Source organism: Crotalus tigris, unplaced genomic scaffold (assembly GCF_016545835.1).
Source record: "Crotalus tigris isolate CLP2741 ecotype Arizona unplaced genomic scaffold, ASM1654583v1 scf7180000023902.72407, whole genome shotgun sequence".
In the NCBI taxonomy this organism is placed as follows: domain Eukaryota; kingdom Metazoa; phylum Chordata; class Lepidosauria; order Squamata; family Viperidae; genus Crotalus; species Crotalus tigris.
Genome location: NW_024100259.1, coordinates 203 through 71,095, shown reverse-complemented (window position 1 = coordinate 71,095; position 70,893 = coordinate 203). Strand labels below are relative to the sequence as shown.

Genomic DNA, 70,893 nt, shown 5'->3' with positions numbered 1-70,893 from the left:
ATCTAGATACCCATGAAAAAGAAATACCTTTGGGAAATATTAAACAGGCAGGAACAATAGGAAAAGAGGTAGAAAGCCTAGGCCCAGAAACCAACTATTACAAATACGAAAGGCTGCTCCAAAAGAAACATCCATTTCCCTCTCTTAGAAAAGTCAAGCCAAAAAACAAAAGTACCAGAGAAGAGTCTCTCTCTCTCTCTCTCTCTCTCTCTCCCTCTCTCTCTCTCTCTCTCTCTCTCTCTCTTTCTCTCTCCCCTCTCCTCTCCTCTCTCTTCCTCCCCCACCTGTGATAAGCACTAGCCTTGAACAAACCAAAAGAAAGCTGACAGGTTTGCCCTATCTCAGTGATGGCGAACCTTTTAGAGACCGAGTGCCCAAACTGCAACCCAAAACCCACTTATCCATCGTTGAGTGCCGGGTGGGTGTGGCCCATTGGCTGGGTGTGGCTGCGGTGGTAACGGAAGACTGGGTGGGACTAAAAAGTTCAATCAAGCAATTCCAACTTTGCAAGATCTTTTTTTTTCCTGCAAGAAGCTGAAATTGACTGAACCTTTTTTTTTTTTGCACATGGCAGCAGAGGCCTAAAGCGAAAAGGTTTTATAAAACCCAGCTGAAGGCCTAGGACTCGGGCGATAGAACGCATGCCCACAGAGAGGGCTCTGTGTGCCGCCTCTGGCACCCGTGCCATAGGTTCGCCACCACTGCCCTATATACACATAGAAACCAATAACAGGATTAACCCCAGACACACCAGCGCCTACAACAAGATTAACCTAGATACACAAAAACCTCATCAACAAGTTATTTCCTTCCCTGGGTCATAGGATTAATCAATCCTGCTGAAAGGGAAAAAAACCAAGCTAGGAAATTAAGAAGAACAAACTTCTTATAAATCTCATCAAAACTTAAAATAGGAAAAAGAGTATAAATTGTACCATGCATTTAGGTGATTTTTACTAGCTAGTCCAGAAGTCATTGCTGAATCACTTCTCTGTCTGGCTTCTGTAGTAAAATCCACTTTCTGGCAGTTTGCTTCGCTCAGTCTCAACTATATTTTTATTTTTATTTATTTTGAGCCTATTACAGTATTTTCCTCTTAAGTCTGAGTTACTCCCAGTTGCTTTGTTCTCCATTAATGAAATGCACATTCTCTTTTTTTTTTTCTATTTTTGCTGTTTTTACTGCAGCTGCAGGAATTGTATCCAGGGAGGAAATAAAATGCTTGCTCATGTTATTTGTCCTACAACTGACAGGATGCATTCTGTTTGCATAAGAGGTTTGGGGCTGTGTTCTTAAATATTGTAACTTTGGACAGTCACTAAATGAACTGTTCTAAGTCTAGGACTAGACTTCGCCCAGCCTGGTTGGAAAAGCGCCCAGACGGGGAGAGGGAGGGAGCGAGAGAGAGAGAGCAAGAGGCAAGAGGGTGACAGCACTGGCAGAGCTTAATTCAGCTTCCTCCGTGGAAAGGACTGCGAAGCAGTGCAGCCTCCCTTAGGAGATGCTCGACAGAAACGAATCTGGCACTGCAACGGCCCCCAGCTCGAAGCTGTGCGGAGATGGATAGAGGAGCGGTATCTAGGTTCCTATGACCATCGGAAATATGTGTTTTCCGATGGTCTTAGGCGACCCCTTTGAGAACCTCTGGTCTAGAGAGAGAGAGAGGTTATGGCAGTTGGCTTTTATGTCTTCTGTGACACAAGTCAGCTTGAGCTCACTTACCCGATGCATGCGATCACAGTGTCACTTTGCCGGGCAATGAAGTGGCACAGCCTTTCGTGGGATCCTGAAATATCACAAAGAATTGTTTGAATTGATGTTCAGATGAGAATGTCCCATTTCTCCCACCCCTAACTTGTATGTTTTTATCTGAGCACATGCATTTTCCCCCTTTGGTCCTTGGCGTGCTGCAGAAGAATCAGGGTACCTCTTAGGCCAGGGATGGCAAACCTTTTAGAGACCGAGTGCCCAAACCACAATCCAAAACCGACTTATTCATCGCAAAGTGCCAAGGCTGCATTGGGGGTAGGCGTAGCCCACTGGGTGGGTGTGGTTGCTGTGGTCATGGCAGATTGAGTGGGCATGGCTGGGGTGGGTGTGGCCATTTTGATGTTGCTTGTGGGGGGATGCCTGTGGGGGCTGGCAGAATTGGGGGAGATCCAGGGGGTCTCTGGTGGATGGGGCGTTGGCAGGAGGTTCGTCCTGAGGGGTGAGGCAGGGGTAGGGCGGGGGTGCCATTGCTGCAGGGCAAGGCGAGACAGGGGCGGCTGCTGCCTGATACCATCAGCCCCCGCACACAGGCCAGCGACGCATGGGGGCGTGCTCTACCACCTCTACTTGAGTTTGCTAGCCAGCTGCTTCACCTCCTTTGTGCTGGGTGGGGTTGCCGCTCTGGGTGCCAGCGGCGGCCTAATGGACCTGTGCAAGCTGACGATGGCGGCAAGTGTGCCACAGAGAGGGCGCTAAGTGCCGCCTCTGGCACACGTGCCATAGGTTCGCCATCACTGCCTTAAGCCAAACATTTGTCCGTCCTTCTTTCATATCAATCAAACAATTATTTGGAAAACCTACGGGGGCTTCCAAACAAGCCTGCTCCTCCATGGATCCAGACAAGTCCTCGTCTGTTCTCTGGACTTGCTCTTTTGGGACAACAGACCATCACCGGCACTCTGTCAAAAAGCATTTCCTTGACAATCAAGTCAGATGGTTTCCTGGGATGTATTCCATTCCAAAGGAGCCTCCATATGAAAAATTCATGGCAGATGCCAAGTTTATCCAGAATCCTGGCCTGCACAGGGGAAAGACAAGAAAGAAACCAAAGAATAACACACAAAGGATCTGTTTAGATCAGCGGTTCTCAACCTATGGGTCGCGACCCATTTGGGGTCGATCGTCCATTTTACGGGGGTCACCAAAGAAGGCGATCCACCATTTTCCCCCCTCAGGGGGTGCCGCCGCGCATGCGCACTGCGCATGCGCAGCACGTTTGTGTGATGGGGGTCGCTGTCACACAAACGTTGAGAACCACTGGTTTAGATGCTATCCAGAGCGAGTTCTAATAAAAGAGACTATTTGGAGCTCAGGGTTGAAAGGAGGGGTCCTTGGTGCTCTCTGAGCTTGCTTGTGCATCCTCAGGTACACCAAGTGTAGGACTGTGCCATTCAGCCGAACCAACTGAAAGCAAAGCTAGAGTCCAAAGGCAGAGACTTACCAGTCCGAAAAGAATTCTTACAAACAAATAGAGAAGGCGCAGTTTTCTCCCCTGGCTGATTCCTGGCGGGATATGCATGCCGATGATATTAAAGTAAAGGATCCACCCGAGGAATAACAACGTGATTGAAATGCAAAAGTAAAATACCAACATCCACAGGGTTTGGCCCAATATCGTTTCCATGGTGGAAAGGTCCTGAGATCAGAGATGGGATTTCTTTTCCCCTATCTGGCCAAAGAAAATTGTCTTAAAGCTTAATTTGCTTTCTTCTTGGTCCGTGAGCTCTATATTGCCCTGTAGTTCTTTTAACAATAGGTGACACGTACACCTCGATGCCTTCTCTTATACCATTTCAACAGGTATGATCAGTCAACTGATCATTTTTTTTATTCACTATTTAACTGGACCAACAAGTTCTGAACAAACAGATCTCTTTCAAAAGTCTTTCTCTTGAGGGTTACATCATCCAAGATCGGTTGAGTTTACTTTATGATCACCCCACAGATTAAATGAGGAGGTTCATTTATCTGTATTCCTTAATTATGGCTTTCAGAGGCACACTGTAATCTGGGTGAGCTTCTGGGCACCACGTTCCCTGACACAGAAAAATGACTTTACACGGATTTTGAGATGACAACAGCCTCAACAAGGTTTCATGCCGAGTGGATTTTGCCATTTGCGTTGTAATTTGGTATTTTTGCTTCTGATGGTCAGAGGCAGATCAGTTCAACTAAAATTGTCTAAAATAGCCATCATAGCAGTGTTCCAATATCTCAGGGGCTGCCACAAATAAGAGGGAGTCAAACTATTCTCCAAAGTGCCTGAGGGCAGGACAAGAAGCAACGGATGGAAACTAACAAAGGAGAGAAGCAACGTAGAACTAAGGAGAAACTTCTTGACAATTAGAACAATTAACCAGTGGAACAATTTGCCTCCCGATTGGACAATTATTTGTCTGAAATGGTATAGGGCAGCTTGGGGGGAGGGGGAAACAGGGCTACATGCATGCAGCTTGACTTGTACAAGTAGCGGGCTGGCACACACAGCTTGATTGTAAGTTGACCTGTATATGCCCATGCATGCAAGCCCCCTTGCGCAAGCTGCACACACACAATGGCTGGCCGCTCATGTGGCTCGGTTGCGAATAGGCCACAGCCCAATAGTAGGCCACAGTTCAGGGACTGGGGACCCCAATATAGGGTTTCCTGCCTGAGCAGGAGGTTGGACTAGAAGACCTCCAAGGTCCCTTCCAATCCAGAGCCCTGAAATGCAGTTCTTTGCCCTTCCTTAATAATGGGACATTTGTAGATGGGGAAATTGCAACAATCAGTATCGGGTAGTTTTATGTTTGCAAGGTTGAGGTATTAAGCAAAGACACATGGTGAACAAACAAGCTTCTTTATTGATCTCTTCTTACAACCAGCAGCAGCAAAATGGCACGCAGGCCATTTGTAGAGTCCTGAACCCAGACAGTGTCAGCCAATAGGAAGCTGGCTGTTTTCGCGCCTTGCGCATGCGTGCAAGGCTGGTGACAGCCAGTCTAGTCCCAGGCAGCTTTTGGTCTTCCCGGGACCGTTTGCAACATTGCTGAGCCTGCTGAATGCTTCAGCAGGCTCAGGACACAACAGGTAGAATCTCTGTAATTAAGATGAAAGTGTAAGAACGTCCTGGTAGTGCTTCACAAAAGCCAAGAAACAGGAACGTTGAACAATCAACAAGTTTAATGCACTGTGTTGACATAAAGTTAGCACTGGAAGTAACCTCCTTCCAGTGCCTTAAATACAGCCACCTACCACGCCCAGAGCACACACCCTAATTACCACCCACGACCATACTCCACCCTCGCCTCGCTCAACCCCAGTTGATAACCCACACCCCACCAATAACCTAATTAACAATGCTGCGCTCTCCTGCCCCAGTCCACGCCCCACACATAGAAGTGAAATGAACAAAGCCGGCAACACTCTGCTCTACCGTCCAGTCCTCTGCTCCAACGTCCACTAATGACAGACCCAGCGACACTTGGAAGTCCAATAAACATAAGTACGAAGCAGCCTCCCTTCCGTTCACCACGTTTCGTCCGTGCTGTTGTTACTAGTCATCTAAGTATATCAATTACTAGCCATCCTAGCTGGTCACATGGGCTCATCAGCTGCCGCTCTAGGAATCCCGGTTGCCCATTACCAATGCCTTGGTAAGACCACACTTGGAATACTGCATCCAGTTTTGGTTGCCATGGTACAAAAAAGATTTTGAGATTCTAGAAAGAGTGCAGAGAAGAGCAACAAAGATGATTAGGGGACTGGAGGTTAAAACATATGAAGAACAGTTGCAGGAATTAGGTATGTCTAGTTTAATGAAAATAAGGACTAGGGGTGACATGATAGCAGTGTGTCAATATTCAGCTCGAGAATCCAAATAAAACTCCAGCTTCATTCTGTTTCCAAAAATCTTACTGTTTATTAAGTTGATTGATTTTGCTGAAACAAAACTAACTCTGAGGTTCTAACACCAATTCATAGCCTTAAGCAATAGTTTTCCCAGCCAAACCCCCAATGTCTTACGTAGTCCATATAAACAGCCTCTTTCTTGACTAAGAGAGGAATAGACTGGTTTTGCTGGTAAGAAGGTAAATTTAAATCCAGGCCTTGTAGGAAAGGATAGATTAGTATGTGGGTCCGGGGCTGTGGCAGGTCCTTTGTCATCAGAAGTTGCTGAGCAGTGCTGGCAACAAGTGTGCCTCCGCTGCTGTCGCCAGCCAGCACGATCCGTTTCGGGTCCACCCCGTAGTCCTGCGCATTCTTCAGAAAATGTGATACGGCAGTGTAGCAGCTGAGTTGTTGAGCTGGATAGGGGTGCTCTGGCGCCAAGGGGTATCTGAAGCAACAGTCAGTCAAAATACAATCTTTCAAATGCACTGGCATTCCTATTATGAAGATGAATATATTATAGCTGCCCCACCCCAAAAAGACTGGGCAGCATGCAACAACCAATAGAAGCAGTCCTCGACTTACAAAAGTTCATTTAATAACTGTTGAAAATTACAACATCACTGAAAAAAGTGACTTAGGACCGTTTTTCACATGACCGTTGCAGCATCCCTGTGGTCACATGATCAAAATTAGGGCACCTGGGAACTGATATTTATGACAGCTGCAGTGTCTCAGGCTCATGTGATCCCTTTTTGTGACCTTCTGACAAGCAAAGTCAGTGGGATTCAGTTAACAACTGCATTACTAACATAACAATTGCAGTATTTCACTTAACATGGGGCACTTAACTGTCTCACAAAACAACAGAAATTTTGAGATGACAACAGCCTCAACAAGGTTTCATGCCGAGTGGATTTTGCCATTTCAGTTGTAATTTGGTATTTTTGCTTCTGATGGTCAGAGGCAGATCAGTTCAACTAAAATTGTCTAAAATCGCCGTCATAGCAGTGTTCCAATATCTCAGGGGCTGCCACAAATAAGAGGGAGCCAAACTATTCTCCAAAGTGCCTGAGGGCAGGACAAGAAGCAACGGATGGAAACTAACCAAGGAGAGAAGCAACCTACAGCTAAGGAGAAAGTTCTTGACAATTAGAACAATTAACCAGTGGAACAATCTGCCTCCCGATTGGACAATTATTTGTCTGAAATGGTATAGGGCAACTTGGGGGGAGGGGAAAACAGGGCTACATGCATGCAGCTTGACTTGTACAAGTAGCGAGCTGGCACACACAGCTTGATTGTAAGTTGACCTGTATATGCCCATGCATGCAAGCCCACTTGTGCAAGTTGCACACACACAATGGCTGGCCGCTCACGTAGCTCGGTTGCGAATAGGCCACAGCCCAATAGTAGGCCACAATCCAGGGACTGGGGACCCCAATATAGGGTTTCCTGCCTGAGCAGGAGGTTGGACTAGAAGATCTCCAAGGTCCCTTCCAATCCAGAGCCCTGAAATGCAGTTCTTTGCCCTTCCTTAATAATGGGACATTTGTAGATGGGGAAATTGCAACAATCAGTATCGGGTAGTTTTATGTTTGCAAGGTTGAGGTATTAAGCAAAGACACATGGTGAACAAACAAGCTTCTTTATTGATCTCTTCTTACAACCAGCAACAGCAAAATGGCACGCAGGCCATTTATAGAGTCCTGAACCCAGACAGTGTCAGCCAATAGGAAGCTGGCTGTTTTCGCGCCTTGCGCATGCGTGCAAGGCTGGCGACAGCCAGTCTGGTCCCAGGCAGCTTTTGGTCTGCCCGGGACCATTTGCAACATTGCTGAGCCTGCTGAATGCTTCAGCAGGCTCAGGACACAACAGGTAGAATCTCTGTAATTAAGATGAAAGTGTAAGAACATCCTGGTAGTGCTTCACAAAAGCCAAGAAACAGGAATGTTGAACAGTCAACAAGTTTAATGCACTGTGTTGACATAAAGTTAGCACTGGAAACTAACTTCCAGTGAACCTGCTTCCAGTGCCTTAAATACAGCCACCTACCACGCCCAGAGCGCACCCCCCAATTACCACCCGTGACCATACTCCACCCTCGCCTAGCCCAACCCCAGTTGATAACCCACACCCCACCAATAACCTAATTAACAATGCTGCGCTCTCCTGCCCCAGTCCACGCCCCACACATAGAAGTGAAATGAACAAAGCCGGAAACACTCTGCTTTACCGTCCAGTCCTCTGCTCCAACGTCCACTAATGACAGACCCAGCGACACTTGGAAGTCCAATAAACATAAGTACGATGCAGCCTCCCCTCCGTTCGCCACGTTTCGTCCGTGCTGTTGTTACTAGTCATCTAAGTATATCAATTACTAGCCATCCTAGCTGGTCACATGGGCTCATCAGCTGCCGCTCTAGGAATCCCGGTTTCCCATCTCGGTGGTTGCAATAGCAGTGCGAAACACGGAGCTGCTGCTCTAGGAATCCCGGTTGCCCATCTCGGTGGTTGCAATGGCGGCGCGAAACGCGGACCCGCCGGATCAGCTGTTGGGGCCTCTCCAATGTTGCCATTGTGTGAGCCGGTAACGGGGCCACTGGAGGGTGGGTGGTGCGCTGGGTCTGATATTCGGCCCCCCTCACCACATGTCCCCCTGGAAGAAAGCATACTAAGATGAGTAAGGCCTTTTGTCATGCACATGAAGAGTTATTCGGCCCCTCCCCAGGTTTGCGTGGAAATTTCCTATGGTATCTACGAATCAGGTCGGGAGCAAAGACATCCCCCTTCCACACCCAGGAGGCATCGGACAGGGGATATCCCTTCCATAAGATTAGATAATAAAGTTTACCCCCCTTCACCTGCGAATCCAGGATATCTTGTACTTCATACCGACCTCGGGTGATGGGCCCTGGGGTTTGTTCTTGGGGTTTCTCCCTTACAGGTTTCAACAAGCTTACGTGAAAGACTGGATGCACCTTATCATGCAAACTCGGTAAATGAAGCTTCACCGTCACCGGATTAATAATCTGGACTATGCGGAAGGATCCGATGTACTTTGGTGCTAGTTTTTTGCACGGCACCTGCAACTTTATATATTTAGTCGATAAATACACTAGATCCCCCACCCAAAACTGAACCTGTAAGCTACGAGTTTTATCCGCCTGGTGTTTAGTTGCTTGTTCTGCTTTTATCAGGGCCTTTTTCACTGTACCCCATACCTCACCTACGTGGTTAAACCATTCATTGGGGTGACGAGGCTGGGATTCCTGGGACCCACACTCTGGCATCGGGACAAAGTCGCGTCCATACACCACCTGAAATGGTGTGAGGCCGGTGCTCTTATGTACTGCGTTATTATATGCGACGTCCGCTAATGGCACCAATTCCACCCAATTCGACTGTTGATAGGATACGTAGCTCCTCAGATATCGCTCGACAGCAGCATTGGCCCACTCCACTGCCCCGTTGGTACTGGGATGATACGCAGAGCTGAGACCTTGAGCAGTACCAATGAATCGAAGGAACTGACGCCAGAATTGAGCCGTAAATTGTACGCCACGGTCCGAAATAATTTGACGAGGTGCCCCATGCAAACGATAAGTATGTGTTCAAAACATTCTGGCCAGTCCTCTTGCCAACGGCAATCCCTTACAGCGTATGAAATGGGCTTGTTTTGAAAACAAGTCAACCACTGTCCATATAATGGTGTAACCCTGTACCTCCGGTAAGTCAACTATAAAATCCATTCCAATGTCCTGCCATGGCTGATTTGGATCAGATACTGGTTGTAACAGTCCCACTGGTTTTTTGGGTACTACCTTTGATTGTGCACAGATGTGACAGCCCTTCACATAAGTTTCAATGTCTCTTCTCATTCCAGGCCACCAAAATTGACGTCTGGCTAGGTGTAACGTCTTCAGGAAACCGAAATGGCCGGCTAATTTAGCATCATGACAACGGTGATACACGCGATCTCGTAATCCCTGGGGAATATATAGTCTATTGCCATACCATGCTAAACCATTCCGGTTTGTAAGTAACCCGGGATTATTCAACAACCAAGGATCTTGTAATAAAGCTGTTCTCACCTCATCCTCAAACGATGTCGTTTTCGCGCAGGAATCTACATGCAGATCTCCGACGCTATAAGGGGGCATAATGGCCTGGACCACCTCCTCCCTCATACTATCATATTGCGGTAGGCGAGAGAGGGCATCCGCTAGGAAATTTCTCCCCCCTGGAATGACTTTAAGTTGGAATCGGAAACGTTGGAAATATTGCACCCAACGCACGTGTTTAGGAGACAACCGCCCAGGCGTTTGTAGAACTGCTAGATTCTGGTGGTCTGTCCACACTTCAAAGAGATGTTGTGCCCACTCCAGTAAATGGCGCCAGGTGGATAAGGCCCATCTAACTTACTGCAAGAACGTCCTGGTAGTGCTTCACAAAAGCCAAGAAACAGGAACGTTGAACAATCAACAAGTTTAATGCACTGTGTTGACATTAAGTTAGCACTGGAAGTAACCTCCTTCCAGTGCCTTAAATACAGCCACCTACCACGCCCAGAGCACACACCCCAATTACCACCCATGACCATACTCCACCCTCGCCTAGCCCAACCCCAGTTGATAACCCACACCCCACCAATAACCTAATTAACAATGCTGCGCTCTCCTGCCCCAGTCCACGCCCCACACATAGAAGTGAAATGAACAAAGCCGGCAACACTCTGCTCTACCGTCCAGTCCTCTGCTCCAACGTCCACTAATGACAGACCCAGCGACACTTGGAAGTCCAATAAACATAAGTACGAAGCAGCCTCCCCTCCGTTCGCCGCGTTTCGTCCGTGCTGTTGTTACTAGCCATCTAAGTATATCAATTACTAGCCATCCTAGCTGGTCACGTGGGCTCATCAGCTGCCGCTCTAGGAATCGTGGTTTCCCATCTCGGTGGTTGCAATAGCAGTGCAAAACACGGAGCTGCCGCTCTAGGAATCCCGGTTGCCCATCTCGGTGGTTGCAATGGCGGCGCAAAACGCGGACCCGCCGGATCAGCTGTTGGGGCCTCTCCAATGTTGCCATTGTGTGAGCCGGTAACGGGGCTACTGGAGGGTGGGTGGTGCGCTGGGTCTGACAGAAAGTTTTACCAATGATGCTTTTTTTGTTTCAGATTCCAGAGTCCAGCTAGACATAACAACACTAAAACGTAGCATGAAAATCAAGGTTATTGAGCCAGAGCTGATAAAGAATTGGCGGGCTGGAGAGCTGGAGAAGAACCCCACACTTCAAGCTAATTGGGGAATGTGATTTATGACTGTTAATTGGAGGAGGGAGGGAATTGTGCTTTGATACTATGTGCCGGGGGGGGGGGGAATTCAGTTTTTGGCTTCGATTATGTAAGTGCCGGTATTATGCTACTCGAATAAAAGATCCTTTAAGGTAAACAATGCCTCAAAGTTCCTTTGAAGAGTTTCATCTGTCGGAACCATGACAGGGGGTGTAAATCGGACGTAAGTTACTTTTTTCAGTGCTGTTGTAACTTTGAACGGTCACTAAGCAAACTGCTGTAAGTCGGGGAATACCTATATACGCAAATAGAAATTCATAAAGTGGAAAGGTGATTGGGGAAAAAGGAAGGGAAGAAAAAAAAGAGCTGGGAATGCTGATGGTGGCCCTTGGGGAGGGGGCTGAGCTGTGCCCTGGGGAGGATCATGGTTTCCTTGCCCCCCCCTTTGGAAGCTACTCTGGCATTCCCTTGTGTCTTCTCTGGTTGCCACACCTGTTGCAAGATGGCCTGTGGGAGAGAACTGGAGAGTCCAATCTCGGCATTCTTCAAATCAGCAGGAAGAGAAGAGCAGTCACAACAGTGGTGACAAGGCCCCAGCAAAGTCAGTGAAAGCATTGCCTGCAGGAGTGCAAGCTGGCCACATGGATTTACAGAAGACAATAACAGAGTTGGAAGAGACCTTGGAGGTCTTCTAGTCCAACCCTCTATAGAAACAGGGGGCGCTATACCATTCCCGACAAATGGTTGTCCAATCTCTTCTTGAAAACCTCCAGTGATGGAGCACCCCCACTAAACTTCTGGAAGCAAGCTATTCCATTGATTAATTTGTTCTGACTGTCAGGAAATTTCTCCTTAGTTCTAGGTTGCTTCTCTGCTTTTTAGTTTCTATCCGTTGCTTCTTGTCCTGCCTTCTGGTGCTTTGGAAAATAGATTTACCCCCTCTTCTTTGTGGCAGCCCCTCAAATAATGGAACACTGTCTCAAGGATGAAACTTTGGCAGCTATGTTCCTCTGCCTTTCAACTTGCCTTTAGAGTAAGAGGGGGGGGGTCTTACTTTCCAGTAGATTAGATGGAAACATGAAATTTGTACAATTCCGCTGAAGACTTTGAGAACCTGAAACCTTTTCAAGGACACAAGAACAGGTGTGGATTTGAAGCAGACAGTTCCCATAACAAACAGAACTTGTTTATATGGACTACGTAAGACATTGGGGGTTTGGCTGGGAAAACTATTGCTTAAGGCTATGAATTGGTGTTAGAACCTCAGAGTTAGTTTTGTTTCAGCAAAATCAATCAACTTAATAAACAATAAGATTTTTGGAAACAGAATGAACTTGGAGTTTTATTTGGATTCTCGAGCTGAATATTGACACACTGCTATCATGTCACCCCTAGTCCTTATTTTCATTAAACTAGACATACCTAATTCCTGCAACTGTTCTTCATATGTTTTAACCTCCAGTCCCCTAATCATCTTTGTTGCTCTTCTCTGCACTCTTTCTAGAATCTCAAAATCTTTTTTGTACCATGGCAACCAAAACTGGATGCAGTATTCCAAGTGTCGTCTTACCAAGGCATTGTAAACCCTTATTAACACTTCACATGATCTTGATTCTATCCCTCTATTAAGGCAGCCTAGAATTGTGTTGGCTTTGTTGGCGGCTGCAGCACACTGCTTGCTCATATTTAAATGATTGTCAACTAGGACAATCCCTCTCACAGTTAGTACTATTGAGCCAAGTACCACTAAATGTTAGCTTTCAAGCGCCACTAAACCATTTGCAGGATTTGGTGGAAAGACTAACACGGCCATCCCCGTGTTAAGCATTTGGGGAGACTCTTCTGGAAGCTTCCCGTCAGTGTGCACCCTTTGATGCAAAGTCAGGTTTGTGCTCTGGGTGAAGCTTTTCCCACACTCGGAGCAGGTGTAGGGCTTCTCCCCAGTGTGGGTTCTCTTATGTCTAATAAGGCTGGACTGAACCCGAAAGCTCTTCCCACAGTCCGTGCAGCCGTACGGCTTCTCCTCCATGTGCATTCGCTGATGCGCATTGAGGCAGCCCCTGTGACTGAAGCTCTTCCCGCACTCGTAGCATTTGTAGGGCCTCTCCCCCGTGTGAACCCTTTGGTGCTGAATGAGACTCGGTTTGTCGGAAAAAGTCTTGTTGCAATCGGCGCACTGATGCGGCTTCTCTCCTTTGTGGATCTTCTGATGCCTCACAAAGTTGGTGCTCTTGTTGAAACTTTTCCCGCACTCCAAGCACTGGTACGGCTTCTCCCCATGTGGATAATTTGATGGCAGGCAAGGTGGGCGCTCTGAACGAAGCTCTTCCCACACTCTAAACATGTATATGGCTTTTCTCCAGTGTGGATGATCTCGTGGGACGTCAGATGGGCGCTGCGACTGAAGGACTTCCCGCATTCCAAGCATTTATACAACTTCTCCACTTTAGGGATTCTTGGCGGTGTCAGCAGGTTGGATGGACCATGAAAGCTTTTGCTGAAATCGGAGGGTTGATGTTGTCCATCAGCATGGACAGCCTGATACGATGGAGGAATTAAAGAAACTAGAAACTTCTCTCGGTTTTCCAGAAATGTATATGAACTCTCTCCTTCAGAAAGCATTTCCCTGTCTCTGGAGTTCTTCCCCAAAATACCTTTCTGGGATTCAATCTCTGCAGATATTTCCCAGTGATCACTGAGACATCCATTTCTTTCCTCTCCTTCCTTTTTTTTTTTTGCTGCAGTGAGATTTGATGGAACTCTCCAATGGAACGAGGAAGGGGTTTATCGATCCATTCTTCTTGTTGGCTTCCTTCTTGGTGTGAGGGTTGAATTCGGTTCCAGACTTTCTCTTCAAAGAGTTCCTGCTCAATTTCTTCAGAGAAATTCCCACATAGTTTCCCCTCTGATTCACTTTTCCATTCAGATCCTGTTGGAATAAAGATTGGGAGATGGTTAGAGCTCACACCAAACTATTTAGAAGTAGACTCTCTGGGAATATTTGGGGTTCCCCATTAAATAACAATAATGAGGAAAAAAAGTTCTGGATAATGGATGTCCATGGAGGTTTTCAGTCATCCAGGTCATGGTTGCCCCAAAGGTGCTTTTTCAAGAGGCAACTGGACTTTGTTGTGAACTATATAAATAACCAAGTCCATAATGCGCTTTAACTCCCCTTTAACATAGGTATAAACAAATTAAAAATAAACATAATAATATAAACAAGTCGATATCCTAATTATTAAACAATACAATATCCAAATTATTAAACTATACTAATACTAAAGATAATAATAAAACTAATAAAAATTCTACTATAATAAACTATTAATAGTAATAATACTCTAAAATTTACTCATAAACTAAAATATGCTATGTTTTTTGCTATTTCAGTTAGTTAGTAGTGGAAATATAAATTTCCAAGCCGGGAGTATTCTGAACCATATAGCTCTATGTAACCTCGTATAGCTCTATGTAACCCTGACTAGAGAGCATGTATCAGTATGTCAGTGGAAGGAGTTTCTAAAGGGCATTGGGAGACTTCCTGGACACAAGCCAGATTGGAATGTCTTTGTCTGAAAGAAGCATGGGCTATCAGATGTCACCCAATGAGCCTGCGCCGTTATAAAGATGGTATGGAAGAGAGCATCATCCTTTTACCTGTAGGAATGGACAAAAGATGTAATTTCCAGAAGTAACAACACAGCATGAATGCAAGTAATCTTTGTAATCTTTCTGATCGAAATATATTTCTTTTTGTTATGAAACCATTTCTACTGAGTTATCTATCTGACTTGATTTAAAGAAGGCGTTTTTAACTCACAGTCTGAATAGAGTATGTAGTGGGAGGGGGGTGAGCTGAAGCTGCAGCAGCACCAGAGAGGCCCGGGGAGAATCAGCTGGAGCTGCAGTGTTGCTGGGGCTCTGCTGAAGCCCTGGGATCGGCCCGTGTGGCTCCAGCTGATTGGGGCTTCCAACAGCCTCGGGGTGGCTGGCAGCTGCACGCAGTCTTCAGGGGAAGAGTCAGCTGGAGCTGTGAGGCTGCCGTGGCTTGGCAGGACCCCAGAATCAGCACATGCAGCTCCAGTCAATGAGTGCTGTGTGAAAAAGCCAGCCAGGCAGTGAGTGAACGCATGGGGGAGAGGAGAATATAAAAAGGAGGGGTTTGGGTAGAAAGGAGGAGTGAGAGAGCAGAGAAGGCAATAGGGAGGAGAGATGTCGGTGGGACAAGCCTGAAGGAGAGAAGGGGATGGCATAAGTGAGGCTTCTGTGGAGGAAGCCTGAGGGAGAGAAGGAGTCAGCAACTGGCCCTTTGAGGGCAACCATAATGCTGATGAGGCCCTCAATGAAATTGAGTTTGACACCCTTGCTCTACATGAAACCTTTGGGAGTGGCCCTTTCCCCCCACCATGGGGCAAAGTCTCCTCCTCCTGGTGCCATCCTGTTGTCCCTCTTAAAAACAACTTTAGGGAATTCCAGGAGAGAAAGGCTGCTTGGCTTAAAGGAAACTCTTCTGCAAAGTCAAGTGCAGGTAGTCCTCAAGCTACAACAGTTCATTCAGTGACTGTTTGAAGTTATAACGTCATCCCCGCAGTCATGTGATCAAAATTTGGATGCTGCTGATGATAATGATAATGTTGGAAGGGACCTTGGAGGTCTTCTAGTCCAACTCTCTGCTCAGGCAGCAAACCTATATATGGGGTCCCCAACCCCCGGTCTGTGGACCGGTACCAGGCTGCAGCATGCCAGCAACTGGGCCACACAAACAAGCAACGGCCCATCCATGGGATGCAGGCAGCACACAAAACCACACACCCTCCAGTCCATGGAAAAACCTCTCTCCATGGAACCAGTCCCTGGTGCCCAAAAGATTGGGGACCTTTGCCTTATACCATTTCAGATAAATGGCTGTCCAGTCTCTTCTTAAAAACTTCCAGTGTTGGAGCATTCACAGCTTCTGGAGGCAGGTTGTTCCACTGATTAATTGTTCTAACTGTCAGGAAGTTTCTCCTTAGTTCCAGGTTGCTTCTCTCCTTGATTAGTTTCCATCCATGGTTTCTTGTCCAGCCTTCTGGTGCTTTGGAGAATAGACTGACTTCCTCTTCTCTCTGGAAACCCCTGAAATATTGGAACACTGCTATCATGTGACACCTAGTCCTTCTCTTCATTAAACTAGACAAGATATTTCTTTGGATGGTTCATATTTATGACAGTTGCAGTGTGCCGGAATCATGTGATTACCTCTTGTGAACTTCTGACAAGCAAAGTCAATGAGGAAACTAGATTCACAACGGTGTTACTAACTTAACAACTGCAGTGATTCATTTAACAAACACAGCAAGAGAGGTTGTAAAATGGGGCAAAATTCACTTAACAACTGTCTAACTGAGCAACAGAAATTTTGGGCTCAATTGCATTTGTAAGTCGAGGACTACCTGGGTTTTCACAGACCCATTCTGGCTTGTCCGATGAGGCAGTTGCTGTTTTGCCTAATTCAGGTTGAGGACGAATCTGGGGCTTGGTTCATCTTTCCTCTCCACATTTTCCTCTTCTTTTTTAAGATATTTAATTTAATAGCAGGAGCAGTGAAGGGTTGGACAATGAATCAGAACACACAGTTATAGCTGATTGGTTGAAGAGGGCTGGCTACTGTATGAGGCAATCTAAGCTTTGATTGGTTACCTTGAGTGAAAAGGGGGAGGTTCTTTGTTTCCCGCCTTTTTTCCTCTGAGTGCCCTCTATAATTTACCTCATAATACGTTGATTTACCTGATATGCTGCTGTTTGCCTGATTATCTTATTTACTATTAATATGTTTATTAATATAAAACTATGTGTTTTGTGTCAGCATCTCTGCCTCCATTTGGACACCAGCTGTCCAATTCCCTAACATTTTTCCCTGCAGTCCCTGATCGCAGAAGAGCTGAGGAGAGGGACACACACACACACACACACACACACACACACACTGTTTCATGAGGGGCTGGCAGTCTTCGGCCCACCGAACGGACTTGCTAGTTCGTGCCCTTCCAACACACACACAGACACGGACCAACACGCCCCATTCTGTCAACATAGCCATGCCTTTACAACACCTCTGCGCCATCTTCCCCTTTTCTCTCCTTGCCCTTTGCAGTGGGCAAAAATGAATCTGAAATGAAATAGAAATGAAACAGACTGGGATTTGTTTCTTGAGTCTTTACTGAAGCTCAAAAGGTTTACATGAAGTCAGTTGTCACTATTCTAGAAGCTCAGCAACCGGGGACCACCTGCAGCTAAAGCAAAGGTGGAGCAAGGAAAGCGGATACAGGAAGAGTTGAGATGGAAGCGTCAACAAGGAGAGGTCCCTTAAGATCTTACTGCATTAGTCTTGTTGGAGAGAAATGCCTCTTCAGAGACAGAGGAAAGGAAGGCACGGTTCAAGGCAAGGTCCTGTTAGGAAACAGAACCTATGCCAACGGGTGAGGGGGGCTAGCACAATAGGCCTCCAGAGCTTTTGGGGGCTGATTCCCTTTTTTCGTTCATTTTTTGGTCTGCCTGTGGGAATAATGGTTCCTGAAAGAGCTGCACTGGGTTTTCCATGACAAATGAAGGCACATATACATCTCCCAGGATAACGTTGCAAGATCCAATCTGGGTCGGTCACCAGGACCAGAGGTTTACTGTTCTGAGCATTCAGACCCGTGCCGGAGCCCATCCTCAGGAAACCTCTCTTTACTGGAATACAGGTAGTCCTTGACTTGCAACACTTCGTTTAGTGACTGTTCAAAGTTACAGCGGCACTGAAAAAAGTGATTATAACCGTTTTTCACACTTAAGACCGCTGCAGTATCCCCAGAGTCATATGATCAAAATTCCGACACTTGGCGACTGACTCATATTTATGATGGTTGCAGTGTCCTGGGGTCATGTAATTACTTTTTGCTGCCTTCTGTCAATGGGGAAGTCAGATTCACTTAACAACCGTGTTACTAACTTAACAACTATAGTGATTCACTTAACAACTCTGACAAGAAAGACCGTAAAATGAGGCAAATTCACTTAGCAACAGAAATTTTGGGCTCAATTGTTATCGTTAGTCGAGGACTACCTATATGCACTTTGGGCCATTCTGTGAGTCGCAATTATGTGATGCCTTCCTATTGGTTCATTGGGGTGTTGATGGCTGGTGATGGGCTGTTGTTTCCTTGTGCTGTCATGTTCAACATTCTCCACAAGTTTGATATTCCAAAGACCACTGTCCTGACTATAGGGAGGAGGAGAGCGCAAAAGTTAGACGTCTGGCCACTCTCCCAATGGTTCCTCGGTGCCACTTAGACTGTCATATGGGAAATTCTCTTTTTTGGGTAAGAGGGAAAACCACCGTTTCCTGCACAGCCTGACACCAGGCTACCTGAGTGGTGGGCTATGAACGAGCTGGAGAGGGCAAGGATGTGTCTCTTCAAAGGGTTGGTGGACCATCTTCAGGTCAGTTAAGCAGGACAGATGAATGAAATTATAGGGTATAACCTCTTCAGATCCAGATCTGTAAGGCAAGGGCTAGATGAACAAGGAAGAGGAACGAGGCTGTTTGATTTCTAGAATCGTTCTAGGAATTGGATTACACTATTCATACTCTTCCTCGTACTTGGAAACTGGATTGACCCCATATCTATCAGCGAGGTGATCCCATGGAATCCGTCCTTGAGGTGAAGCCAGGTGACAGGGACACCATTGTCTTCCAGCCTCTTCTTATAGAGCAAGCCATCATCTCGGAAAATGTCATATTCGCAGGTTAAGAGGAAAGTCTCTGGAAACTGCTGGATGACGGCATCTTCCGCCAGGAGTGGGGAAAATATGGGGTCGAAAACTGTTTTGTATTTTTGGAAAAGATCTTCTGAAAACGGACCAGGTACAAACGGCACGTAACCCCGGCCTTTAAATTCCTCCGGAATATGTTCCGCACTGATCCATTTCTGATACTTTGCCATGAGTTCCTGCGGGACATGAGCATTGGCCATAATTTCATTGACCCCGGCATCAGTTCCCGACAGATAAACTGTGGCAAGACGAACAGCCTCTTTCTTGACTAAGAGGGGAATAAACTGGTTTTGCTGGTAAGAAGGTAAATTTAAATCCAGGCCTTGTAGGAAAGGATAGATTAGTATGTGGGCCCGGGGCTGTGGCAGGTCCTTTGTCATCAGAAGTTGCTGAGCAGTGCTGGCAACAAGTGTGCCTCCGCTGCTGTCGCCAGCCAGCACGATCCGTTTCGGGTCCACCCCGTAGTCCTGCGCATTCTTCAGAAAATGTGATAGGGCAGTGTAGCAGCTGAGTTGTTGAGCTGGATAGGGGTGCTCTGGCGCCAAGGGGTATCTGAAGCAACATTCAGTCAAAATACAATCTTTCAAATGCACTGGCATTCCTATTATGAAGATGAATATATTATAGCTGCCCCACCCCAAAAAGACTGGGCAGCATGCAACAACCAATAGAAGCAGTCCTCGACTTACAACAGTTCATTTAATAACTGTTGAAAATTACAACATCACTGAAAAAAGTGACTTAGGACCGTTTTTCACATGACCGTTGCAGCATCCCTGTGGTCACATGATCAAAATTAGGGCGCCTGGCAACTGATAGTTATGACAGCTGCAGTGTCTCAGGCTCATGTGATCCCATTTTGTGACCTTCTGACAAGCAAAGTCAGTGGGATTCAGTTAACAACTGTGGCATTTTATGTTAAGACATAAAATGGGGCACTTAACAACTGTCTCACAAAACAACAGAAAGTTTGGGCTCAGTTGTGATTGTAAGTCAAAGACTAGCTGTAATTCTGTAAACTACTCTGAAGTAACCCGCGGCATCCTTGTTGGTTCCTTATTGCTGTCAGTATTTCAGCACAGGGCTTTTCAGCTGGTGAAACGCGTACCACCTGTGGCAGGTGGTACGGGACCATCCTAGAAGTGGTAGTGGGGGGAGGGGAATGAGCTGAACTGGCGGCAGCACCGCACAAGCCTGAACGAGAGACGGCTGGAGCTGCAGGGCTGTCAGGGCTCAGCAGAAGCGCCAAGATCAGCCCTGGATTTCAGCTCTTTCCTTTGCGGGGAGGGGGCCAGGAGGAGGGAGGAGGCTTCCATGTTCCTCAAATCTGGGGCAAAGCAAAGCAACAGGAACCAGAAATTGTCAATCACCTGGCTGACAGTGGCTGCACTGCGCTGGAAGCGCAAGGCAGAGGTGCCCTGAAAACGGACCAGAGAGAAAGCAGAGCAGAAGGGAAATGTGAAAAAAAAAACCAAAACCCACCTCCAGACAGCCTTTTCCCCTCCTTTCTGAACACCCTGATGGTCCCCTGGGATGGGCGAGGGAGGCAGCAAGAGGAGAGGGGCGCCGCCTGCTACGGGGCTTCGATCTGTACTTCATCTTGGATAAGTAAGTGGCCGGGTGTCGCGGTGTCTGTGCAGGATGAGGCTGGGCTGCACGGGACGCTTTGTTCTGGGTAGGGTTGCAGCAGCCCTGGCAGTTTTTCAAAACTCCGCAGCAGTTTTGGAGAAAAAACGCCTGGCGGATGTCGCGTTCCTCTTTCCTCTGGAGAAGGTTGAAGGAAAAAGTTTGGCTCCTTCACTGGTTTCTCTTTTTTTTGGGGGGGAGTTTATTTATTTATTTATTTATTTTTAATATTTATATGCCGCCCAATCCCGAAGGACTCAGGGCAGAGTTTAGCAAAGAGCAGCTGTCAGCTTTAGCCTGTCTGATTAGACTTACAAAGGCCTGTTTCCAAAGGAAATCCCTCGCTCGGCTTCCCTCGTGGGATGCAATCCCCGCGGAGCAACCGTTTAAGACAGGGGAGGGCAACCTGGGCTCTTTTATGACTGGTGGACTTCAACTCCCAGAATTCCTGAGGCAGCCATGCTGAGGGGAAAGGGAGAGGTTTCCAAGCTGAGCCAGGCTGGCTCAGGAATTCTGGGAGTTGAAGTCCACGAGTCATCAAAGAGCCAAGGTTCCCCACTCCTGGTTTGAGATCTCTGAACTCCAGAGTTAATCTGAAACTTGCTCCATGGCTGTGATGGATCATTGATTCAATCAATAATTAGAAGTTAGCATCTAGATACCCATGAAAAAGAAATACCTTTGGGAAATATTAAACAGGCAGGAACAATAGGAAAAGAGGTAGAAAGCCTAGGCCCAGAAACCAACTATTACAAATACGAAAGGCTGCTCCAAAAGAAACATCCATTTCCCTCTCTTAGAAAAGTCAAGCCAAAAAACAAAAGTACCAGAGAAGAGTCTCTCTCTCTCTCTCTCTCTCTCTCTCTCTCTCTCTCTCTCTCTCTCTCTCTCTCTCTCTCTTTCTCTCTCCCCTCTCCTCTCCTCTCTCTTCCTCCCCCACCTGTGATAAGCACTAGCCTTGAACAAACCAAAAGAAAGCTGACAGGTTTGCCCTATCTCAGTGATGGCGAACCTTTTAGAGACCGAGTGCCCAAACTGCAACCCAAAACCCACTTATCCATCGTTGAGTGCCGGGTGGGTGTGGCCCATTGGCTGGGTGTGGCTGCGGTGGTAACGGAAGACTGGGTGGGACTAAAAAGTTCAATCAAGCAATTCCAACTTTGCAAGATCTTTTTTTTTCCTGCAAGAAGCTGAAATTGACTGAACCTTTTTTTTTTTTGCACATGGCAGCAGAGGCCTAAAGCGAAAAGGTTTTATAAAACCCAGCTGAAGGCCTAGGACTCGGGCGATAGAACGCATGCCCACAGAGAGGGCTCTGTGTGCCGCCTCTGGCACCCGTGCCATAGGTTCGCCACCACTGCCCTATATACACATAGAAACCAATAACAGGATTAACCCCAGACACACCAGCGCCTACAACAAGATTAACCTAGATACACAAAAACCTCATCAACAAGTTATTTCCTTCCCTGGGTCATAGGATTAATCAATCCTGCTGAAAGGGAAAAAAACCAAGCTAGGAAATTAAGAAGAACAAACTTCTTATAAATCTCATCAAAACTTAAAATAGGAAAAAGAGTATAAATTGTACCATGCATTTAGGTGATTTTTACTAGCTAGTCCAGAAGTCATTGCTGAATCACTTCTCTGTCTGGCTTCTGTAGTAAAATCCACTTTCTGGCAGTTTGCTTCGCTCAGTCTCAACTATTTTTATTTTTATTTATTTTGAGCCTATTTCAGTATTTTCCTCTTAAGTCTGAGTTACTCCCAGTTGCTTTGTTCTCCATTAATGAAATGCACATTCCCTCTCCTTTTTTTCTATTTTTGCTGCTTTTTCTGCAGCTGCAGGAATTGTATCCAGGGAGGAAATAAAATGCTTGCTCATGTTATTTGTCCTACAACTGACAGGATGCATTCTGTTTGCATAAGAGGTTTGGGGCTGTATTCTTAAATATTGTAACTTTGGACAGTCACTAAATGAACTGTTCTAAGTCTAGGACTAGACTTCGCCCAGCCTGGTTGGAAAAGCGCCCAGACGGGGAGAGAGAGCGAGAGAGAGAGCGAGAGAGAGAGAGCCAAGAGGGTGACAGCACTGGCAGAGCTTAATTCAGCTTCCTCCACAGAAAAGGCCGCGAAGCAGCGCAGCCTCCCTTAGGAGATGCTCGACAGAAACGAATCTGGCACTGCAACGGCCCCCAGTTCGAAGCTGTGCGGAGATGGATAGAGGAGCGGTGTCTAGGTTCCTATGACCATCGGAAATATGTGTTTTCCGATGGTCTTAGGCGACCCCTTTGAGAACCTCTGGTCTAGAGAGAGAGAGAGGTTATGGCAGTTGGCTTTTGTGCCTTCTGTGACACAAGTCAGCTTGAGCTCACTTACCCGATGCATGCGATCACAGTGTCACTTTGCCGGGCAATGAAGTGGCACAGCCTTTCGTGGGATCCTGAAATATCACAAAGAATTGTTTGAATTGATGTTCAGATGAGAATGTCCCATTTCTCCCACCCCTAACTTGTATGTTTTTATCTGAGCACATGCATTTTTCCCCTTTGGTCCTTGGCGTGCTGCAGAAGAATCAGGGTACCCCTTAGGCCAGGGATGGCGAACCTTTTAGAGACCGAGTGCCCAAACCACAATCCAAAACCGACTTATTCATCGCAAAGTGCCAAGGCCGCATTGGGGGTAGGCGTAGCCCACTGGGTGGGTGTGGCTGCTGTGGTCATGGCAGATTGAGTGGGCATGGCTGGGGTGGGTGTGGCCATTTTGATGTTGCTTGTGGGGGGATGCCTGTGGGGGCTGGCAGAATTGGGGGAGATCCAGGGGGTCTCTGGTGGATGGGGCGTTGGCAGGAGGTTCGTCCTGAGGGGTGAGGCAGGGGTAGGGCGGGGGTGCCATTGCTGCAGGGCAAGGCGAGACAGGGGCGGCTGCTGCCTGATACCATCAGCCCCCGCACACAGGCCAGCGACGCATGGGGGCGTGCTCTACCACCTCTACTTGAGCTTGCTAGCCAGCTGCTTCACCTCCTTTGTGCTGGGTGGGGTTGCCGCTCTGGGTGCCAGCGGCGGCCTAATGGACCTATGCAAGCTGACGATGGCGGCAAGTGTGCCACAGAGAGGGCGCTAAGTGCCGCCTCTGGCACGCGTGCCATAGGTTCGCCATCACTGCCTTAAGCCAAACATTTGTCCGTCCTTCTTTCATATCAATCAAACAATTATTTGGAAAACCTACGGGGGCTTCCAAACAAGCCTGCTCCTCCGTGGATCCAGACAAGTCCTCGTCTGTTCTCTGGACTTGCTCTTTTGGGACAACAGACCATCACCGGCACTCTGTCAAAAAGCATTTCCTTGACAATCAAGTCAGATGGTTTCCTGGGATGTATTCCATTCCAAAGGAGCCTCCATATGAAAAATTCATGGCAGATGCCAAGTTTATCCAGAATCCTGGCCTGCACAGGGGAAAGACAAGAAAGAAACCAAAGAATAACACACAAAGGATCTGTTTAGATCAGCGGTTCTCAACCTATGGGTCGCGACCCCATTTGGGGTCGATCGTCCATTTTACGGGGGTCACCAAAGAAGGCGATCCGCCATTTTCCCCCCTCAGGGGGCGCCGCCGTGCATGCGCACCGCGCATGGGGGCGCCGCCGCACAGCGCATGGGGCGCCACCGCGCATGCGCGCTGCGCATGCACGGCACGTTTGTGTGATGGGGGTCGCCGTCACACAAACGTTGAGAACCACTGGTTTAGATGCTATCCAGAGTGAGTTCTAATAAAAGAGAATATTTGGAGCTCAGGGTTGAAAGGAGGGGTCCTTGGTGCTCTCTGAGCTTGCTTGTGCATCCTCAGGTACACCAAGTGTAGGACTGTGCCATTCAGCCGAACCAACTGAAAGCAAAGCTAGAGTCCAAAGGCAGAGACTTACCAGTCCGAAAAGAATTCTTACAAACAAATAGAGAAGGCGCAGTTTTCTCCCCTGGCTGATTCCTGGCGGGATATGCATGCCGATGATATTAAAGTAAAGGATCCACCCGAGGAATAACAACGTGATTGAAATGCAAAAGTAAAATACCAACATCCACAGGGTTTGGCCCAATATCGTTTCCATGGTGGAAAGGTCCTGAGATCAGAGATGGGATTTCTTTTCCCCTATCTGGCCAAAGAAAATTGTCTTAAAGCTTAATTTGCTTTCTTCTTGGTCCGTGAGCTCTATATTGCCCTTAGTTCTTTTAACAATAGGTGACACGTACACCACGATGCCTTCTCTTATACCATTTCAACAGGTATGATCGGTCAACCGATCATTTTTTTTATTCACTATTTAACTGGACCAACAAGTTCTGAACAAACAGATCTCTTTCAAAAGTCTTTCTCTTGAGGGTTACATCATCCAAGATCGGTTGAGTTTACTTTATGATCACCCCACAGATTAAATGAGGAGGTTCATTTATCTGTATTCCTTAATTATGGCTTTCAGAGGCACACTGTAATCTGAGTGAGCTTCTGGGCACCACGTTCCCTGACACAGAAAAATGACTTTACACAGATTTTGAGATGACAACAGCCTCAACAAGGTTTAATGCCGAGTGGATTTTGCCATTTGAGTTGTAATTTGGTATTTTTGCTTCTGCTGGTCAGAGGCAGATCAGTTCAACTAAAATTGTCTAAAATCGCCGTCATAGCAGTGTTCCAATATCTCAGGGGCTGCCACAAAGAAAAGGGAGTCAAGCTATTCTCCAAAGTGCCTTAGGGCAGGACAAGAAGCAACGGATGGAAACTAACCAAGGAGAGAAGCAACCTACAACTAAGGAGAAACTTCTTGACAATTAGAACAATTAACCAGTGGAACAATCTGCCTCCCGATTGGACAATTATTTGTCTGAAATGGTATAGGGAAGCTTGGGGGGAGGGGAAAACAGGGCTACATGCATGCAGCTTGACTTGTACAAGTAGCGGGCTGGCACATACAGCTTGATTGTAAGTTGACCTGTATATGCCCATGCATGCAAGCCCACTTGCGCAAGCTGCACACACACAATGGCTGGCTGCTCACGTGGCTCGGTTGCGAATAGGCCACAGCCCAATAGTAGGCCACAGTCCAGGGACTGGGGACCCCAATATAGGGTTTCCTGCCTGAGCAGGGGGTTGGACTAGAAGACCTCCAAGGTCCCTTCCAATCCAGAGCCCTGAAATGCAGTTCTTTGCCCTTCCTTAATAATGGGACATTTGTAGATGGGGAAATTGCAACAATCACTATCGGTTTGTTTTATGTTTGCAAGGTTGAGGTATTAAGCAAAGACACATGGTGAACAAACAAGCTTCTTTATTGATCTCTTCTTACAACCAGCAACAGCAAAATGGCACGCAGGCCATTTATAGAGTCCTGAACCCAGACAGTGTCAGCCAATAGGAAGCTGGCTGTTTTCGTGCCTTGCGCATGCGTGCAAGGCTGGCGACAGCCAGTCTGGTCCCAGGCAGCTTTTGGTCTGCCCGGGACCATTTGCAACATTGCTGAGCCTGCTGAATGCTTCAGCAGGCTCAGGACACAACAGGTAGAATCTCTGTAATTAAGATGAAAGTGTAAGAACGTCCTGGTAGTGCTTCACAAAAGCCAAGAAACAGGAATGTTGAACAGTCAACAAGTTTAATGCACTGTGTTGACATAAAGTTAGCACTGGAAGCTAACTTCCAGTGAACCTGCTTCCAGTGCCTTAAATACAGCCACCTACCACGCCCAGAGCGCACCCCCCAATTACCACCCGTGACCATACTCCACCCTCGCCTAGCCCAACCCCAGTTGATAACCCACACCCCACCAATAACCTAATTAACAATGCTGCGCTCTCCTGCCCCAGTCCACGCCCCACACATAGAAGTGAAATGAACAAAGCCGGAAACACTCTGCTTTACCGTCCAGTCCTCTGCTCCAACGTCCACTAATGACAGACCCAGCGACACTTGGAAGTCCAATAAACATAAGTACGATGCAGCCTCCCCTCCGTTCGCCACGTTTCGTCCGTGCTGTTGTTACTAGTCATCTAAGTATATCAATTACTAGCCATCCTAGCTGGTCACATGGGCTCATCAGCTGCCGCTCTAGGAATCCCGGTTTCCCATCTCGGTGGTTGCAATAGCAGTGCGAAACACGGAGCTGCTGCTCTAGGAATCCCGGTTGCCCATCTCGGTGGTTGCAATGGCGGCGCGAAACGCGGACCCGCCGGATCAGCTGTTGGGGCCTCTCCAATGTTGCCATTGTGTGAGCCGGTAACGGGGCCACTGGAGGGTGGGTGGTGCGCTGGGTCTGATATTCGGCCCCCCTCACCACATGTCCCCCTGGAAGAAAGCATACTAAGATGAGTAAGGCCTTTTGTCATGCACATGAAGAGTTATTCGGCCCCTCCCCAGGTTTGCGTGGAAATTTCCTATGGTATCTACGAATCAGGTCGGGAGCAAAGACATCCCCCTTCCACACCCAGGAGGCATCGGACAGGGGATATCCCTTCCATAAGATTAGATAATAAAGTTTACCCCCCTTCACCTGCGAATCCAGGATATCTTGTACTTCATACCGCCCTGGGGTGATGGGCCCTGGGGTTTGTTCTTGGGGTTTCTCCCTTACAGGTTTCAACAAGCTTACGTGAAAGACTGGATGCACCTTATCATGCAAACTCGGTAAATGAAGCTTCACCGTCACCGGATTAATAATCTGGACTATGCGGAAGGGTCCGATGTACTTTGGTGCTAGTTTTTTGCACGGCACCTGCAACTTTATATATTTAGTCGATAAATACACTAGATCCCCCACCCAAAACTGAACCTGTAAGCTACGAGTTTTATCCGCCTGGTGTTTAGTTGCTTGTTCTGCTTTTATCAGGGCCTTTTTCACTGTACCCCATACCTCACCTACGTGGTTAAACCATTCATTGGGGTGACGAGGCTGGGATTCCTGGGACCCACACTCTGGCATCGGGACAAAGTCGCGTCCATACACCACCTGAAATGGTGTGAGGCCGGTGCTCTTATGTACTGCGTTATTATATGCGACTTCCGCTAATGGCACCAATTCCACCCAATTCGACTGTTGATAGGATACGTAGCTCCTCAGATATCGCTCGACAGCAGCATTGGCCCACTCCACTGCCCCGTTGGTACTGGGATGATACGCAGAGCTGAGACCTTGAGCAGTACCAATGAATCGAAGGAACTGACGCCAGAATTGAGCCGTAAATTGTATGCCACGGTCCGAAATAATTTGACGAGGTGCCCCATGCAAACGATAAATATGTGTTAAAAACATTCTGGCCAGTCTTCTTGCCAACGGCAATCCCTTACAGGGTATGAAATGGGCTTGTTTTGAAAACAAGTCAACCACTGTCCATATAATGGTATAACCCTGTACCTCCGGTAAGTCAACTATAAAATCCATTCCAATGTCCTGCCATGGCTGATTTGGATCAGATACTGGTTGTAACAGTCCCACTGGTTTTTTGGGTACTACCTTTGATTGTGCACAGATGTGACAGCCCTTCACATAAGTTTCAATGTCTCTTCTCATTCCAGGCCACCAAAATTGACGTCTGGCTAGGTGTAACGTCTTCAGGAAACCGAAATGGCCGGCTAATTTAGCATCATGACAACGGTGATAAACGCAATCTCGTAATCCCTGGGGAATATATAGTCTATTGCCATACCATGCTAAACCATTCCGGTTTGTAAGTAACCCGGGATTATTCAACAACCAAGGATCTTGTAATAAAGCTGTTCTCACCTCATCCTCAAACAATGTCATTTTCGAGCAGGAATCTACATGCAGATCTCCGACGCTATAAGGGGGCATAATGGCCTGGACCACCTCCTCCCTCGTACTATCATATTGCGGTAGGCGAGAGAGGGCATCCGCTAGGAAATTTCTCCCCCCTGGAACGACTTTAAGTTGGAATCGGAAACGTTGGAAATATTGCACCCAACGCACGTGTTTAGGAGACAACCGCCCAGGCGTTTGTAGAACTGCTAGATTCTGGTGGTCTGTCCACACTTCAAAGAGATGTTGTGCCCACTCCAGTAAATGGCGCCAGGTGGATAAGGCCCATCTAACTTACTGCAAGAACGTCCTGGTAGTGCTTCACAAAAGCCAAGAAACAGGAACATTGAACAATCAACAAGTTTAATGCACTGTGTTGACATTAAGTTAGCACTGGAAGTAACCTCCTTCCAGTGCCTTAAATACAGCCACCTACCACGCCCAGAGCACACACCCCAATTACCACCCATGACCATACTCCACCCTCGCCTAGCCCAACCCCAGTTGATAACCCACACCCCACCAATAACTTAATTAACAATGCTGTGCTCTCCTGCCCCAGTCCACGCCCCACACATAGAAGTGAAATGAACAAAGCCGGCAACACTCTGCTTTACCGTCCAGTCCTCTGCTCCAACGTCCACTAATGACAGACCCAGCGACACTTGGAAGTCCAAAAAACATAAGTACGAAGAAGCCTCCCCTCCGTTCACCGCGTTTCGTCTGTGCTGTTGTTACTAGCCATCTAAGTATATCAATTACTAGCCATCCTAGCTAGTCACATGGGCTCATCAGCTGCCGCTCTAGGAATCCCGGTTTCCCATCTCGGTGGTTGCAATAGCAGTGCGAAACACGGAGCTGCCACTCTAGGAATCCCGGTTGCCCATCTCCGTGGTTGCAATGGCGGCGCGAAACGCGGACCCACCGGATCAGCTGTTGGGGCCTCTCCAATGTTGCCATTGTGTGAGCCGGTAACGGGGCTACTGGAGGGTGGGTGGTGCGCTGGGTCTGACAGAAAGTTTTACCAACAATGCTTTTTTTGTTTCAGATTCCAGAGTCCAGCTAGACATAACAACACTAAAACGTAGCGTGAGAATCAAGGTTATTGAGCCAGAGCTGATAAAGAATTGGCAGGCTGGAGAGCTGGAGAAGAACCCCACACTTCAAGCTAATTGGGGAATGTGATTTATGACTGTTAATTGGAGGAGGGAGGGAATTGTGCTTTGATACTATGTGCCGGGGGGGGGGGAATTCAGTTTTTGGCTTCGATTATGTAAGTGCCGGTATTATGCTACTCGAATAAAAGATCCTTTAAGGTAAACAATGCCTCAAAGTTCTTTTGAAGAGTGTCATCTGTCGGAACCATGACAGGGGGTGTAAATCAGACGTAAGTTACTTTTTTCAGTGCTGTTGTAACTTTGAACGGTCACTAAGCAAACTGCTGTAAGTCGGGGAATACCTATATACGCAAATAGAAATTCATAAAGTGGAAAGGTGATTGGGGAAGAAGGAAGGGAAGAAAAAAAGAGCTGGGAATGCTGATGGTGGCCCTCGGGGAGGGGGCTGAGCTGTGCCCTGGGGAGGATCATGGTTTCCTTGCCCCCCCCACCTTTGGAAGCTACTCTGGCATTCTCTTGTGTCTTCTCTGGTTGCCACACCTGTTGCAAGATGGCCTGTGGGAGAGAACTGGAGAGTCCAATCTCGGCATTCTTCAAATCAGCAGGCAGAGAAGAGCAGTCACAACAGTGGTGACAGGGCCCCAGCAAAGTCAGTGAAAGCATTGCCTGCAGGAGTGCAAGCTGGCCACATGGATTTACAGAAGACAATAACGGAAGAGATCTTGGAGGTCTTCTAGTCCAACCCTCTATAGAAACAAGGGGCCCTATAACATTCCTGACAAATGGTTGTCCAATCTCTTCTTGAAAACCTCCAGTGATGGAGCACTCCCATTAAACTTCTGGAAGCAAGCTATTCCATTGATTAATTTGTTCTGACTTTCAGGAAATTTCTCCTTAGTTCTAGGTTGCTTCTCTGCTTGTTAGTTTCTATCCATTGCTTCTTGTCCTGCCTTCTGGTGCTTTGGAAAATAGGTTTACCCCCTCTTCTTTGTGGCAGCCCCTCAAATAATGGAACACTGTCTCAAGGATGAAACTTTGACAGCTATGTTCCTCTGCATTTCAACTTGCCTTTAGAGTAAGGGGGGAGGGAGTCTTACTTTCCAGTGGATTAGATGGGAAAATGAAATTTGTACAATTCCGCTGAAGACTGTGAGAACCTGAAACCTTTTCAAGGACACCAGAACAGGTGTGGATTTGAAGCAGACAGTTCCCATAACAAACACAACTTGTTTATACGGACTACGTAAGACATTGGGGGTTTGGCTGGGAAAATTATTGTTTAAGTCTATGAATTGGTGTTAGAACCTCAGAGTTAGTTTTGTTTCAGCAAAATCAATCAACTTAATAAACAGTAAGATTTTTGGAAACAGAATGAAGCTGGAGCTTTATTTGGATTCTCGAGCTGGCTGTTGACACACTGCTATCATGTCACCCCTAGTCCTTATTTTCATTAAACTAGACATACCCAATTCCTGCAACTGTTCTTCATATGTTTTAACCTCCAGTCCCCTAATCATCTTTGTTGCTCTTCTCTGCACTCTTTCTAGAATCTCAACGTCTTTTTTGTACCGTGGCAACCAAAACTGGATGCAGTATTCCAAGTGTGGTCTTACCAAGGCATTGTAAACCCTTATTAACACTTCACATGATATTGATTCTATCCCTCTATTAAGGCAGCCTAGAATTGTGTTGGCTTGGTTGGCGGCTGCAGCACACTGCTGGCTCATATTTAAATGATTGTCCACCAGGACAATCCCTCTCACAGTTAGTACTATTGAGCCAAGTACCACTAAATGTTAGCTTTCAAGTGCCACTAAATCATTTGCAGGATTTGGTGGAAAGACTAACATGGCCATCCCTGTGTTAAGTATTTGGGGAGACTCTTCTGGAAGCTTCCCGTCGGTGTGCACCCTTTGATGCAAAGTCAGGTTTGTGCTCTGGCTGAAGCTTTTCCCACACTCGGAGCAGGTGTAGGGTTTCTCCCCGGTGTGGGTTCTCTTATGTCTAATAAGGCTGGACTGATCCCGAAAGCTCTTCCCACAGTCCTTGCAGCCGTACGGCTTCTCCCCCGTGTGCATCCGCTGATGCGCATTGAGGCTGCCCCTATGACTGAAACTCTTCCCACACTCGTAACATTTGTATGGCCTCTCCCCCGTGTGAACCCTTTGGTGCTGAATGAGACTCGGTTTGTCAGAAAAAGTCTTGTTGCAATCGGCGCACTGATGCGGCTTCTCTCCTTTGTGGATCTTCTGATGCCTCACGAAGTTGGTGCTCTTGTTGAAACTTTTCCCGCATTCCGAGCACTGGTACGGCTTCTCCCCTGTGTGGATAATTTGATGGGAGGTGAGGTGGGCGCTCTGAACGAAGCTCTTCCCACACTCTAAACACGTATACGGCTTTTCTCCGGTGTGGATGATCTGGTGGGACATCAGATGGGCGCTGCGACTGAAGGACTTCCCGCATTCCAAGCATTTATACAACTTCTCCACTTTAGGGATTCTCGGCGGTGTCAGCAGGTTGGATGGACCATGAAAGCTTTTGCTGAAATCGGAGGGTTGATGTTGTCCATCAGCATGGACAGCCTGATACGATGGAGGAATAAAGGAACTAGAAACTTCTCTTGGTTTTCCAGAAATGCATATGAACTCTCTTCTTTATAAAGTATTTCCCTGTCTCTGGTGTTCTTCCCCAAAATACTTTTCTGGGATTCAATCTCGGCAGATATTTCCCAGGGATCACTGAGACATCCATTTCTTTCCTCTCCTTCCTGGTTTTTTTTTTTTTTTTGCTGCAGTGAGATTTGATGGAACTCTCCAACGGAACAAGGAAGGGGTTTATCGATCCATTCTTCTTGTTGGCTTCCTTCTTGGTGTGAGGGTTGAATTCGGTTCCAGACTTTCTCTTCAAAGGGTTCCTGCTCAGTTTCTTCAGAGAAATTCCCACATAGTTGCCCCTCTGTTACACTTTTCCATTCAGATCCTGTTGGAATTAAGATTGGGAGATGGTTAGAGCTCACACCAAACTATTTAGAAGTAGACTCTCTGAGAATATTTGGGGTTCCCCATTAAATAACAATAATGAGGGAAAAAAGTTCTGGATAATGGATGTCCATGGAGGTTTTCAGTCATCCAGGTCACGGTTGTCCCAAAGGTGCTTTTTCAAGAGGCAACTGGACTTTGTTGTGAAAGTCCAGCTGCCTCTTGAAAAATCACCTTTGGGGCTTCTGGAAGGTGGGCGTGGCAAAACCAGGAGACAGCAGACGACAAGAGAAAGAACTGGATTAGATGGAGAAATGAAATTTCTACAATTCCGCTAAAGACTGTGAGAACATGAAACCTTTTCTTTTTTTTATTGAAAAGTTTTATAAAAATTACAGTATACACCCCAAAGCCCACCCACCCGAACCCCCCCTCTCCCTCCCCCACTTCCCAGAGCTGAGTACAGGGTTGGAGGGATGGGATTTACTTTTTGGATGGCATGCCTATTTAATTTATAATAAAAAGGTTGATAGGGTCTTTAGATCTCATATCTTAAGAATTTCTTTACTTTGGGTTTGGAAGAAATACTATAGAAGTGATTCAAGAATTCCATTATGGGCTATTCCATGGCATGCAATAGAAGGAATAAGGAGAGGAGTTAAGATGGATATTACTTCTTATACACAATTACTTAAGTGGGATGGTAAAAATTGGCAATTAAAATCTATGGATGAATTAGTACAAGAAAATATTATTTATTCATGGTTTCAGTATAGACAATTATTGGAAAGGTGGAAGATAGATTATAAGGTGGGCTTGCTTAGAGAGGATGAGACTTTGTTAAAACAAATTAGAGATCAAAGTCAAACCCATATTAAAAGAATTGATGGTGTCTTGGTGGAACTGGACTCAGAAGCAGAGCTAGTTAAAGATTGTATGGTTAAGTGGGCACAAAATTTTGATGAACCAATTTTATTAGATACTTGGGAGATTATTTGGGTGAGGAATGTTAAATTCACGCAAGCCCAAAACTTACGGGAAAACTTTTATAAAATGTTTTATAGATGGCACCTTGATCCACAAAAAATGTCTCGTATGTATCCAAACCTGCAGCCTAAATGTTGGAGATGTGGTTGCTTATCATATTTGGTGGTCATGTAAAAGTATTAAAGCTTTTTGGATTAAGATATGGTGGAATATTCAAAGAATTTTTAAAAGAAGGATAAAATTTACTCCACAATTGTTTTTGTTGGGTATTGTTTCTGATTGTGATGATAAAGAGATTATTTTAATGTTAAATTTAATTACTGCGGCTAGGTTGTTAATAGGGCAATATTGGAAGAAGGAATTTTTGCCTACTTTGCAAGAATGGTTTTTTAAAGTTTCCTACTTAGCGGAAATGGCAAAAATTTCGGCTTTCTTGAAAGATCAATCGCAAGAGAAGTATCTTTCGGTGTGGAAAAGATGGATAAATTTTATACAATATAAGTATGATATAAGAAAATATTATCTAGCTTTTGAATAATTTATATAAGTTTAAGATATTATTTAGAAGTGTAATTGTTATTATTCTTTAATTTTTTATTTTTTTTAATTTCTTTTTATTTTCTTTTTTGTTTTTCCTCTTTTTGTTTCTTATATATAATGGAGTTAAAGTATTTTACAATTTGTTTATTGTGTGTAATTATATTTGCTTAAGGTTTATTTGGGTTTAAAACTTTTTTTCTTTTAAGATCTAGTTAAGCCTGTATTCAGCTCTGGGAAGAACGGGGGAGGGTTTTGGGGTGGGTTGGGAGGGATTGGGGAAGGAGGTTTTTATTGTAAAATTTAAAAAAAAATTAATAAAAAATAGTAATAATAATTACTTACCAAACACGACGAGTTGTGTTTCTACCAAACAGTTCTACTTTGGTTTCATCTGACCATATGACATTCTCCCAATCCTCTTCTGGATCATCCAAATGCTCTCTAGCAAATTTCAGATGGGCCCGGACATGTACTGGCTTAAGCAGGGGAACACATCTGGCACTGCAGGATCTGAGTCCCTGGCGGCGTAGTGTGTTACTGATGGTTGTCTTTGTTACGTTGGTCGCAGCTCTCTTGCAGGTCATTCACTAGGCCCCCCCCGTGTGGTTCTGGGATTTTTGCTCACCGTTCTTGTGATCATGTTGACCCCACGGGGTGAGATCTTGTGTGAAGCCCCAGATCGAGGGAGATTATCAGTGGTCTTGTATGTCTTCCATTTTCTAATTATTGCTCCCACAGTTGATTTCTTCACACCAAGCTGCTTGCCTATTGCAGATTCAGTCTTCCCAGCCTGGTGCAGGTCTACAATTTTGTTTCTGGTGTCCTTCGACAGCTCTTTGGTCTTCACCATAGTGGAGTTTGGAGTGTGACTGTTTGAGGTTGTGGACAGGTGTCTTTTATACTGATAACAAGTTCAAACAGGTGCCATTAATACAGGTAATGAGTGGAGGACAGAGGAGCCTCTTAAAGAAGAAGTTACAGGTCTGTGAGAGCCAGAAATCTTGCTTGTTTGTAGGTGACCACATACTTATTTTCCACCATAATTTGCAAATAAATTCTTTCCAAATCAGACAATGTGATTGTCTGGATTTGTTTTCTCATTTTGTCTCTCATAGTTGAGGTCTACCTATGATGACAATTACAGGCCTCTCTCATCTTTTTAAGTGGGAGAACTTGCACAATTGGTGGCTGACTAAATACCTTTTTGCCCCACTATAGAAACAGGAACTCTGATGAAATTACATTTAATTAATTAAATTAGTAATGAGATCCCTGAGGCTGATGCTGCGAAACTAAATACTGGATATCTGGCACAATTTTTGTAAAGAACAAACGAAGGTTTCCTCTTTCGGAAATATTCAGGCGGTTTCTTTCTTTGGTCATAATATGATTAACAGCACTAAAGCCTGATTCTACAAGATAGGAGGCAGGGGAAAGGTATCAATAAACTGAATATCATTTTCCACATATTTGGATATAAGGCAGGCATTTTTTTACTTTGCCATAGGTTTTCATATCCACCACTATCGAATTTATGTTTACTTTCTTCATCATATCTAATTTCTAACAGTTCTTCTTGGCAAGTTATATCAGCCTCTTCAATATTTGCGGTAAAAGGATTTTTCATCCAGTCATACACCTTCAATTTCAAAATATCTTCAAATCGTTTTTCCATGTCCAATTTAAGTTCGTTGAGGTGGCTACTGACTCTGTCAATATCCTCTGGAGTTACATCATCTTTTATAGATGATAATTCAGGAAACTGATGAAATTTTCTCTTCAATAGATTATAACGAAGTAGTTCAAGTTTGTCAATAAATAATGACACAATACTTTGGCAACCTATAAGAGTCTTATTAGCTCCTTGAAGCTGCAAATTGACATCATGAAACCTCTTGAAAATATCTGCCAAATAAGAGGCATCATTCTTTACTGTTTTTAACTGTTGACACAGATTGGTCTCATTATTACTTTCCAAAAATTGTATGACACTATCATATAATGCTAAGGATGTACCCTTTGACAGCCACCGAACTTCTGTGTGCAAAAGTAACGTAATAAAATCTTCATTATTGTCCTGGCAAAGTTGTCGAAACATTCTATCATTTTTTGGTTTGGATTTGATCTTGTTTATGGCTCGAATTATTATAGTTAATGATGAATGGAGAGTTGTACTTAGATGTTTTCCTACAAGATGTTGTCTGTGCACCACACAATGAATACATAAAACATTTGGCACTTCTTCCTTCAAATAAGCAACAAATCCACGATAACAACCTACCATTGATGGTGCTCCATCAGTAGCACGTGCAACAATATTATTCAAAGGAATATTATTTTTTGTAAAGTATGATTTCACAGTATTAAATATAGATAATCCTCTTGTATCTGTAATGAGATTTATTGCGAATAGCATTTCTTCTTGTTATGTATTGTTTTCATCAAAATAACATACATATGTCATCAATTAAGCATTATTATCTGCAGTGGTAGACTCGTCCAATTGCATAGAAAATGAAATATTTTGGAGAATACTTATCAGGTTTTTTTCAACATTAACTGCCATTTCATCAATTCGTCGCTTTACTGTGCTATCGCTTAGGGGCAACGTTTTTAAATTTTCAGGTATATCCTGATGCATTACTGTTGAAATAAATTCTTTTGTAGAGGGTATTATTACTGTTTCTCCAATATTATAGCTTTTACCACTTTTTGCAATTAATTGTGAAATGCAATAAGCGCAAATTAATCCATCTTCGTTCGCTGCAGAGTGTTTCTTAAATGATGCAACGATTGTTGAACGATTTTGAAATTTTTATATATTTCCTGAAAATATTCAATGGGCTTGTCCTTATCATTTGGATGCTTTGTAGAAAGATGTTCTCGCAATCGACTTGGCTTCATTGCCTCATTGGATAATGTTTTATGACACATAAATACATTGGGTGTTGTTTATTTACAACAGATTCTATGAAACCCATCTTCAGATACACTGGCAAATAGCCACAAGCGTATTTCTTTTTTTGAGACATGGCCTCTACCTTGGTCTTGAGGGAATGCTCAGTGGAGTTTGGTTTGCCCCGATCAGTGCCTGTCACAGTAGGATGAAGAGAGAGCCTGGTTCTTGTCAGAGATGCCTGAAACCTCTATGACTGAGGGCTCTGTGTGGCTCTCAAAATGGCAGCCGCGCCAAAATTAGCAGCCGCTTGTATTTTGGCCAGGCCTTCCCAGCCTTGAGGGGCCCTGAGGGGAAGCTTGTTGTTTGTTGTGCCTTTAATTTCCACCCCCCGGAGCCAAAAATGAGGCACTTGCGGTTTTATCTTGTTGCGCAGCCTCTGTTGTGATACGGATCGTCGAGGAAGTCGACTGGAGCCTCGCAACAACGGCGCGCCTCGGCGAGGCTCTCTGGCCTCCGAGAGCTCCGTGCGGGATTCCACAGCTGAGGCTAACACCCCGCGCCTTCTGGAAAGCTCTGTGAGCCGATCGGAGGGCTCGATGGTTCCGAAAATTTAAACGGCTCGATTGAACCCCTACCGCCCACCAGGAAAGCTGGAATGCCCACTAGTGGGAAGTAGGGACCAGGTTGACTACCACTGCCTTAATGCTATGTTTTTTGCTATTTCAGCTAGTTAGTAGTGGAAATATAAATTTCCAAGCCGGGAGTATTCTGAACCATATAGATCTATGTAACCTCGTATAGCTCTATGTAACCCTAACTAGAGAGCATGTATCAGTATGTCAGTGGAAGGAGTTTCTAAAGGGCATTGGGAGACTTCCTGGACACAAGTCAGATTGGAATGTCTTTGTCTGAAAGAAGCATGGGCTATCAGATGTCACCCAATGAGCCTGCGCAGTTATAAAGATGGTATGGAAGAGAGCATCATCCTTTTACCTGTAGGAATCAACAAAAGATGTAATTTCCAGAAGTAACAACACAGCATGAATGCAAGTAATCTTTGTAATCTTTCTGATCAAAATATATTTCTTTTTGTTATGAAACCATTTCTACTGAGTTATCTATCTGACTTGATTTAAAGAAGGCGTTTTTAACTCACAGTCTGAATAGAGTATGTAGTGGGAGGGGGGTGAGCTGAAGCTGCAGCAGCACCAGAGAGGCCCGGGGGAGAATCAGCTGGAGCTGCAGTGTTGCTGGGGCTCTGCTGAAGCCCTGGGATCGGCCCGTGTGGCTCCAGCTGATTGGGGCTTCCAACTGCCTCGGGGTGGCTGGCAGCTGCACGCAGTCTTCAGGGGAAGAGTCAGCTGGAGCTGTGAGGCTGCCGTGGCTTGGCAGGGACCCCAGAATCAGCACATGCAGCTCCAGTCAATGAGTGCTGTGTGAAAAAGCCAGCCAGGCAGTGAGTGAACGCATGGGGGAGAGGAGAATATAAAAAGGAGGGGTTTGGGTAGAAAGGAGGAGTGAGAGAGCAGAGAAGGCAATAGGGAGGAGAGATGTCGGTGGGACAAGCCTGAAGGAGAGAAGGGGATGGCATAAGTGAGGCTTCTGTGGAGGAAGCCTGAGGGAGAGAAGGAGTCAGCAACTGGCCCTTTGAGGGCAACCATAATGCTGATGAGGCCCTCAATGAAATTGAGTTTGACACCCTTGCTCTACATGAAACCTTTGGGAGTGGCCCTTTCCCCCCACCATGGGGCAAAGTCTCCTCCTCCTGGTGCCATCCTGTTGTCCCTCTTAAAAACAACTTTAGGGAATTCCAGGAGAGAAAGGCTGCTTGGCTTAAAGGAAACTCTTCTGCAAAGTCAAGTGCAGGTAGTCCTCAAGCTACAACAGTTCATTCAGTGACTGTTTGAAGTTACAACGTCATCCCCGCGGTCATGTGATCAAAATTTGGATGATGATGATGATAATGATAATGTTGGAAGGGACCTTGGAGGTCTTCTAGTCCAACCCTCTGCTCAGGCAGCAAACCTATACATGGGGTCCCCAACCCCCGGTCTGTGGACCAGTACCAGGCTGCAGCATGCCAGCAAATGGGCCGCACAAACAAGCAACGGCCCATCCATGGGATGCAGGCAGCACACAAAACCACACACCCTCCAGTCTGTGGAAAAACCTCTCTCCACGGAACCAGTCCCTGGTGCCCAAAAGATTGGGGACCTTTGCCTTATACCATTTCAGATAAATGGCTGTCCAGTCTCTTCTTAAAAACTTCCAGTGTTGGAGCATTCACAGCTTCTGGAGGCAGGTTGTTCCACTGATTAATTGTTCTAACTGTCAGGAAGTTTCTCCTTAGTTCCAGGTTGCTTCTCTCCTTGATTAGTTTCCATCCATGGTTTCTTGTCCAGCCTTCTGGTGCTTTGGAGAATAGACTGACTCCCTCATCTCTCTGGAAACCCCTGAAATATTGGAACACTGCTATCATGTGACACCTAGTCCTTCTCTTCATTAAACTAGACAAGATATTTCTTTGGATGGTTCATATTTATGACAGTTGCAGTGTGCCGGAATCATGTGATTACCTCTTGTGAACTTCTGACAAGCAAAGTCAATGAGGAAACTAGATTCACAACGGTGTTACTAACTTAACAACTGCAGTGATTCATTTAACAAACACAGCAAGAGAGGTTGTAAAATGGGGCAAAATTCACTTAACAACTGTCTAACTGAGCAACAGAAATTTTGGGCTCAATTGCATTTGTAAGTCGAGGACTACCTGGGTTTTCACAGACCCATTCTGGCTTGTCCGATGAGGCAGTTGCTGTTTTGCCTAATTCAGGTTGAGGACGAATCTGGGGCTTGGTTCATCTTTCCTCTCCACATTTTTCTCTTCTTTTTTAAGATATTTAATTTAATAGCAGGAGCAGTGAAGGGTTGGACAATGAATCAGAACACACAGTTATAGCTGATTGGTTGAAGAGGGCTGGCTACTGTATGAGGCAATCTAAGCTTTGATTGGTTACCTTGAGTGAAAAGGGGGAGGTTCTTTGTTTCCCGCCTTTTTTCCTCTGAGTGCCCTCTATAATTTACCTCATAATACGTTGATTTACCTGATATGCTGCTGTTTGCCTGATTATCTTATTTACTATTAATATGTTTATTAATATAAAACTATATGTTTTGTGTCAGCATCTCTGCCTCCATTTGGACACCAGCTGTCCAATTCCCTAACATTTTTCCCTGCAGTCCCTGATCGCAGAAGAGCTGAGGAGAGGGACACACACACACACACACACACACACACACTGTTTCATGAGGGGCTGGCAGTCTTCGGCCCACCGAAGGGACTTGCTAGTTCGTGCCCTTCCAACACACACACAGACACGGACCCACACGCCCCATTCTGTCAACATAGCCATGCCTTTACAACACCTCTGCGCCATCTTCCCCTTTTCTCTCCTTGCCCTTTGCAGTGGGCAAAAATGAATCTGAAATGAAATAGAAATGAAACAGACTGGGATTTGTTTCTTGAGTCTTTACTGAAGCTCAAAAGGTTTACATGAAGTCAGTTGTCACTATTCTAGAAGCTCAGCAACCGGGGACCACCTGCAGCTAAAGCAAAGGTGGAGCAAGGAAAGCGGATACAGGAAGAGTTGAGATGGAAGCGTCAACAAGGAGAGGTCCCTTAAGATCTTACTGCATTAGTCTTGTTGGAGAGAAATGCCTCTTCAGAGACAGAGGAAAGGAAGGCACGGTTCAAGGCAAGGTCCTGTTAGGAAACAGAACCTATGCCAACGGGTGAGGGGGGCTAGCACAATAGGCCTCCAGAGCTTTTGGGGGCTGATTCCCTTTTTTCGTTCATTTTTTGGTCTGCCTGTGGGACTAATGGTTCCTGAAAGAGCTGCACTGGGTTTTCCATGACAAATGAAGGCACATATACATCTCCCAGGATAACGTTGCAAGATCCAATCTGGGTCGGTCACCAGGACCAGAGGTTTACTGTTCTGAGCATTCAGACCCGTGCCGGAGCCCATCCTCAGGAAACCTCTCTTTACTGGAATACAGGTAGTCCTTGACTTGCAACACTTCGTTTAGTGACTGTTCAAAGTTACAGCGGCACTGAAAAAAGTGATTATAACCGTTTTTCACACTTAAGACCGCTGCAGTATCCCCAGAGTCATATGATCAAAATTCCGACACTTGGCGACTGACTCATATTTATGATGGTTGCAGTGTCCTGGGGTCATGTAATTACTTTTTGCTGCCTTCTGTCAATGGGGAAGTCAGATTCACTTAACAACCGTGTTACTAACTTAACAACTATAGTGATTCACTTAACAACTCTGACAAGAAAGACCGTAAAATGAGGCAAATTCACTTAGCAACAGAAATTTTGGGCTCAATTGTTATCGTTAGTCGAGGACTACCTATATGCACTTTGGGCCATTCTGTGAGTCGCAATTATGTGATGCCTTCCTATTGGTTCATTGGGGTGTTGATGGCTGGTGATGGGCTGTTGTTTCCTTGTGCTGTCATGTTCAACATTCTCCACAAGTTTGATATTCCAAAGACCACTGTCCTGACTATAGGGAGGAGGAGAGCGCAAAAGTTAGACGTCTGGCCACTCTCCCAATGGTTCCTCGGTGCCACTTAGACTGTCATATGGGAAATTCTCTTTTTTGGGTAAGAGGGAAAACCACCGTTTCCTGCACAGCCTGACACCAGGCTACCTGAGTGGTGGGCTATGAACGAGCTGGAGAGGGCAAGGATGTGTCTCTTCAAAGGGTTGGTGGACCATCTTCAGGTCAGTTAAGCAGGACAGATGAATGAAATTATAGGGTATAACCTCTTCAGATCCAGATCTGTAAGGCAAGGGCTAGATGAACAAGGAAGAGGAACGAGGCTGTTTGATTTCTAGAATCGTTCTAGGAATTGGATTACACTATTCATACTCTTCCTCGTACTTGGAAACTGGATTGACCCCATATCTATCAGCGAGGTGATCCCATGGAATCCGTCCTTGAGGTGAAGCCAGGTGACAGGGACACCATTGTCTTCCAGCCTCTTCTTATAGAGCAAGCCATCATCTCGGAAAATGTCATATTCGCAGGTTAAGAGGAAAGTCTCTGGAAACTGCTGGATGACGGCATCTTCCGCCAGGAGTGGGGAAAATATGGGGTCGAAAACTGTTTTGTATTTTTGGAAAAGATCTTCTGAAAACGGACCAGGTACAAACGGCACGTAACCCCGGCCTTTAAATTCCTCCGGAATATGTTCCGCACTGATCCATTTCTGATACTTTGCCATGAGTTCCTGCGGGACATGAGCATTGGCCATAATTTCATTGACCCCGGCATCAGTTCCCGACAGATAAACTGTGGCAAGACGAACAGCCTCTTTCTTGACTAAGAGGGGAATAAACTGGTTTTGCTGGTAAGAAGGTAAATTTAAATCCAGGCCTTGTAGGAAAGGATAGATTAGTATGTGGGCCCGGGGCTGTGGCAGGTCCTTTGTCATCAGAAGTTGCTGAGCAGTGCTGGCAACAAGTGTGCCTCCGCTGCTGTCGCCAGCCAGCACGATCCGTTTCGGGTCCACCCCGTAGTCCTGCGCATTCTTCAGAAAATGTGATAGGGCAGTGTAGCAGCTGAGTTGTTGAGCTGGATAGGGGTGCTCTGGCGCCAAGGGGTATCTGAAGCAACATTCAGTCAAAATACAATCTTTCAAATGCACTGGCATTCCTATTATGAAGATGAATATATTATAGCTGCCCCACCCCAAAAAGACTGGGCAGCATGCAACAACCAATAGAAGCAGTCCTCGACTTACAACAGTTCATTTAATAACTGTTGAAAATTACAACATCACTGAAAAAAGTGACTTAGGACCGTTTTTCACATGACCGTTGCAGCATCCCTGTGGTCACATGATCAAAATTAGGGCGCCTGGCAACTGATAGTTATGACAGCTGCAGTGTCTCAGGCTCATGTGATCCCATTTTGTGACCTTCTGACAAGCAAAGTCAGTGGGATTCAGTTAACAACTGTGGCATTTTATGTTAAGACATAAAATGGGGCACTTAACAACTGTCTCACAAAACAACAGAAAGTTTGGGCTCAGTTGTGATTGTAAGTCAAAGACTAGCTGTAATTCTGTAAACTACTCTGAAGTAACCCGCGGCATCCTTGTTGGTTCCTTATTGCTGTCAGTATTTCAGCACAGGGCTTTTCAGCTGGTGAAACGCGTACCACCTGTGGCAGGTGGTACGGGACCATCCTAGAAGTGGTAGTGGGGGGAGGGGAATGAGCTGAACTGGCGGCAGCACCGCACAAGCCTGAACGAGAGACGGCTGGAGCTGCAGGGCTGTCAGGGCTCAGCAGAAGCGCCAAGATCAGCCCTGGATTTCAGCTCTTTCCTTTGCGGGGAGGGGGCCAGGAGGAGGGAGGAGGCTTCCATGTTCCTCAAATCTGGGGCAAAGCAAAGCAACAGGAACCAGAAATTGTCAATCACCTGGCTGACAGTGGCTGCACTGCGCTGGAAGCGCAAGGCAGAGGTGCCCTGAAAACGGACCAGAGAGAAAGCAGAGCAGAAGGGAAATGTGAAAAAAAAAACCAAAACCCACCTCCAGACAGCCTTTTCCCCTCCTTTCTGAACACCCTGATGGTCCCCTGGGATGGGCGAGGGAGGCAGCAAGAGGAGAGGGGCGCCGCCTGCTACGGGGCTTCGATCTGTACTTCATCTTGGATAAGTAAGTGGCCGGGTGTCGCGGTGTCTGTGCAGGATGAGGCTGGGCTGCACGGGACGCTTTGTTCTGGGTAGGGTTGCAGCAGCCCTGGCAGTTTTTCAAAACTCCGCAGCAGTTTTGGAGAAAAAACGCCTGGCGGATGTCGCGTTCCTCTTTCCTCTGGAGAAGGTTGAAGGAAAAAGTTTGGCTCCTTCACTGGTTTCTCTTTTTTTGGGGGGGGAGTTTATTTATTTATTTATTTATTTTTAATATTTATATGCCGCCCAATCCCGAAGGACTCAGGGCAGAGTTTAGCAAAGAGCAGCTGTCAGCTTTAGCCTGTCTGATTAGACTTACAAAGGCCTGTTTCCAAAGGAAATCCCTCGCTCGGCTTCCCTCGTGGGATGCAATCCCCGCGGAGCAACCGTTTAAGACAGGGGAGGGCAACCTGGGCTCTTTTATGACTGGTGGACTTCAACTCCCAGAATTCCTGAGGCAGCCATGCTGAGGGGAAAGGGAGAGGTTTCCAAGCTGAGCCAGGCTGGCTCAGGAATTCTGGGAGTTGAAGTCCACGAGTCATCAAAGAGCCAAGGTTCCCCACTCCTGGTTTGAGATCTCTGAACTCCAGAGTTAATCTGAAACTTGCTCCATGGCTGTGATGGATCATTGATTCAATCAATAATTAGAAGTTAGCATCTAGATACCCATGAAAAAGAAATACCTTTGGGAAATATTAAACAGGCAGGAACAATAGGAAAAGAGGTAGAAAGCCTAGGCCCAGAAACCAACTATTACAAATACGAAAGGCTGCTCCAAAAGAAACATCCATTTCCCTCTCTTAGAAAAGTCAAGCCAAAAAACAAAAGTACCAGAGAAGAGTCTCTCTCTCTCTCTCTCTCTCTCTCCTTCCCTCCCTCTCTCCCTCTCTCTCTCTCTCTTTCTCTCTCCCCTCTCCTCTCCTCTCTCTTCCTCCCCCACCTGTGATAAGCACTAGCCTTGAACAAACCAAAAGAAAGCTGACAGGTTTGCCCTATCTCAGTGATGGCGAACCTTTTAGAGACCGAGTGCCCAAACTGCAACCCAAAACCCACTTATCCATCGTTGAGTGCCGGGTGGGTGTGGCCCATTGGCTGGGTGTGGCTGCGGTGGTAACGGAAGACTGGGTGGGACTAAAAAGTTCAATCAAGCAATTCCAACTTTGCAAGATCTTTTTTTTTCCTGCAAGAAGCTGAAATTGACTGAACCTTTTTTTTTTTTGCACATGGCAGCAGAGGCCTAAAGCGAAAAGGTTTTATAAAACCCAGCTGAAGGCCTAGGACTCGGGCGATAGAACGCATGCCCACAGAGAGGGCTCTGTGTGCCGCCTCTGGCACCCGTGCCATAGGTTCGCCACCACTGCCCTATATACACATAGAAACCAATAACAGGATTAACCCCAGACACACCAGCGCCTACAACAAGATTAACCTAGATACACAAAAACCTCATCAACAAGTTATTTCCTTCCCTGGGTCATAGGATTAATCAATCCTGCTGAAAGGGAAAAAAACCAAGCTAGGAAATTAAGAAGAACAAACTTCTTATAAATCTCATCAAAACTTAAAATAGGAAAAAGAGTATAAATTGTACCATGCATTTAGGTGATTTTTACTAGCTAGTCCAGAAGTCATTGCTGAATCACTTCTCTGTCTGGCTTCTGTAGTAAAATCCACTTTCTGGCAGTTTGCTTCGCTCAGTCTCAACTATTTTTATTTTTATTTATTTTGAGCCTATTTCAGTATTTTCCTCTTAAGTCTGAGTTACTCCCAGTTGCTTTGTTCTCCATTAATGAAATGCACATTCCCTCTCCTTTTTTTCTATTTTTGCTGCTTTTTCTGCAGCTGCAGGAATTGTATCCAGGGAGGAAATAAAATGCTTGCTCATGTTATTTGTCCTACAACTGACAGGATGCATTCTGTTTGCATAAGAGGTTTGGGGCTGTATTCTTAAATATTGTAATTTTGGACAGTCACTAAATGAACTGTTCTAAGTCTAGGACTAGACTTCGCCCAGCCTGGTTGGAAAAGCGCCCAGACGGGGAGAGAGAGCGAGAGAGAGAGCGAGAGAGAGAGAGCCAAGAGGGTGACAGCACTGGCAGAGCTTAATTCAGCTTCCTCCACAGAAAAGGCCGCGAAGCAGTGCAGCCTCCCTTAGGAGATGCTCGACAGAAACGAATCTGGCACTGCAACGGCCCCCAGTTCGAAGCTGTGCGGAGATGGATAGAGGAGCGGTGTCTAGGTTCCTATGACCATCGGAAATATGTGTTTTCCGATGGTCTTAGGCGACCCCTTTGAGAACCTCTGGTCTAGAGAGAGAGAGAGGTTATGGCAGTTGGCTTTTGTGCCTTCTGTGACACAAGTCAGCTTGAGCTCACTTACCCGATGCATGCGATCACAGTGTCACTTTGCCGGGCAATGAAGTGGCACAGCCTTTCGTGGGATCCTGAAATATCACAAAGAATTGTTTGAATTGATGTTCAGATGAGAATGTCCCATTTCTCCCACCCCTAACTTGTATGTTTTTATCTGAGCACATGCATTTTTCCCCTTTGGTCCTTGGCGTGCTGCAGAAGAATCAGGGTACCCCTTAGGCCAGGGATGGCGAACCTTTTAGAGACCGAGTGCCCAAACCACAATCCAAAACCGACTTATTCATCGCAAAGTGCCAAGGCCGCATTGGGGGTAGGCGTAGCCCACTGGGTGGGTGTGGCTGCTGTGGTCATGGCAGATTGAGTGGGCATGGCTGGGGTGGGTGTGGCCATTTTGATGTTGCTTGTGGGGGGATGCCTGTGGGGGCTGGCAGAATTGGGGGAGATCCAGGGGGTCTCTGGTGGATGTGGCGTTGGCAGGAGGTTCGTCCTGAGGGGTGAGGCAGGGGTAGGGCAGGGGTGCCATTGCTGCAGGGCAAGGCGAGACAGGGGCGGCTGCTGCCTGATACCATCAGCCCCCGCACACAGGCCAGCGACGCATGGGGGCGTGCTCTACCACCTCTCCTTGAGCTTGCTAGCCAGCTGCTTCACCTCCTTTGTGCTGGGTGGGGTTGCCGCTCTGGGTGCCAGCGGGGGCCTAATGGACCTGTGCAAGCTGACTATGGCGGCAAGTGTGCCCACAGAGAGGGCGCTAAGTGCCACCTCTGGCACACGTGCCATAGGTTTGCCATCACTGCCTTAAGCCAAACATTTGTCCGTCCTTCTTTCATATCAATCAAACAATTATTTGGAAAACCTACGGGGGCTTCCAAACAAGCCTGCTCCTCCATGGATCCAGACAAGTCCTCGTCTGTTCTCTGGACTTGCTCTTTTGGGACAACAGACCATCACCGGCACTCTGTCAAAAAGCATTTCCTTGACAATCAAGTCAGATGGTTTCCTGGGATGTATTCCATTCCAAAGGAGCCTCCATATGAAAAATTCATGGCAGATGCCAAGTTTATCCAGAATCCTGGCCTGCACAGGGGAAAGACAAGAAAGAAACCAAAGAATAACACACAAAGGATCTGTTTAGATCAGCGGTTCTCAACCTATGGGTCGCGACCCCATTTGGGGTCGATCGTCCATTTTACGGGGGTCACCAAAGAAGGCGATCCGCCATTTCCCCCCCTCAGGGGGCGCCGCCGTGCATGCGCACCGCGCATGGGGGCGCCGCCGCACAGCGCATGGGGTGCCGCCGCGCATGCGCACTGCGCATGCGTGGCACGTTTGTGTGATGGGGGTCGCTGTCACACAAACGTTGAGAACCACTGGTTTAGATGCTATCCAGAGCGAGTTCTAACAAAAGAGACTATTTTGAGCTCAGGGTTGAAAGGAGGGGTCCTTGGTGCTCTCTGAGCTTGCTTGTGCATCCTCAGGTACACCAAGTGTAGGACTGTGCCATTCAGCCGAACCAACTGAAAGCAAAGCTAGAGTCCAAAGGCAGAGACTTACCAGTCCGAAAAGAATTCTTACAAACAAATAGAGAAGGCGCAGTTTTCTCCCCTGGCTGATTCCTGGCGGGATATGCATGCCGATGATATTAAAGTAAAGGATCCACCCGAGGAATAACAACGTGATTGAAATGCAAAAGTAAAATACCAACATCCACAGGGTTTGGCCCAATATCGTTTCCATGGTGGAAAGGTCCTGAGATCAGAGATGGGATTTCTTTTCCCCTATCTGGCCAAAGAAAATTGTCTTAAAGCTTAATTTGCTTTCTTCTTGGTCCGTGAGCTCTATATTGCCCTGTAGTTCTTTTAACAATAGGTGACACGTACACCACGATGCCTTCTCTTATACCATTTCAACAGGTATGATCAGTCAACTGATCATTTTTTTTATTCACTATTTAACTGGACCAACAAGTTCTGAACAAACAGATCTCTTTCAAAAGTCTTTCTCTTGAGGGTTACATCATCCAAGATCGGTTGAGTTTACTTTATGATCACCCCACAGATTAAATGAGGAGGTTCATTTATCTGTATTCCTTAATTATGGCTTTCAGAGGCACACTGTAATCTGGGTGAGCTTCTGGGCACCACGTTCCCTGACACAGAAAAATGACTTTACACGGATTTTGAGATGACAACAGCCTCAACAAGGTTTCATGCCGAGTGGATTTTGCCATTTGCGTTGTAATTTGGTATTTTTGCTTCTGATGGTCAGAGGCAGATCAGTTCAACTAAAATTGTCTAAAATAGCCATCATAGCAGTGTTCCAATATCTCAGGGGCTGCCACAAATAAGAGGGAGTCAAACTATTCTCCAAAGTGCCTGAGGGCAGGACAAGAAGCAACGGATGGAAACTAACAAAGGAGAGAAGCAACGTAGAACTAAGGAGAAACTTCTTGACAATTAGAACAATTAACCAGTGGAACAATTTGCCTCCCGATTGGACAATTATTTGTCTGAAATGGTATAGGGCAGCTTGGGGGGAGGGGGAAACAGGGCTACATGCATGCAGCTTGACTTGTACAAGTAGCGGGCTGGCACACACAGCTTGATTGTAAGTTGACCTGTATATGCCCATGCATGCAAGCCCCCTTGCGCAAGCTGCACACACACAATGGCTGGCCGCTCATGTGGCTCGGTTGCGAATAGGCCACAGCCCAATAGTAGGCCACAGTTCAGGGACTGGGGACCCCAATATAGGGTTTCCTGCCTGAGCAGGAGGTTGGACTAGAAGACCTCCAAGGTCCCTTCCAATCCAGAGCCCTGAAATGCAGTTCTTTGCCCTTCCTTAATAATGGGACATTTGTAGATGGGAAAATTGCAACAATCAGTATCGGGTAGTTTTATGTTTGCAAGGTTGAGGTATTAAGCAAAGACACATGGTGAACAAACAAGCTTCTTTATTGATCTCTTCTTACAACCAGCAGCAGCAAAATGGCACGCAGGCCATTTGTAGAGTCCTGAACCCAGACAGTGTCAGCCAATAGGAAGCTGGCTGTTTTCGCGCCTTGCGCATGCGTGCAAGGCTGGTGACAGCCAGTCTGGTCCCAGGCAGCTTTTGGTCTTCCCGGGACCGTTTGCAACATTGCTGAGCCTGCTGAATGCTTCAGCAGGCTCAGGACACAACAGGTAGAATCTCTGTAATTAAGATGAAAGTGTAAGAACGTCCTGGTAGTGCTTCACAAAAGCCAAGAAACAGGAACGTTGAACAATCAACAAGTTTAATGCACTGTGTTGACATAAAGTTAGCACTGGAAGTAACCTCCTTCCAGTGCCTTAAATACAGCCACCTACCACGCCCAGAGCACACCCCCCAATTACCACCCACGACTATACTCCACCCTCGCCTCGCTCAACCCCAGTTGATAACCCACACCCCACCAATAACCTAATTAACAATGCTGCGCTCTCCTGCCCCAGTCCACGCCCCACACATAGAAGTGAAATGAACAAAGCCGGCAACACTCTGCTCTACCGTCCAGTCCTCTGCTCCAACGTCCACTAATGACAGACCCAGCGACACTTGGAAGTCCAATAAACATAAGTACGAAGTAGCCTCCCTTCCGTTCACCACGTTTCGTCCGTGCTGTTGTTACTAGTCATCTAAGTATATCAATTACTAGCCATCCTAGCTGGTCACATGGGCTCATCAGCTGCCGCTCTAGGAATCCGGTTTCCCATCTCGGTTTTTGCAATAGCAGTGCGAAACACAGAGCTGCCGCTCTAGGAATCCCGGTTGCCCATCTCGGTTGCAATGGCGGCGCGAAACGCGGACCCGCCGGATCAGCTGTTGGGGCCTCTCCAATGTTGCCATTGTGCGAGCCGGTAACGGGGCTACTGGAGGGTGGGTGGTGCGCTGGGTCTGACAGAACGTTTTACCAATGATGCTTTTTTTGTTTCAGATTCCAGAGTCCAGCTAGACATAACAACACTAAAACGTAGCGTGAGAATCAAGGTTATTGAGCCAGAGCTGATAAAGAATTGGCGGGCTGGAGAGCTGGAGAAGAACCCCACACTTCAAGCTAATTGGGGAATGTGATTTATGACTGTTAATTGGACGAGGGAGGGAATTGTGCTTTGATACTATGTGCCGGGGGGGGGGAATTCAGTTTTTGGCTTCGATTATGTAAGTGCCGGTATTATGCTACTCGAATAAAAGATCCTTTAAGGTAAACAATGCCTCAAAGTTCTTTTGAAGAGTGTCATCTGTCGGAACCATGACAGGGGGTGTAAATCAGACGTAAGTTACTTTTTTCAGTGCTGTTGTAACTTTGAACGGTCACTAAGCAAACTGCTGTAAGTCGGGGAATACCTATATACGCAAATAGAAATTCATAAAGTGGAAAGGTGATTGGGGAAGAAGGAAGGGAAGAAAAAAAGAGCTGGGAATGCTGATGGTGGCCCTCGGGGAGGGGGCTGAGCTGTGCCCTGGGGAGGATCATGGTTTCCTTGCCCCCCCCACCTTTGGAAGCTACTCTGGCATTCTCTTGTGTCTTCTCTGGTTGCCACACCTGTTGCAAGATGGCCTGTGGGAGAGAACTGGAGAGTCCAATCTCGGCATTCTTCAAATCAGCAGGCAGAGAAGAGCAGTCACAACAGTGGTGACAGGGCCCCAGCAAAGTCAGTGAAAGCATTGCCTGCAGGAGTGCAAGCTGGCCACATGGATTTACAGAAGACAATAACGGAAGAGATCTTGGAGGTCTTCTAGTCCAACCCTCTATAGAAACAAGGGGCCCTATAACATTCCTGACAAATGGTTGTCCAATCTCTTCTTGAAAACCTCCAGTGATGGAGCACTCCCATTAAACTTCTGGAAGCAAGCTATTCCATTGATTAATTTGTTCTGACTTTCAGGAAATTTCTCCTTAGTTCTAGGTTGCTTCTCTGCTTGTTAGTTTCTATCCATTGCTTCTTGTCCTGCCTTCTGGTGCTTTGGAAAATAGGTTTACCCCCTCTTCTTTGTGGCAGCCCCTCAAATAATGGAACACTGTCTCAAGGATGAAACTTTGACAGCTATGTTCCTCTGCATTTCAACTTGCCTTTAGAGTAAGGGGGGAGGGAGTCTTACTTTCCAGTGGATTAGATGGGAAAATGAAATTTGTACAATTCCGCTGAAGACTGTGAGAACCTGAAACCTTTTCAAGGACACCAGAACAGGTGTGGATTTGAAGCAGACAGTTCCCATAACAAACACAACTTGTTTATACGGACTACGTAAGACATTGGGGGTTTGGCTGGGAAAATTATTGTTTAAGTCTATGAATTGGTGTTAGAACCTCAGAGTTAGTTTTGTTTCAGCAAAATCAATCAACTTAATAAACAGTAAGATTTTTGGAAACAGAATGAAGCTGGAGCTTTATTTGGATTCTCGAGCTGGCTGTTGACACACTGCTATCATGTCACCCCTAGTCCTTATTTTCATTAAACTAGACATACCCAATTCCTGCAACTGTTCTTCATATGTTTTAACCTCCAGTCCCCTAATCATCTTTGTTGCTCTTCTCTGCACTCTTTCTAGAATCTCAACGTCTTTTTGTACCGTGGCAACCAAAACTGGATGCAGTATTCCAAGTGTGGTCTTACCAAGGCATTGTAAACCCTTATTAACACTTCACATGATATTGATTCTATCCCTCTATTAAGGCAGCCTAGAATTGTGTTGGCTTGGTTGGCGGCTGCAGCACACTGCTGGCTCATATTTAAATGATTGTCCACCAGGACAATCCCTCTCACAGTTAGTACTATTGAGCCAAGTACCACTAAATGTTAGCTTTCAAATGCCACTAAATCATTTGCAGGATTTGGTGGAAAGACTAACATGGCCATCCCTGTGTTAAGTATTTGGGGAGACTCTTCTGGAAGCTTCCCGTCGGTGTGCACCCTTTGATGCAAAGTCAGGTTTGTGCTCTGGCTGAAGCTTTTCCCACACTCGGAGCAGGTGTAGGGTTTCTCCCCGGTGTGGGTTCTCTTATGTCTAATAAGGCTGGACTGATCCCGAAAGCTCTTCCCACAGTCCTTGCAGCCGTACGGCTTCTCCCCCGTGTGCATCCGCTGATGCGCATTGAGGCTGCCCCTATGACTGAAACTCTTCCCACACTCGTAACATTTGTATGGCCTCTCCCCCATGTGAACCCTTTGGTGCTGAATGAGACTCGGTTTGTCAGAAAAAGTCTTGTTGCAATCGGCGCACTGATGCGGCTTCTCTCCTTTGTGGATCTTCTGATGCCTCACGAAGTTGGTGCTCTTGTTGAAACTTTTCCCGCATTCCGAGCACTGGTACGGCTTCTCCCCTGTGTGGATAATTTGATGGGAGGCGAGGTGGGCGCTCTGAATCAAGCTCTTCCCACACTCTAAACACGTATACGGCTTTTCTCCGGTGTGGATGATCTGGTGGGACATCAGATGGGCGCTGCGACTGAAGGACTTCCCGCATTCCAAGCATTTATACAACTTCTCCACTTTAGGGATTCTCGGCGGTGTCAGCAGGTTGGATGGACCATGAAAGCTTTTGCTGAAATCGGAGGGTTGATGTTGTCCATCAGCATGGACAGCCTGATACGATGGAGGAATAAAGGAACTAGAAACTTCTCTTGGTTTTCCAGAAATGCATATGAACTCTCTTCTTTATAAAGTATTTCCCTGTCTCTGGTGTTCTTCCCCAAAATACTTTTCTGGGATTCAATCTCGGCAGATATTTCCCAGGGATCACTGAGACATCCATTTCTTTCCTCTCCTTCCTGGTTTTTTTTTTTTTTTTTTTTGCTGCAGTGAGATTTGATGGAACTCTCCAATGGAACAAGGAAGGGGTTTATCGATCCATTCTTCTTGTTGGCTTCCTTCTTGGTGTGAGGGTTGAATTCGGTTCCAGACTTTCTCTTCAAAGAGTTCCTGCTCAGTTTCTTCAGAGAAATTCCCACATAGTTGCCCCTCTGTTACACTTTTCCATTCAGATCCTGTTGGAATAAAGATTGGGAGATGGTTAGAGCTCACACCAAACTATTTAGAAGTAGACTCTCTGAGAATATTTGGGGTTCCCCATTAAATAACAATAATGAGGGAAAAAAGTTCTGGATAATGGATGTCCATGGAGGTTTTCAGTCATCCAGGTCACGGTTGTCCCAAAGGTTCTTTTTCAAGAGGCAACTGGACTTTGTTGTGAAAGTCCAGCTGCCTCTTGAAAAATCACCTTTGGGGCTTCTGGAAGGTGGGCGTGGCAAAACCAGGAGACAGCAGACGACAAGAGAAAGAACTGGATTAGATGGAGAAATGAAATTTCTACAATTCCGCTAAAGACTGTGAGAACATAAAACCTTTTCTTTTTTTTTATTGAAAAGTTTTATAAAAATTACAGTATACACCCCAAAGCCCACCCACCCGAACCCCCCCTCTCCCTCCCCCACTTCCCAGAGCTGAGTACAGGGTTGGAGGGATGGGATTTACTTTTTGGATGGCATGCCTATTTAATTTATAATAAAAAGGTTGATAGGGTCTTTAGATCTCATATCTTAAGAATTTCTTTACTTTGGGTTTGGAAGAAATACTATAGAAGTGATTCAAGAATTCCATTATGGGCTATTCCATGGCATGCAATAGAAGGAATAAGGAGAGGAGTTAAGATGGATATTACTTCTTATACACAATTACTTAAGTGGGATGGTAAAAATTGGCAATTAAAATCTATGGATGAATTAGTACAAGAAAATATTATTTATTCATGGTTTCAGTATAGACAATTATTGGAAAGGTGGAAGATAGATTATAAGGTGGGCTTGCTTAGAGAGGATGAGACTTTGTTAAAACAAATTAGAGATCAAAGTCAAACCCATATTAAAAGAATTGATGGTGTCTTGGTGGAACTGGACTCAGAAGCAGAGCTAGTTAAAGATTGTATGGTTAAGTGGGCACAAAATTTTGATGAACCAATTTTATTAGATACTTGGGAGATTATTTGGGTGAGGAATGTTAAATTCACGCAAGCCCAAAACTTACGGGAAAACTTTTATAAAATGTTTTATAGATGGCACCTTGATCCACAAAAAATGTCTCGTATGTATCCAAACCTGCAGCCTAAATGTTGGAGATGTGGTTGCTGCTACTTATTATCATTTGGTGGTCATGTAAAAGTATTAAAGCTTTTTGGATTAAGATATGGTGGAATATTCAAAGAATTTTTAAAAGAAGGATAAAATTTACTCCACAATTGTTTTTGTTGGGTATTGTTTCTGATTGTGATGATAAAGAGATTATTTTAATGTTAAATTTAATTACTGCGGCTAGGTTGTTAATAGGGCAATATTGGAAGAAGGAATTTTTGCCTACTTTGCAAGAATGGTTTTTTAAAGTTTCCTACTTAGCGGAAATGGCAAAAATTTCGGCTTTCTTGAAAGATCAATCGCAAGAGAAGTATCTTTCGGTGTGGAAAAGATGGATAAATTTTATACAATATAAGTATGATATAAGAAAATATTATCTAGCTTTTGAATAATTTATATAAGTTTAAGATATTATTTAGAAGTGTAATTGTTATTATTCTTTAATTTTTTATTTTTTTTAATTTCTTTTTATTTTCTTTTTTGTTTTTCCTCTTTTTGTTTCTTATATATAATGGAGTTAAAGTATTTTACAATTTGTTTATTGTGTGTAATTATATTTGCTTAAGGTTTATTTGGGTTTAAAACTTTTTTTCTTTTAAGATCTAGTTAAGCCTGTATTCAGCTTTGGGAAGAACGGGGGAGGGTTTTGGGGTGGGTTGGGAGGGATTGGGGAAGGGGGTTTTTATTGTAAAATTAAAAAAAATAATAATAAAAAATAGTAATAATAATTACTTACCAAACACGACGAGTTGTGTTTCTACCAAACAGTTCTACTTTGGTTTCATCTGACCATATGACATTCTCCCAATCCTCTTCTGGATCATCCAAATGCTCTCTAGCAAATTTCAGATGGGCCTGGACATGTACTGGCTTAAGCAGGGGAACACATCTGGCACTGCAGGATCTGAGTCCCTGGCGGCGTAGTGTGTTACTGATGGTTGTCTTTGTTACGTTGGTCGCAGCTCTCTTGCAGGTCATTCACTAGGCCCCCCCGTGTGGTTCTGGGATTTTTGCTCACCGTTCTTGTGAGATCTTGTGTGAAGCCCCAGATCGAGGGAGATTATCAGTGGTCTTGTATGTCTTCCATTTTCTAATTATTGCTCCCACAGTTGATTTCTTCACACCAAGCTGCTTGCCTATTGCAGATTCAGTCTTCCCAGCCTGATGCAGGTCTACAATTTTGTTTCTGGTGTCCTTCGACAGCTCTTTGGTCTTCACCATAGTGGAGTTTGGAGTGTGACTGTTTGAGGTTGTGGACAGGTGTCTTTTATACTGATAACAAGTTCAAACAGGTGCCATTAATACAGGTAATGAGTGGAGGACAGAGGAGCCTCTTAAAGAAGAAGTTACAGGTCTGTGAGAGCCAGAAATCTTGCTTGTTTGTAGGTGACCACATACTTATTTTCCACCATAATTTGCAAATAAATTCTTTCCAAATCAGACAATGTGATTGTCTGGATTTGTTTTCTCATTTTGTCTCTCATAGTTGAGGTCTACCTATGATGACAATTACAGGCCTCTCTCATCTTTTTAAGTGGGAGAACTTGCACAATTGGTGGCTGACTAAATACCTTTTTGCCCCACTATAGAAACAGGAACTCTGATGAAATTACATTTAATTAATTAAATTAGTAATGAGATCCCTGAGGCTGATGCTGCGAAACTAAATACTGGATATCTGGCACAATTTTTGTAAAGAACAAACGAAGGTTTCCTCTTTCGGAAATATTCAGGCGGTTTCTTTCTTTGGTCATAATATGATTAACAGCACTAAAGCCTGATTCCACAAGATAGGAGGCAGGGGAAAGGTATCAATAAACTGAATATCATTTTCCACATATTTGGATATAAGGCAGGCATTTTTTTACTTTGCCATAGGTTTTCATATCCACCACTATCGAATTTATGTTTACTTTCTTCATCATATCTAATTTCTAACAGTTCTTCTTGGCAAGTTATATCAGCCTTTTCAATATTTGCGGTAAAAGGATTTTTCATCCAGTCATACACCTTCAATTTCAAAATATCTTCAAATCGTTTTTCCATGTCCAATTTAAGTTCGTTGAGGTGGCTACTGACTCTGTCAATATCCTCTGGAGTTACATCATCTTTTATAGATGATAATTCAGGAAACTGATGAAATTTTCTCTTCAATAGATTATAACGAAGTAGTTCAAGTTTGTCAATAAATAATGACACAATACTTTGGCAACCTATAAGAGTCTTATTAGCTCCTTGAAGCTGCAAATTGACATCATGAAACCTCTTGAAAATATCTGCCAAATAAAAGGCATCATTCTTTACTGTTTTTAACTGTTGACACAGATTGGTCTCATTATTACTTTCCAAAAATTGTATGACACTATCATATAATGCTAAAGATGTACCCTTTGACAGCCACCGAACTTCTGTGTGCAAAAGTAACGTAATAAAATCTTCATTATTGTCCTGGCAAAGTTGTCGAAACATTCTATCATTTTTTGGTTTGGATTTGATCTTGTTTATGGCTCGAATTATTATAGTTAATGATGAATGGAGAGTTGTACTTAGATGTTTTCCTACAAGATGTTGTCTGTGCACCACACAATGAATACATAAAACATTTGGCACTTCTTCCTTCAAATAAGCAACAAATCCACGATAACAACCTACCATTGATGGTGCTCCATCAGTAGCACGTGCAACAATATTATTCAAAGGAATATTATTTTTTGTAAAGTATGATTTCACAGTATTAAATATAGATAATCCTCTTGTATCTGTAATGAGATTTATTGCGAATAGCATTTCTTCTTGTTATGTATTGTTTTCATCAAAATAACATACATATGTCATCAATTAAGCATTATTATCTGCAGTGGTAGACTCGTCCAATTGCATAGAAAATGAAATATTTTGGAGAATACTTATCAGGTTTTTTTCAACATTAACTGCCATTTCATCAATTCGTCGCTTTACTGTGCTATCGCTTAGGGGCAACGTTTTTAAATTTTCAGGTATATCCTGATGCATTACTGTTGAAATAAATTCTTTTGTAGAGGGTATTATTACTGTTTCTCCAATATTATAGCTTTTACCACTTTTTGCAATTAATTGTGAAATGCAATAAGCGCAAATTAATCCATCTTCGTTCGCTGCAGAGTGTTTCTTAAATGATGCAACGATTGTTGAACGATTTTGAAATTTTTATATATTTCCTGAAAATATTCAATGGGCTTGTCCTTATCATTTGGATGCTTTGTAGAAAGATGTTCTCGCAATCGACTTGGCTTCATTGCCTCATTGGATAATGTTTTATGACACATAAATACATTGGGTGTTGTTTATTTACAACAGATTCTATGAAACCCATCTTCAGATACACTGGCAAATAGCCACAAGCGTATTTCTTTTTTTGAGACATGGCCTCTACCTTGGTCTTGAGGGAATGCTCAGTGGAGTTTGGTTTGCCCCGATCAGTGCCTGTCACAGTAGGATGAAGAGAGAGCCTGGTTCTTGTCAGAGATGCCTGAAACCTCTATGACTGAGGGCTCTGTGTGGCTCTCAAAATGGCAGCCGCGCCAAAATTAGCAGCCGCTTGTATTTTGGCCAGGCCTTCCCAGCCTTGAGGGGCCCTGAGGGGAAGCTTGTTGTTTGTTGTGCCTTTAATTTCCACCCCCCGGAGCCAAAAATGAGGCACTTGCGGTTTTATCTTGTTGCGCAGCCTCTGTTGTGATACGGATCGTCGAGGAAGTCGACTGGAGCCTCGCAACAACGGCGCGCCTCGGCGAGGCTCTCTGGCCTCCGAGAGCTCCGTGCGGGATTCCACAGCTGAGGCTAACACCCCACGCCTTCTGGAAAGCTCTGTGAGCCGATCGGAGGGCTCGATGGTTCCGAAAATTTAAACGGCTCGATTGAACCCCTACCGCCCACCAGGAAAGCTGGAATGCCCACTAGTGGGAAGTAGAGACCAGGTTGACTACCACTGCCTTAATGCTATGTTTTTTGCTATTTCAGCTAGTTAGTAGTGGAAATATAAATTTCCAAGCCGGCAATATTCTGAACCATATAGCTCTATGTAACCTCGTATAGCTCTATGTAACCCTAACTAGAGAGCATGTATCAGTATGTCAGTGGAAGGAGTTTCTAAAGGGCATTGGGAGACTTCCTGGACACAAGTCAGATTGGAATGTCTTTGTCTGAAAGAAGCATGGGCTATCAGATGTCACCCAATGAGCCTGCGCAGTTATAAAGATGGTATGGAAGAGAGCAGCATCCTTTTACTTGTAGGAATCAACAAAAGATGTAATTTCCAGAAGTAACAACACAGCATGAATGCAAGTAATCTTTGTAATCTTTCTGATCAAAATATATTTCTTTTTGTTATGAAACCATTTCTACTGAGTTATCTATCTGACTTGATTTAAAGAAGGCGTTTTTAACTCACAGTCTGAATAGAGTGTGTAGTGGGAGGGGGGTGAGCTGAAGCTGCAGCAGCACCAGAGAGGCCCGGGGAGAATCAGCTGGAGCTGCAGTGTTGCTGGGGCTCTGCTGAAGCCCTGGGATCGGCCCGTGTGGCTCCAGCTGATTGGGGCTTCCAACAGCCTCGGGGTGGCTGGCAGCTGCACGCAGTCTTCAGGGGAAGAGTCAGCTGGAGCTGTGAGGCTGCCGTGGCTTGGCAGGGACCCCAGAATCAGCACATGCAGCTCCAGTCAATGAGTGCTGTGTGAAAAAGCCAGCCAGGCAGTGAGTGAACGCATGGGGGAGAGGAGAATATAAAAAGGAGGGGTTTGGGTAGAAAGGAGGAGTGAGAGAGCAGAGAAGGCAATAGGGAGGAGAGATGTCGGTGGGACAAGCCTGAAGGAGAGAAGGGGATGGCATAAGTGAGGCTTCTGTGGAGGAAGCCTGAGGGAGAGAAGGAGTCAGCAACTGGCCCTTTGAGGGCAACCATAATGCTGATGAGGCCCTCAATGAAATTGAGTTTGACACCCTTGCTCTACATGAAACCTTTGGGAGTGGCCCTTTCCCCCCACCATGGGGCAAAGTCTCCTCCTCCTGGTGCCATCCTGTTGTCCCTCTTAAAAACAACTTTAGGGAATTCCAGGAGAGAAAGGCTGCTTGGCTTAAAGGAAACTCTTCTGCAAAGTCAAGTGCAGGTAGTCCTCAAGCTACAACAGTTCATTCAGTGACTGTTTGAAGTTATAACGTCATCCCCGCAGTCATGTGATCAAAATTTGGATGCTGCTGATGATAATGATAATGTTGGAAGGGACCTTGGAGGTCTTCTAGTCCAACTCTCTGCTCAGGCAGCAAACCTATATATGGGGTCCCCAACCCCCGGTCTGTGGACCGGTACCAGGCTGCAGCATGCCAGCAACTGGGCCACACAAACAAGCAACGGCCCATCCATGGGATGCAGGCAGCACACAAAACCACACACCCTCCAGTCCATGGAAAAACCTCTCTCCATGGAACCAGTCCCTGGTGCCCAAAAGATTGGGGACCTTTGCCTTATACCATTTCAGATAAATGGCTGTCCAGTCTCTTCTTAAAAACTTCCAGTGTTGGAGCATTCACAGCTTCTGGAGGCAGGTTGTTCCACTGATTAATTGTTCTAACTGTCAGGAAGTTTCTCCTTAGTTCCAGGTTGCTTCTCTCCTTGATTAGTTTCCATCCATGGTTTCTTGTCCAGCCTTCTGGTGCTTTGGAGAATAGACTGACTTCCTCTTCTCTCTGGAAACCCCTGAAATATTGGAACACTGCTATCATGTGACACCTAGTCCTTCTCTTCATTAAACTAGACAAGATATTTCTTTGGATGGTTCATATTTATGACAGTTGCAGTGTGCCGGAATCATGTGATTACCTCTTGTGAACTTCTGACAAGCAAAGTCAATGAGGAAACTAGATTCACAACGGTGTTACTAACTTAACAACTGCAGTGATTCATTTAACAAACACAGCAAGAGAGGTTGTAAAATGGGGCAAAATTCACTTAACAACTGTCTAACTGAGCAACAGAAATTTTGGGCTCAATTGCATTTGTAAGTCGAGGACTACCTGGGTTTTCACAGACCCATTCTGGCTTGTCCGATGAGGCAGTTGCTGTTTTGCCTAATTCAGGTTGAGGACGAATCTGGGGCTTGGTTCATCTTTCCTCTCCACATTTTCCTCTTCTTTTTTAAGATATTTAATTTAATAGCAGGAGCAGTGAAGGGTTGGACAATGAATCAGAACACACAGTTATAGCTGATTGGTTGAAGAGGGCTGGCTACTGTATGAGGCAATCTAAGCTTTGATTGGTTACCTTGAGTGAAAAGGGGGAGGTTCTTTGTTTCCCGCCTTTTTTCCTCTGAGTGCCCTCTATAATTTACCTCATAATACGTTGATTTACCTGATATGCTGCTGTTTGCCTGATTATCTTATTTACTATTAATATGTTTATTTATATAAAACTATATGTTTGTGTCAGCATCTCTGCCTCCATTTGGACACCGGCTGTGCAATTCCCTGACTTTTTCCCCTGCAGTCCCTGATCGCAGAGGAGCTGCGGACAGGGACACACAAACACACACACCGTTTCATGAGGGACTGACAATCTTCTGCCCACCAAAGGGGCTTGCTAGTTCGTGCCCTTCCAACACACACACAGACACGGACCCACATACCCCATTCTGTCAACATAGCCATGCCATTTACAACACCTCTGCGCCACCTTCCCCTTTTCTCTCCTTGCCCTTTGCGGTGGGCAGAAATGAATCTGAAATGAAATAGAAATGAAACAGACTGGGATTTGTTGCTTGAGTCTTTACTGAAGCTCAAAAGGTTTACATGAAGTCAGTTGTCACTATTCTAGAAGCTCAGCAACCGGGGACCACCTGCAGCTAAAGCAAAGGGGGAGCAAGGAAAGCGGATACAGGAAGAGTCGAGATGGAAGCGTCAACAAGGAGAGGTCCCTTAAGATCTTACTGCATCAGTCTTCTTGGAGAGAAACGCCTCTTCAGAGACAGAGGAGAGGAAGGCACGGTTCAAGGCAAGGTCCTGTTAGGAAACAGAACCTATGCCAATGGGTGAGGGGGAGGCTAGCACAATAGGCCTCCAGAGCTTTTGGGGGCTGATTCCCTTTTTTCGTTCATTTTTTGGTCTGCCTGTGGGAATAATGGTCTCCTGAAAGAGCTGCACTGGGTTTTCCATGACAAATGAAGGCACATATACATCTCCCAGGATAACGTTGCAAGATCCAATCTGGGTCGGTCACCAGGACCAGAGGTTTACTGTTCTGAGCATTCAAACCCTTGCCGAGCCCATCCTCATGAAACCTCTCTTTACTGGAATACAGGTAGTCCTTGACTTACAACACTTCGTTTAGTGACTGTTCAAAGTTACAGCGGCACTGAAAAAAGTGATTATAACCGTTTTTCACACTTAAGACCGCTGCAGTATCCCCAGAGTCACATGATCAAAATTCCGAAACTTGGCAACTGGCTCATATTTATGATGGTTGCAGTTTCCTGGGGTCATGTAATTACTTTTTGCTGCCTTCTGTCAATGGGGAAGTCAGATTCACTTAACAACCGTGTTACTAATTTAACAACTATAGTGATTCACTTAGCAGCTGTGACAAGAAAGGTCGTAAAATGAGGCAAATTCACTTAGCAAATGTTTCACTTAGCAACAGAAATTTTGGGCTCAATTGTTATCGTTAGTCAAGGACTACCTATATGCACTTTGGGCTATTCTGTGAGTCGCAATTATGTGATGCCTTCCTATTGGTTCATTGGGATGTTGATGGCTGGTGATGGGCTTTTGTTTCCTTGTGCTGTCATGTTCAACATTCTCCATAAGTTTTGAGGTGGGCAGGCAAAGTTCATCAAAATATATCTATATCTTAATAGAAATGCTTGTTGCTGATAATAGTTAATAGATAATATTAAGTTTGGCTGTGCAATGTAACCTAAATCATATAATCTGTGTGTCATAATTATAGAGATGTGTTCATGCTATGTAGAAACCATTTTACAAGAAGTGTCAGTGTCAACTAAAAGTCACAGATGTTGTAAGATAGCACCCGTGCAGAAAGGTGTGGTAAGACAACCGTTTGTGTGAACTTCTCCTTTTACTTATGTAGCTTCAAGATATAAACTTCTCTGTTTTAGTGTGTCAAAGGTAGATAAGAGCCACCCTAAGGCTAAGGCGTGGGTGGTTAATGCTATAAGAACTACTCCCTGAGAATAGCTCAGGGTTCAGAATTTGTCATGTGAATGCTCTGAACCATTGTGCACAAATAAAGCCTGTTTTCTCCAACCCTTCGTGGTCTTCTCTTCTGATGTAAGTATCGTGGTTTTTTCCACAACAGTTTGATATTCCAAAGAACCACTGTCCTGACTATAGGGAGAAGGAGAGCGCAAAAGTTAGACGTCTGGCCACTCACCCAACTGTTCCTCTGTGCCACTTAGATTGTCATATGGGAAATTCTGTTTTTTGAGTAAGAGGGAAAACCACAGTTTCCTGCACAGCCTGACACCAGGCTACCTGAGTGGTGGGCTATGAACGAGCTGGAGAGGGCAAGGATGTGTCTCTTCAAAGGGTTGGTGGACCATCTTCAGGTCAGTTAAGCAGGACAGATGAATGAAATTATAGGGTATAACCTCTTCAGATCCAGATCTGTAAGGTAAGGGCTAGATGAACAAGGAAGAGGAACGAGGTTGTTTGATTTCTAGAATCGTTCTAGGAATTGGATTACACTATTCATACTCTTCCTCGTACTTGGAAACTGGATTGACCCCATATCTATCAGCAAGGTGATGCCATGGAATCCGTCCTTGAGGTGAAGCCAGGTGACAGGGACACCATTGTCTTCCAGCCTCTTCTTATAGAGCAAGCCATCATCTCGGAAAATGTCATATTCGCAGGTTAAAAGGAAAGTCTCTGGAAACTGCTGGATGACGGCGTCTTCTGCCAGGAGTGGGGAAAATATGGGGTCGAAAACTGTTTTGTATTTTTGGAAAAGATCTTCTGAAAATGGACCAGGTACAAACGGCACGTAACCCCGGCCTTTAAATTCCTCCGGAATATGTTCCGCACTGATCCATTTCTGATACTTTGCCATGAGTTCCTGCGGGACATGGGCATTGGCCATAATTTCATTGACCCCAGCACTGGTTCCTGAGAGATACATTGTGCCAAGACGAACAGCCTCTTTCTTGACTAAGGGGGGAATGGACTGGTTTTGCTGGTAAGAAGGTAAATTTACATCCAGGCATTGTAGGTAAGGATTGATTAGTATGTGGGCCTGGGGCTGTGGCAGGTCCTTTGTCATCAGAAGTTGCTGAGCAGTGCTGGCAACAAGTGTGCCTCCGCTGCTGTCGCCAGCCAGCACGATCCGTTTCGGGTCCACCCCGTAGTCCTGCGCATTCTTCAGAAAATGTGATACGGCAGTGTAGCAGCTGAGTTGTTGAGCTGGATAGGGGTGCTCTGGCGCCAAGGGGTATCTGAAGCAACAGTCAGTCAAAATACAATCTTAGAAATACACTGGCATTCCTATTCTGAAGATGAATAAATTATAGCTGCCCCACCCCAAAAAGACTGGGCAGCATGCAACAACCAATAGAGGCAGTCCTCAACTTACAACAGTTCATTTAATAACTGTTGAAAATTACAACATCACTGAAAAAAGTGACTTAGGACCGTTTTTCACATGACCGTTGCAGCATCCCTGTGGTCACATGATCAAAATTAGGGCACCTGGGAACTGATATTTATGACAGCTGCAGTGTCTCAGGCTCATGTGATCCCCTTTTGTGACCTTCTGACAAGCAAAGTCAGTGGGATTCAGTTAACAACTGCGTTGCTAACATAACAAAATTGCAGTGATTCACTTAACAACTGTGGCATTTTATGTTAAGACATAAAATAGGGCACTTAACTGTCTCACAAAACAACAGAAATTTTGGGCTCAGTTGTGATTGTAAGTCAAAGACTAGCTGTAATTCTGTAAACTACTCTGAAGTAACCCGCGGCATCCTTGTTAGTTCCTTATGGCTGTCAGTATTTCAGCACAGGGCTTTTCAGCTGGTGAAACGCGTACCACCTGTGGCAGGTGGTACGGGACCATCCTAGAAGTGGTAGTGGGGGGAGGGGAATGAGCTGAACCGGCGGCAGCACTGCACAAGCCTGAACGAGAGACGGCTGGAGCTGCAGGGCTGTCAGGGCTCAGCAGAAGCGCCAAGATCAGCCCTGGATTTTGGCTCTTTCCTTTGCGGGGAGGGGGCCAGGAGGAGGGAGGAGGCTTCCATGTTCCTCAAATCTGGGGCAAAGCAAAGCAACAGGAACCGGAAATAGCCAATTGTCTGGCTGACAGTGGCTGTGCTGTGCTGGAAGCGCAAGGCAGAGGTGCCCTGAAAACGGATCAGAGAGAAAGCTGAGCAGAAGGGAAATGTGAAAAAAAAAAACCCAAAACCCCACCTCCAGACAGCCTTTTCCCCTCCTTTCTGAACACCCTGATGGTCCCCTGTGATGGGCGAGGGAGGCAGCAAGAGGAGAGCCTGCTATGGGGCTTCGATCTGTACTTCATCTTGGACAAGTAAGTGTGCGGGCGTCATGGCGTCTGTGCAGGATGAGGCTGGGCTGCAGGGGACCCTTTGTTCTGGGTAGGGTTGCAGCAGCCCTGGCAGTTTTTCAAAACTCCGCAACAGTTTTTTCCCTTTGCTTTGGGTGCCAATTTGGAGAAAAAACGCCTGGCGGATGTCGCGTTCCTCTTTCCTCTGGAGAAGGTTGAAGGAAAACGTTTGGCTCCTTCACTGGTTTCTCTTTTTGCAACGTTGCTTTTGGGGGGGGGGGGAGTTTAGCAAAGAGCAGCTGTCAGCTTTAGCCTGTCTGATTAGACTTACAAAGGCCTGTTTCCAAAGGAAATCCCTCGCTCGGCTTCCCTCGTGGGATGCAATTCCCACGGAGGAGCCGTTTAAGACAGGGGAGGGCAACCTGGGCTCTTTTATGACTGGTGGACTTCAACTCCCAGAATTCCTGAGGCAGCCATGCTGAGGGGAAAGGGAGAGGTTTCCAAGCTGAGCCAGGCTGGCTCAGGAATTCTGGGAGTTGAAGTCCACGAGTCATCAAAGAGCCAAGGTTCCCCACTCCTGGTTTGAGATCTCTGAACTCCAGAGTTAATCTGAAACTTGCTCCATGGCTGTGATGGATCATTGATTCAATCAATAATTAGAAGTTAGCATCTAGATACCCATGAAAAAGAAATACCTTTGGGAAATATTAAACAGGCAGGAACAATAGGAAAAGAGGTAGAAAGCCTAGGCCCAGAAACCAACTATTACAAATACGAAAGGCTGCTCCAAAAGAAACATCCATTTCCCTCTCTTAGAAAAGTCAAGCCAAAAAACAAAAATTCCAGAGAAGAGTCTCTCTCTCTCTCTCTCTCTCTCTCTCTCTCTCTCTCTCTCTCTCCCTCCCTCCTTCCCTCCCTCTCTCCCTCTCTCCCTCTCTCTCTCTCTCTCTCTTTCTCTCTCCCCTCTCCTCTCCTCTCTCTTCCTCCCCCACCTGTGATAAGGACTAGCCTTGAACAAACCAAAAGAAAGCTGACAGACTTGCCCTATATCAGTGAGGGCGAATCTTTTAGAGACCGAGTGCCCAAACTGCAACCCAAAACCCACTTATCCATCGTTGAGTGCCGGGTGGGTGTGGCCCATTGGCTGGGTGTGGCTGCGGTGGTAACGGAAGACTGGGTGGGACTAAAAAGTTCAATCAAGCAATTCCAACTTTGCAAGATCTTTTTTTTTCCTGCAAGAAGCTGAAATTGACTGAACCTTTTTTTTTTTTGCACATGGCAGCAGAGGCCTAAAGCGAAAAGGTTTTATAAAACCCAGCTGAAGGCCTAGGACTGGGGCGATAGAACGCATGCCCACAGAGAGGGCTCTGTGTGCCGCCTCTGGCACCCGTGCCATAGGTTCGCCACCACTGCCCTATATACACATAGAAACCAATAACAGGATTAACCCCAGACACACCAGCGCCTACAACAAGATTAACCTAGATACACAAAAACCTCATCAACAAGTTATTTCCTTCCCTGGGTCATAGGATTAATCAATCCTGCTGAAAGGGAAAAAAACCAAGCTAGGAAATTAAGAAGAACAAACTTCTTATAAATCTCATCAAAACTTAAAATAGGAAAAAGAGTATAAATTGTACCATGCATTTAGGTGATTTTTACTAGCTAGTCCAGAAGTCATTGCTGAATCACTTCTCTGTCTGGCTTCTGTAGTAAAATCCACTTTCTGGCAGTTTGCTTCGCTCAGTCTCAACTATTTTTATTTTTATTTATTTTGAGCCTATTTCAGTATTTTCCTCTTAAGTCTGAGTTACTCCCAGTTGCTTTGTTCTCCATTAATGAAATGCACATTCCCTCTCCTTTTTTTCTATTTTTGCTGCTTTTTCTGCAGCTGCAGGAATTGTATCCAGGGAGGAAATAAAATGCTTGCTCATGTTATTTGTCCTACAACTGACAGGATGCATTCTGTTTGCATAAGAGGTTTGGGGCTGTATTCTTAAATATTGTAACTTTGGACAGTCACTAAATGAACTGTTCTAAGTCTAGGACTAGACTTCGCCCAGCCTGGTTGGAAAAGCGCCCAGACGGGGAGAGAGAGCGAGAGAGAGAGCGAGAGAGAGAGAGCCAAGAGGGTGACAGCACTGGCAGAGCTTAATTCAGCTTCCTCCACAGAAAAGGCCGCGAAGCAGCGCAGCCTCCCTTAGGAGATGCTCGACAGAAACGAATCTGGCACTGCAACGGTCCCCAGTTCGAAGCTGTGCGGAGATGGATAGAGGAGCGGTGTCTAGGTTCCTATGACCATCGGAAATATGTGTTTTCCGATGGTCTTAGGCGACCCCTTTGAGAACCTCTGGTCTAGAGAGAGAGAGAGGTTATGGCAGTTGGCTTTTGTGCCTTCTGTGACACAAGTCAGCTTGAGCTCACTTACCCGATGCATGCGATCACAGTGTCACTTTGCCGGGCAATGAAGTGGCACAGCCTTTCGTGGGATCCTGAAATATCACAAAGAATTGTTTGAATTGATGTTCAGATGAGAATGTCCCATTTCTCCCACCCCTAACTTGTATGTTTTTATCTGAGCACATGCATTTTTCCCCTTTGGTCCTTGGCGTGCTGCAGAAGAATCAGGGTACCCCTTAGGCCAGGGATGGCGAACCTTTTAGAGACCGAGTGCCCAAACCACAATCCAAAACCGACTTATTCATCGCAAAGTGCCAAGGCCGCATTGGGGGTAGGCGTAGCCCACTGGGTGGGTGTGGCTGCTGTGGTCATGGCAGATTGAGTGGGCATGGCTGGGGTGGGTGTGGCCATTTTGATGTTGCTTGTGGGGGGATGCCTGTGGGGGCTGGCAGAATTGGGGGAGATCCAGGGGGTCTCTGGTGGATGTGGCGTTGGCAGGAGGTTCGTCCTGAGGGGTAAGGACGTGGGTAGGGCGGGGGTGCCATTGCTGCAGGGCAAGGCGAGACGGAGCGGCTGCTGCCTGATACCATCAGCCCCCGCACACAGGCCAGCGACGCATGGGGGCGTGCTCTACCACCTCACTTTGAGCTTGCTAGCCAGCTGCTTCACCTCCTTTGTGCTGGGTGGGGTTGCCGCTCTGGGTGCCAGTGGTGGCCTAATGGACCTGTGCAAGCTGACGATGGCGGCAAGTGTGCCCACAGAGAGGGCGCTAAGTGCCGCCTCTGGCACACGTGCCATAGGTTCGCCATCACTGCCTTAAGCCAAACATTTGTCCGTCCTTCTTTCATATCAATCAAACAATTATTTGGAAAACCTACTGGGGCTTCCAAACAAGCCTCCTCCTCCGTGGATCCAGACAAGTCCTCGTCTGTTCTCTGGACTTGCTCTTTTGGGACAACAGTCCATCACCGGCACTCTGTCAAAAAGCATTTCCTTGACAATCAAGTCAGATGGTTTCCTGGGATGTATTCCATTCCAAAGGAGCCTCCATATGAAAAATTCATGGCAGATGCCAAGTTTATCCAGAATCCTGGCCTGCACAGGGGAAAGACAAGAAAGAAACCAAAGAATAACACACAAAGGATCTTTTTAGATCACCGGTTCTCAACCTATGGGTGGCGACCCCATTTGGGGTCGATCGTCCATTTTACGGGGGTCACCAAAGAAGGCGATCTGCCATTTTCCCCCATCAGGGGGCGCCGCCGTGCATGCGCACCGCGCATGGGGGCGCCGCCGCACAGCGCATGGGGCGCCACCGCGCATGCGCGCTGCGCATGCACGGCACGTTTGTGTGATGGGGGTCGCCGTCACACAAATGTTGAGAACCACTGGTTTAGATGCTATCCAGAGTGAGTTCTAATAAAAGAGAATATTTGGAGCTCAGGGTTGAAAGGAGGGGTCCTTGGTGCTCTCTGAGCTTGCTTGTGCATCCTCAGGTACACCAAGTGTAGGACTGTGCCATTCAGCCGAACCAACTGAAAGCAAAGCTAGAGTCCAAAGGCAGAGACTTACCAGTCCGAAAAGAATTCTTACAAATAGAGAAGGCGCAGTTTTGTCCCCTGGCTGATTCCTGGCGGGAGATGCATGCTTATGATATTATAGTAAAGGATCCACCCGAGGAATAACAATGTGATTGAAATGCAAAAGTAAAATACCAACATCCACAGGGTTTGGCCCAATATCGTTTCCATGGTGGAAAGGTCCTGAGATCAGAGATGGGATTTCTTTTCCCCTATCTGGCCAAAGAAAATTGTCTTAAAGCTTAATTTGCTTTCTTCTTGGTCCGTGAGCTCTATATTGCCCTGTAGTTCTTTTAACAATAGGTGACACGTACACCACGATGCCTTCTCTTATACCATTTCAACAGGTATGATCAGTCAACCGATCATTTTTTTTATTCACTATTTAACTGGACCAACAAGTTCTGAACAAACAGATCTCTTTCAAAAGTCTTTCTCTTGAGGGTTACATCATCCAACATCGGTTGAGTTTACTTTATGATCACCCCACAGATTAAATGAGGAGGTTCATTTATCTGTATTCCTTAATTATGGCTTTCAGAGGCACACTGTAATCTGAGTGAGCTTCTGGGCACCACGTTCCCTGACACAGAAAAATGACTTTACACAGATTTTGAGATGACAACAGCCTCAACAAGGTTTCATGCCGAGTGGATTTTGCCATTTGAGTTGTAATTTGGTATTTTTGCTTCTGATGGTCAGAGGCAGATCAGTTCAACTAAAATTGTCTAAAATCGCTGTCATAGCAGTGTTCCAATATCTCAGGGGCTGCCACAAATAAGAGGGAGCCAAACTATTCTCCAAAGTGCCTGAGGGCAGGACAAGAAGCAACGGATGGAAACTAACCAAGGAGAGAAGCAACCTACAGCTAAGGAGAAAGTTCTTGACAATTAGAACAATTAACCAGTGGAACAATCTGCCTCCCGATTGGACAATTATTTGTCTGAAATGGTATAGGGCAGCTTGGGGGGAGGGGGAAACAGGGCTACATGCATGCAGCTTGACTTGTACAAGTAGCGGGCTGGCACACACAGCTTGATTGTAAGTTGACCTGTATATGCCCATGCATGCAAGCCCACTTGTGCAAGTTGCACACACACACTGGCTGGCCGCTCACGTAGCTCGGTTGCGAATAGGCCACAGCCCAATAGTAGGCCACAATCCAGGGACTGGGGACCCCAATATAGGGTTTCCTGCCTGAGACTAGAAGATCTCCAAGGTCCCTTCCAATCCAGAGCCATGAAATGCAGTTCTTTGCCCTTCCTTAATAATGGGACATTTGTAGATGGGGAAATTGCAACAATCACTATCGGGTAGTTTTATGTTTGCAAGGTTGAGGTATTAAGCAAAGACACATGGTGAACAAACAAGCTTCTTTATTGATCTCTTCTTACAACCAGCAACAGCAAAATGGCACGCAGGCCATTTATAGAGTCCTGAACCCAGACAGTGTCAGCCAATAGGAAGCTGGCTGTTTTCGCGCCTTGCGCATGCGTGCAAGGCTGCCGACAGCCAGTCTGGTCCCAGGCAGCTTTTGGTCTGCCCGGGACCATTTGCAACATTGCTGAGCCTGCTGAATGCTTCAGCAGGCTCAGGACACAACAGGTAGAATCTCTGTAATTAAGATGAAAGTGTAAGAACGTCCTGGTAGTGCTTCACAAAAGCCAAGAAACAGGAACGTTGAACAGTCAACAAGTTTAATGCACTGTGTTGACATAAAGTTAGCACTGGAAGTAACCTCCTTCCAGTGCCTTAAATACAGCCACCTACCACGCCCAGAGCACACCCCCCAATTACCACCCACGACTATACTCCACCCTCGCCTCGCTCAACCCCAGTTGATAACCCACACCCCACCAATAACCTAATTAACAATGCTGCGCTCTCCTGCCCCAGTCCACGCCCCACACATAGAAGTGAAATGAACAAAGCCGGAAACACTCTGCTTTACCGTCCAGTCCTCTGCTCCAACGTCCACTAATGACAGACCCAGCGACACTTGGAAGTCCAATAAACATAAGTACGATGCAGCCTCCCCTCCGTTCGCCACGTTTCGTCCGTGCTGTTGTTACTAGTCATCTAAGTATATCAATTACTAGCCATCCTAGCTGGTCACATGGGCTCATCAGCTGCCGCTCTAGGAATCCCGGTTTCCCATCTCGGTGGTTGCAAGAGCAGTGCGAAACACGGAGCTGCTGCTCTAGGAATCCCGGTTGCCCATCTTGGTGGTTGCAATGGCGGCGCGAAACGCGGACCCGCCGGATCAGCTGTTGGGGCCTCTCCAATGTTGCCATTGTGTGAGCCGGTAACGGGGCTACTGGAGGGTGGGTGGTGCGCTGGGTCTGATATTCGGCCCCCCTCACCACATGTCCCCCTGGAAGAAAGCATACTAAGATGAGTAAGGCCTTTTGTCATGCACATGAAGAG

At 45.8% G+C, this 70,893-nt stretch overlaps 4 protein-coding genes across 4 annotated transcripts; all 4 read right to left on the bottom strand.

Annotated features, from left to right (window-relative positions):
- Positions 1–12,598: 12,598 nt before the first annotated feature.
- LOC120298461 (zinc finger protein 160-like) lies at positions 12,599–52,903 on the bottom strand. Its single transcript, XM_039322235.1, has 9 exons — positions 51,650–52,903; positions 50,316–50,379; positions 45,811–45,874; positions 41,654–42,361; positions 41,403–41,534; positions 31,136–31,926; positions 18,168–18,206; positions 13,252–13,376; positions 12,599–13,183 (listed from the first exon to the last, which is right to left on the bottom strand). Exons 1-9 carry the CDS (start codon positions 52,250–52,252, stop codon positions 12,686–12,688), a joined length of 3,024 nt encoding a protein of 1,007 aa, XP_039178169.1. The 5' UTR covers positions 52,253–52,903; the 3' UTR covers positions 12,599–12,685.
- Positions 17,957–19,482, bottom strand: LOC120298459 (arylacetamide deacetylase-like 3). Its single transcript, XM_039322234.1, has one exon. It carries the CDS (start codon positions 19,329–19,331, stop codon positions 18,510–18,512), a length of 822 nt encoding a protein of 273 aa, XP_039178168.1. The 5' UTR covers positions 19,332–19,482; the 3' UTR covers positions 17,957–18,509.
- LOC120298458 (arylacetamide deacetylase-like 4) lies at positions 41,034–48,179 on the bottom strand. The gene is made up of 4 exons (XM_039322233.1): positions 47,355–48,179; positions 46,661–46,877; positions 45,811–45,874; positions 41,034–42,361 (listed from the first exon to the last, which is right to left on the bottom strand). The coding sequence occupies exons 1-4, from the start codon at positions 47,535–47,537 to the stop codon at positions 41,587–41,589; spliced, it is 1,239 nt and encodes a 412-aa protein (XP_039178167.1). The 5' UTR covers positions 47,538–48,179; the 3' UTR covers positions 41,034–41,586.
- Positions 52,904–62,337: 9,434 nt separating the features above from the next.
- LOC120298457 (arylacetamide deacetylase-like 4) lies at positions 62,338–66,978 on the bottom strand (the record flags this gene model as incomplete). Its single annotated transcript, XM_039322232.1, has 2 exons — positions 62,338–63,416; positions 66,915–66,978. Coding segments are annotated over 2 exons (839 nt in total), but the record flags the coding sequence as incomplete, so codon positions are not given.
- Between the last annotated feature and the right edge of the window lie 3,915 nt (positions 66,979–70,893).

Coding starts and splice junctions, on each gene's coding strand:
- LOC120298458 (XM_039322233.1), bottom strand. CDS start 47,537: ATGGAAACGATATTGGGCCAAACCCTGTGGATGTTGGTATTTTACTTT. Junction 46,878..47,354: donor TAAGAATTCTTTTCGGACTG/GTAAGTCTCTGC, acceptor TCCCCTGTGCAG/GCCAGGATTCTGGATAAACT. Junction 45,875..46,660: donor AGGCTTGTTTGGAAGCCCCC/GTAGGTTTTCCA, acceptor GTGATATTTCAG/GATCCCACGAAAGGCTGTGC.
- LOC120298461 (XM_039322235.1), bottom strand. CDS start 52,252: ATGTCCCACCAGATCATCCACACCGGAGAAAAGCCGTATACGTGTTTA. Junction 42,362..45,810: donor ACTGTGATCGCATGCATCGG/GTAAGTGAGCTC, acceptor ATGTTGCTTCAG/ATACCCCTTGGCGCCAGAGC. Junction 13,184..13,251: donor TAGAGTGTGGGAAGAGCTTC/GTTCAGAGCGCC, acceptor CAGTGCTTGGAG/TGCGGGAAAAGTTTCAACAA.
- LOC120298459 (XM_039322234.1), bottom strand. CDS start 19,331: ATGCCAGTGCATTTGAAAGATTGTATTTTGACTGAATGTTGCTTCAGA.